Below are 72,089 nucleotides of genomic sequence, written 5' to 3' on the forward strand. Positions count from 1 at the left end.
TATCGAGATGGGTGCCAGGTTGAAAGGAATTCTACAGGGTATTGTGTTGGACATTTGTGGTGCAGCCAAGTGAGGTAAGGGGAAGTGCTCGTCTGAATCCTACGGGTGGTTTGCTCATCCCAAACTACCTAACCAAAATCCAGGATGCTGTTTGGGTAGTTTGAGATGAAGAGACGGAAGGGCTTGTATAGGGGCGTCAAGACGAATAGTGAAAGAACAAACTGATGCCACATGATGCCTCCAAATAAGCTTGGGTGCCAAGATTCTGTCCAATCACGATTAATCAAATTGATACGTTACATACCTTGATATATTGGTGTAAATTTCACTGCGATTACTTTGTACGTGCCAGTAAAGAATGGCATTACATTTTGTCACTCGATAGCACACTTTCTGGCTGTATTCCATGATCTGACGTAATACTTTTTCTTCAAATAAAACGTAAACAAACATATGTGAACTTAAACAAACATACGATGTAAGGGGTACTACACGCTGCAGCTGATGAGCACTGTTGTAATCGTGAGGGATTACGACTCAGCTAGTACTCGCGCTGCAGCAGGAGTACTACACATAACGTTCCGGTTGTGTGCCTTTTTTTTTTTTTTTTTCAAAGACGATAGTCTTTCTTCGGCCACTTGAAAGCCGAAATTTCGGTACGAAAGGAATTTTTATTTTCTCTTGTAACAAAAGGAAGTACAAAACACTCGTGGTTACGCTTTTCCACGTTTACATACTCGGTCCGTCCGTTACATTGCAGGACGACATCTCTCCTTGCTATTAACAAAGCAGATACGAAATGAATGAAAAACTAACATTGCATGAACACGAATGCAAATGACATACACTTCTTGGTACATAAATTGTGCACTGAGAGGACAGCCTGTGTCCCGGGAGGGGGGGAACTACTCCCCCACCCCAAGCACCAGCTCCCTTTACACAAGACGTTTCATTTACTCGGGTCTTCCTTGCTACATACGCAACTTCAAAACATTCAAATGCAAAAACAAATACAAAAGAAACCGACCATTGGTTTGTTGACTGTACCGCATACACTTATTTGGCCCACCTTCCCATTTGGGGCCACAAAACTTATTGGATACTCTGAACATGACCTTTGTTTACATAATGCAATTGGAACTGCCTTTGGCAGTAGCAACACAATCACGCGGTTTACATCCGCACCACATGGCTTACACCCGTAAAAACGCAAGTAAGCGGCTTACATTTGCGAGCCCGCTCACTTTGTAGTAGAGTGAGGCACCAAGTGCACAGGTGCAGGAGGAGAGTCTCCCCCGCCCGAGGCGCCTGCGCCTTTTAAAAGCCTCCCCTTATGTTCCCGTAAACTTGACCCGTACGTTATTGGGGTGCAACTCAAGTGCACTCACCTTTATGATCCTCCCGTTATTTCCCTGAAATGTAGCCCATGTATTGGAGTGCGGCTCAGGCACACCCGCTTTTATAAGCCTCCTTTTATGTTCCCGTGAAGCGTAACCCGTGTATTGGAGTGCAGCTCAAGTGCACTCGCCCGTTTTGAACCTCAATGAAAGGACAAGACCATTTTCTCAAGAATTCTTCTTCCCCTAAGAAGAAGAGCTCTGCTTCCAGGTCTTCGGTTAGTTTTGTGTGCATGTGGATCAGTAAGTTCCACTGGTTACGTCGGGGGCGTGATTGCTTAACAGCAATATGCCTGTTTATCCACAGTACATAAAGACCAATCGTTATGATAAGCACAGCTAGAGGGTTTCTTGGGCACCGTCTGCCCTCCAGGAAGTCCCGAATGCGGAGTTGTCTATATGCCCTACTCACTATAAGCCAAAAAGTTTTGGCGACTGTACATTGGACCATTGCATTATTAAAAAAATTATGGATGCTTGATTTTTGCGAAAGCAAATTAAATACTACATTCACTGCAGAAAAAAAGTTCACTCCGTTGCCTGCTGTGGCCCGCGCCACTATAGCTCCTGGCGGCATTTTAAGAAATCAAACAGCAACAGTAACGAAAGGTTCCACAAGATAGATTCCTTGTTCCGCATGGACAGCACGTGGAGTAGGGAAACGTAGTTCTATAGACGTTAAGGTGGGCTGCCTCCATTCACGCCGCGCGTCTCCGCCGTGCGGCAGCGCTGGCACCGAGGCACTCGGCCCGGAGCAGTGGAACGCGGTAAATTTAAATTGACTTGAGCAAACCTCTAGCGTGTTTATCTCGGGAGGAGCGAGACAGGAGAGAAATAGCATGACAGGTGAGCGGGAAAGAGAAGGGTGGTACTTACTTGGAAAGGGGGCCAGACAAATATCGTTTTTTTTTTGTCGACATTCGCCTCGAAAGGAGAAGATACGCAGCTATTTTTTTGTTTAGGCAAACGGCCTAGTGGCTGATGGTCGGTGTGGGAGCACGGTGTCGAAGTCGTGTAAGCTTGGGGCACCACACGTGATAGAAAAGAGTGTTATCTGTAGTCGTTATTTGACGACAGGCAGAGTGTCATCACAATGTCATCAAAAATAGGGATAAAATACACTCTTAGGCAAAAAGGACTAAAATAGGGACTAAAATACAGCCGTTAGTCTTCGCGGGCGACCGTTCATCTTCAAAGGGAGTATCTGCGGCAGAGTACGTGCCGTGTGCATGAATTCGGACTAACTGTTCGTCCCCGCCGATCTATAAGGAGTAACGGGAAGACGAAACGCATGCAGTTGGTCTCTCTGCTGCGTCGTTAATCCCCTAATGGCGTCGTCGTTGCCCTTTCGCGCATATGTCTGCGAACAGTTTTATATTTCCAAAACACAAGGCATTGCAGTCACTGGGTGCTTTAGATGGTGCCACGGTAGAAAATATTGATGTTAGTTATAAGAAAATCGCCTAGGGTTAGTAGAGCGGCGGGTAATGGCAAGGAGCGGCGAAGCGCGATTGTCATACGCTTCTCGGCGAAGTTATGTTGATACGCTGTGTTGCATTCGATTCGTGCGAGATAATAACGGCCAATGAAAGCTTTCAAGCGCCTTAACAGTAACTCAAAAATTAGTGACAGTAGCAAAAGTGGATTCCTGAGCGTAATGAATATGTATATGTTTAACAGACTAGAAAAAACGCATGTTGCTGATGACAACTGCAAAACGAAAATGCTCGCTGCAGGTAAGCGTCTCGAAGTTATCTTTTACACTCGGTACATAATTGCCTTGGGCACCAAAGCTATGACAATGCCGCAACTGCTGTAAAACCCGCTTGCATTTCGCAGTCGCAATCGTCTAGCGACGCGAATTTGAAGAATTCAGGCTAAGCAACACCAAATTTGCTTTCGCCGATGCAGGAAAATATGGCATGTTTCCTTATTCTGACACTCACACAGACGACACCTTTCACATACGTTACATAGATCACTTAACATATGTATCGAACACTAAGAAAGCACTTAGCTTGCGCTAATTTGTGCGGAAACAAATGAGTCGTCCGATCGCCCAGCTACCTATCTCAACTAGGCGACGACGAGTTGATTGTTATTTACGAAAAAACTATGGTTGTGAGGCTCTACTTCGAATCGAACTGAGCAATAGTCCCTAAACCTAGCAAAGCGCTAAGCGCAAGGCGCAAAACGCGGTCACGTTCGCTTGCACAGATAGAAATTCGGGCACCAGTTGCAATGGATCTGTTGCGTTATGCACAGAACTACACCCTATACACTTGAATATTATCTGCCGCAGGAACCATCCGGCGGCGTGGTCTAGCGGATAGCGCGTCGGGTTGCTTGTGTATAATTGCGGGCGTCAGGGGTTCGATCCCTGCCAGTGCTGGCGTTTTTTTCTTTTTTATGCACTCTACGCAGTTCGTCCTTGGGGAGTATCGGAACGGACCATCCGGGTGGGGGACTAACCGTTCGTCCCCTCGCAGTTAGTCCCAAAAGGGACTAATGATTGTGGCAGAGGCCGTTAGTCCCCGAAAGGACGAACTTTTAGTCCTTTTTGCCTAAGAGTGTAGTTGTAGTATCCGAGGTGTTCTATAGAGATAGGTGCAGTAGCCGCGACATCCAGGATAATACTGAACGAGGAAGTAGTCCAGAGGAGGTAGACATTCTTCCAGCAACGACAGAAGAAGTGAAGAAGGCTTTGGAAGAAATGCAAGGGGGCAGCAGATAACAGATAACCGCAGACATCTTGAAAGACGGCGGGTGAATTTTACTAGAAAAACTGGCAAACCTGTATATGCAATGCCTAATCACCGTGAGTGTACCGGAATCTTGCAAGAACGCGAACATCATCCAAATCCAAACTAATGAATTGATTTGATTGATTTAATTGTAGGTTTAACGCGCCGACGCAACGCAGGCGATGAAGCGCACCGTAGTGGAGGGCTCCGGATGAATTTTGACCACCTGGGGATCTTTAACCTGCGCCAAAATCTCGTACACACGGGCGTTCTTGCTTTTCGCCTCCATCAGAAAAGCGGCCGCCGCCGCCGCCGCCGGAAATCGAACCCGCGACCTCGTGCTCAGCAACGCAACACCTTAGCCACTGAGCCACCGCGGCGGGTCCAAACTAATCAACAAGCAGGGTTTCGTAAAACCTATTGAATAATAGACCATATTTACACGATCAATCAGGTGATAGAAAAATGCGCGGAGTATACTCAACCACTCTATATAGCCTTAATAGATTATGAGAAAGCGTTTGCGAAACCTCAGCAGTCATGTAGGCACGGCGGAATCAGAGTGTAGACGAGCATTACGTAAGAATACTAGAGGATATCTACAATGGGTCCACAGCTACCATAGTCCCCCATAAGGAGAGCAGTAAAATACTTATAGCGAAGGGCGTCCGACAAAGAGACGCAATCTCTCCAATGTTATTCACAGCATGTTTACAAGAGGTATTCAGAACATTGGATTGGGAACAGGTGGGTGTAAGGGTTAATGAAGAATACCTCAGTAACCTCAGATTTGCTGATGACGTTGCCTTGCTAAGTAACCCGGGGAACGAATTGCAAAGCATGATTACCGCACTGGACAAGCAGAGTAGAATCGTGGGCCTGAAAATTAACATGCAGGAAACTAACGTAATGCTCAATAGCCTCGGGAGAGCACAGAGGTTTCAATCGAGACAGTGGAAGTGGTAAGCAAATATACCTACTTCAGCCAAGTAGTGACCCCAGATCCCCACAATGAGGCAGATATATTTAGAAGGATAAGAATGGGGGGAGTGCATTCGGCTGGCATTCTCAGATCATGAATGGCAGCCTACCGTTGACCCTGAATAGGAAAGTGTATAACAGCTGCATATTACCGGTACTCACCTACTGGAAAAAACTCGGAGGCTCACTAAAAGGGTTCAACTTAAACTGAGGACGACTTAGCCAGCGATGGAACGAAAGATGACAGGTGTAACATTAAGGAACAAGAAGAGAGCGGAAGGGGTCAGGGAACAAACGCGTGTTAAGGAGATATTAGTAGAAATTAAGAAGAAATAATGGGCGTAGGCAGGACATGCAATGCCAAGGCAAGATAACCGTTGGTCATTAAGGGTTACAGAGTGGACCCCTGGAGAAGGCAAGCGTGGCAGGGGGCGGCAGAAAGTTAGGTGGGAAGATGAAATCAAGAAGTTTGCGAGGATAAATTGGTTGCAGTTAGCACAGGGGCGGGATAATTGGAGATCTATGGGAGAGGCATGTGCCCAGCAGTGGGTGTAGACAGGCTGATGACGATAATGATGATGATGCAATGCAAACAAAAGCAGAAGTTTAACAAATGTATTTCAGTGTCACTTTATAGACGGCAGTCTTTCTTGGGCTACATAACCCGGAAATTTTCGTTCTGTCTGTGTGTATGTCCCTCGATTCAACTACACGGCCAAAAGATACAAGAATTCTGGACCGAGAAGTTTAAACAGGCAAAAAGTTTCTAAACCAGCAAACCATCTGTTATCAAGCTTCATACTTATCAACAGTGTTGAGGAAAAACAAAACATTAGGCATATTCTAGGCAAAACATCAATACATAACCGGCACTGCACACTGTTATTTTAATTGAACATAGATGTGCTCTTGATATTTGGGATAGAAAAAGTAAAAATACGCCCTGAAAACAGAATGTCGACCCGAAAATAAAAACGAGATCGCACCCGAGCCAAGACCTGTGGGCGGAATTCAAAATACAACAGCAACAAAAGGTTCCAATGGAAGGCGCGGGAGCAGGGGAACGCGGGAAGACTGACTCGATCAAACCTCCACCGTGTTCATCGTGGGAGGAGCGAGACGGGAGGGCACGAGCGTGAGGGGTGGGCGGGGGAGAGAAGAGAAGCAGTTACGTGGCAGGGGCGGCAAAACGGTACCGTCTTTCGACGACATTTGCAGCAAAGTGAGCAGATACGCCGCCGATTTTAATAAAAAGTAAGGGACTTTCTTGGGTTACCCAAACTCGTCTCTTCTGTCTGTCTGTCACTCGATTCAACCACCCGGCTAAAAGCTGAAACAATTCTTCGCTTCGAGAAGGAGTATAGGTGTAGGCAAGACCTTTCCTAACTACTAAAAGCACTGACATCGGTCATGCATGTTGACTTTATGTAACGCCAAGAAACTTCATAAGTGTTTGTGCCAATATCTAAGTGCATCATCCACACAAGCAATATTATTTTATTTCAGAATACACATTAGGCTGTTTTTTACGATAGGATTTAAAAAAAAAAAAGTTGGCGTAGCTTGCCTAGTGGTGCAAGGCTGGAGAAACAGCAGAGCTGGCGGCCCCTCCCCCTTCATCGGAGACCCGGCTGTTGCACCTGACATGGATTTCCGAACTTGCCGCTGAAAGTCCTCCACGACTGGCAAGCCCGGATCGTTTTGTCCGCAGGTTTTCACATCTCTCCAAAGTAGACCGCGTTAGCACGCGCTAGAAACCGTGGCAACCGGCTTCGCGAACTCGGCGTCAGTAGCGCGAACTCGGCGTCTTTGCTCCCCACTCCAGGCGCGAACGCACGTGAACTGGCGAGAAGAGGAGCCCGCGAGAGATCACGCTACGAACGCAGGGCAGAGTGTTCTCGAAGGCCGAGCTGGCCGACGCCTAGCGCTCTTCACGAGGAGCACGCTCACGTGCGCTCGGTCACGCGCATTCGGTATTCGGTACACCTGTGTTCGACCTCCTCTCTTTGTCCCCGTCGTGTTAACGCTGTTCGAAGGATGCAACCGTATCAACCAGCTCGACTTTCTTTACTGGTACGGTATTTTTTCTTGGTATTTCTTGCGAGCTCCTCACATGGCGCAAGCTCACGAGCAAGCCTTGCCGACGTCGGGTGCTCCTCACAAGGCGCACGCTCACGTGCACTCGGTCTTTTTTCTACGGTATTTTTTTTTTCTGGTAGCGCTATACAGCGGAACTAAAAGCTTAGACAGCTGGGATGTTAAAAAAATTCTGCAGAAATTCAGAGAACTATCTATAATGCGTAGCATTCTTATGCGCCTGTGTTGAGTGTGAGTTTTTTTCCAGTCAATTTTTTGTTTTTTGTTTTCTAAATCCTGTCCGACAAATTATCTCCAATTACGCTATTATAACGATTACAGATGAAACTTTCGCCAAATCTGCATTATTGTTGAAATGCCATGCGTTATACGCCTTTCCATTTTCAGTTTTTTTTTTTACATTTTGCTCAGTTTTTAGTTTTTCGAAATTTCGCCCGACCAATTATCTCAATTTACGTTACTATAAGGATTACATTTAGAACTTTCGCGAAATCTGCATTATTGTAGAAATACAGGGTGTTACACGGTTCGCCATTTTCCGTAATTACTTTATATTTTTGTTATGTTCTAGTTTTTCAAAATTTTTTTCGACCAATCATCTCCACTTGCGCAATTATAACGATTACAGGGGAAACTTTCGTGAAATCTACATTATTGTGGAAATGCCATGCGGTATACGCTTTGACAATTTCCGAACTTTTTTATATTTTGTTATTTTTTAGTTTTTCAAAATTTCGTTCAACCAATTATCTCCATTCAAATTATTCTGACGATTACATTTGGAACTTTCGTGAAATTTCCATTTTTGTGGAAATGCAGGGCGTCACACGCTTCTGGCTTTGGGGATACTTGGCGCAGAATGCTACGCATTAAAATACGCGCTAATTAATGCAGCTCTGCTGTACAGAGGGGCGAGTTGCACGCTTTTCTTCCAGATGGCTCGCGAGCTGTGCGAGAGCGGGAAAATTAAATTGAATTGGATTGAGAAAATTGGCATTCGTTATCCGTGAGAGGAGCCAGAAGCGAGCGGAAGAGCCTGAGGGGTGGTAGAGGCAGAGAGAAGAGCGTGTTCCGTTGCATGGTCGACGACATTTGCAGCGGAGAAAGCAGATATGCTGCTGATTGATTTTGTAATTAGTTTAGGAACTACTTCGGAGTCAACGGATGCCCGTACAGCTTGGCGTTATCTTCACGGTTGTTCAGCTTAACGAGCGCGACGCCGAGCATTGATATCAGTCGAAGTACTTGGCCCGTCCATTCTGTGAAAGTATTCCGCGACGATGAAGGTGATAGAAGTGATACGCTGCACGAAAACTTACGTAAGCCGAACCTAGTTATACATACGCTAACATCATCTCCATATTGTCGTTCTCGGTGCATCCTGCGCCGCTACCGCGCTTTCCTTGGACACATACAGTAGCCGCTATGCCTAAAACACGGCTAACGAGCCCAGGAGACGCGTTTCCAAGGCATGCTCTTTCTAGCTCGCGTGGCATTATTTTGCTCTGTGCCCTAATGCCCCTAAAATTCGAATGACCTTACTGTGAACTTGGTCAGAACACCGGAGTGCCTAGCATGCCAGGCGCACCTGGGCGTTGCGTATAGCAGTGCTCTTGATTGCTCCTATGGCACCCTTTCCTTCGGTGACCTTGATTGACAGGCTTCACTTTCCCACAGAAAGACCGCCGCGATATTACGAGGCAAGACAAAATGTCGTTTTCCTACTGGGTAATGTCACAAACGAGGACAGAAATTTTTCAAAATGATCGTCATCTGCCTATTACGCTCTTTTAGTCTCACTGATTGTTCACTAAGTTTAGTTGTGGTGAAGCGGACACACAAGTGACTTTATGAACGCGGTGTTAAGCGATATACCTTCACATTAGACGAAATGTGCCTTGTTTTGTGCCGTTGTAACCAAGCACCTGGTTTGCTTCATTAGTAACCTTAATTACTAGAGCGTACCAAATATATCGCGCTTAAGATACCCGTACAACGAACACAAGTGTACTAAGGATCTGCATATAACATACCGCAGTAGTATGCCGAATATGCTCGTCGCCAACGGAAAAAAAATCCCGCCATCTCCACGAAGTGAATGATGATGAGAGGGGCGAAGCTAAAATGCTTATCGGTAAAACCGTGAAACATTCGCCAACACATCATATAAAGACTCGACACGTCAAGCTTACCACCGCTCCGTTGACAAGCCCGTCGACGACGTCGATGTTTGTGGTGATTATGTAGGGCTTGTTTGGAACGATGAGAATCTCCATGGGTAAGTTGGCGAATTCGGTGTAGGACATTTTAGCCACCTTGGCCGTCGCCTTCTGCAGAGCGTCTTCTTCAGCTCGCAGGCGACGAACGACAACCTCTTCTTCTTCCTCTCCTCCTTGTTGGGTAGCAACAAACGTGTTGAACGTTTTGACCTCTTCGGCCAATCTTTGGTAGGCCAATCCCTAGGGAGATCCTGCCACAATCATCATCATTCCGCCGTGTATGGCAGCAACGAGGGACGGGTCAGGGCCCGAGCAAGAGTCTTGAGCTCGCAGGCGACGAACGACAACCTCTTCTTCTTCCTCTCCTCCTTGTTGGGTAGCAACGAACGCGTTGAACGTTATGACCTCTTCGGCCAATCTTTGGTTGGCCAATCCTTAGGGAGATCCTGCCACAATCATCATCAATGTGCCGTGTACAATGTGCCGTGTACGGCCGGGACAGGGCCCGAGCAAGAGGAGCTTCGCCCCTAAAAAAATCATCAGGGGACTTGGGTCTGTTTACAGGCTTAGAGGGCGAAAGCCTAGCAATACTGGTTCATAGCATCACTCCTAATTCTTTTTTATGCCCATTTTAGAGCATAGGCCTGTCTAAATGAGACGACAGTGATTGCGCACGACGACGGCGGCCAGAGTGGGCGACGTGAGCCTGCCGCTTTGCGTCAGCCTCACGTCGCGCTGCCTTTTTCCGGCGCTTGTGTCGCCCTTGTAAATAGGGGCCCTCCTTCGAGCTCTCCACGAAGTGCAGAGAGGCCAGGACCGGGGGAAGGCGAGCACATTGAAGATAAGTCGCCGCCGAGCAAGGTCGCAGGGCTCCCGCCTCACCGTCTTTTTCAAGCGATTGGCCGGCTCCATACATTGACGTGAGTTGAACTTAGCCCCTTACTTTGTCCGGTTGAAGATGCGGCCTTTTGTTCTATCGGGCGTGACAAATGCAGCCGTGCATTCTGTTAATCCCGCCGAGGAAGCAAGAAGTGCGTCAGAGTTTGTTGGCGCAGCCAGCTCATTTAAGAACTGAGACACTAGCGGTTTACGATCTTGACTACTGAGATAGGTACCGTTGCATCCGCGTTGACGTCGTTGTTGGTAAGAAAGTGCCACAGATATGAGCGCCACATAATACTAGCGAGGAATTCGGGTGTGTAAAATAACGATTTCGTGACCATGATCTACGGCCCTACCCACAGCAGGCGCGTTTTCTAAAAGGAAGAGCACCACCCGCCCGACCGATTAGCAGCGTTACGTTATTTATTACCCGAAGGCTTCACCAGCATAGCATTCACCAGCTCTTTCTCCCGTTTGCCGTCGAAAATCTTCAACGCTTCGCGTCGTCATTGTTCATCAAATACCGCCACATCGGACGGCTGCCGGTGGCTTTTAGCCAAGGAGTAAGAACTCGGGCAGAGAATATATATATTTCATCTCGCACACCACTCCGGACTCGTATGGCTGCCTGCAGTAGACCACTTGAATAGAAAATGCAAAATTGATAAGGCCGCGGGTTTCTCCGACTTTAGGTGTTGACGGGATACTTTTTTCCCGTGGCTCCACTGACCTCGTAGGCCATCCCAATGCTGTCTTTTACATAACTTGGATATACCGCACAAGCGCACTTCATTTGGGGCCCAAAAGTAGTCATGTGCTTCAGCATAGCCTGCCCTCATGAGCAGCACAAGAACGCTGTTCTCAAAGACTGGAAACCTCCAACCAATACCTAACGTAACACTGAATAGAGCGGTCACATCGCAGAAAAATCTGCACCTGGGTTCACTGCCTGATGTCATTGCTTAGTGAGTGCCTCACGCTTTCTTCCGCGCCAAACAGTGCGAACTCGTGAATGTACTTTGCTTTGAGGTTAAGCTTGTGTTGTGTCTGCATCCCCGTCTCCGCACCTCGTATCTGGAAACGGCTTATTTTCTTCACGTTTTCCTGGGGTGGACTAAAACTGGGAGCTCTCTGTAAGAGTTGTGCTAACAGCCAACAAAAGCTTGTTAGCACTGCTCTATCGAGTGTACCGCAACGTCCAAATAATTTACAAAAGTGGTTCTCGCAGCTTAAGCAGGATTCTCCCTTTTTTACACGTAGCGAATAATATATGCGTAAACCTAAAGCAGCGGAAGAGCGGCCCCTTGTCTAGCTTCATGATAACGAGATCTGCGCTACTGCGTCGTCGAAGTGCCACAAATAACGAGGGTGCGGGGCATTCCTTGGAGTACTCCTCTCGGCATAGATGGAGAGAGATGCCCTCTATAGAAATCCAGCAGGAAGTCGTATCTCAACCTACCCCAGCAACGTGACACCATCTTTATATATTACCCTTTTACCATGTGACGCCTGCTAGTCTGGGAGCAGACTTTTTATCCATTTTTCTTTTGGATCGCTGCCAGAGGCGGCGCAGGTTTCTTCGTACAATGGCATGGCAGCCGTTCGTCGGCCGCAGTACGTCGGCTGCCGTCGCACTGGATACTCTGAGCTGCTTGAGAAACTAGGAGTGAGCGGCGGATCGTTGTATGTGCACAAAAATACATATGCCGCTTCATGGGCCCTTAGCCCCGTTCGGGGCGGAAATTACTAATAACGCGTTTTAATCAAATCACCCACAAAGAAAGATCCCTTCTGCCTAGCTCGGCGTCTCCAATCGTGTCCCACAAGTCACTGGCGTAGCAAAATTTTGTGAAAATTTTATTAGAGTTATCTTATTTGAAGTGGCGTACTTTTTATCCAGTCCCGCAACACTTCACTGGCGCTTTGTGGGCGCTTTGCTGATGCAGTTAAGGATACTACACCTACGAAGGCTGTCTTCGACAAAAGCATTTTTTTTTGTATATCAAAGTCACAAACGTGGAAACAAAACCATTTTTCAGTGACGATATATACACTTCAGGTGTCAATCAAATTAAGTTGTAACATGTGATATCTCTTGCGAGGCCACCTTGCGAGGCTCGGGCACCAATGAAATATTATAAATATTAATATTACGTCTACTTCTACTAGTACTACTACTACTACACCTGTCGAGGCACAATTTTCCTGTTCACTGTGCAGACATGAGGTTAGTATTTTCAACCGCTCACTTCATCTGTTCAGTCCACAACATTTTCCTAATATAGAATCTGTTATCAAGGCGTTTTGGTCTTCGGCTACTTTGCTGTACGTGGTTTGCTGTACGTCTTTCATCTCCCCGTCTGATGGAACTCTTATCCGGTGCTGCAGTTGACCTATTTTGAGGCCTGTCACGTATGTAGGCGGTGTTAGGAATTAGGTGTTAGGTGTTAGGTGTTAGGTTCTTAGTTTTTATCTACACGTGTATTTAAATATGTGCTCCTTATCGACCTGTATGAATATTTTTTCTATTGCATGCCAATCGGTATTTTGCTTCCGGCTTGTTTTATTTTGTTTTCGTTTTATTTTGTTTTATTGCCTTCTTATTTCCTTTTGTTGGCCAGTACAAAGTCGCAATGCCAATTCCTGGGAACGTTAAGAAATGCATGATTATTATGATTATGATTATTATTATTATTAAATAAACATGATTGATCGATAGTTATTCTTGTCTTCAGCACCTCGACACTACGTTCTTTGATTTGTGCAAAGCCTTTGACGTCGTCCTTCACTTGCTAATTACAAAACTGCATCCTCCTGGTCATAGACAAATCTTTTCTTTGCGTTTTGAAAAGTTACTGGCGTGGGCGGACCCTCTACGTAAATATTAAATGCCGGCAGTTCCATCGTTACTGCGTCTCAAGTAGCGTGTTGCAGGGAACACTTCTCAGACACCTCCCCGTTTCTTTTATTTCTTCGTGATGCTGCGGCCGGCACAAGTCAGTCTTTTTTTACTTCATGCTGATGACATCACCATTTTCAAGAAATTGTTGCGTCTTAGCGATTATGGGCATCTGCAAAGCGACATCGACGCATTTAGACACTGGCGCGAATACAACAAATTTATAATAAACGCGGCGAAAACCCACGTATTATCGTACACGTTTAAAACTGACCACCGCCCTTTGCCGGTACACAGTTTCCGATCATACTTTACCTCAAATTCCGACGTCGTTATACTTTAAAGCACTGTAAAGATCCCCAGGTGGTCTAAACTAATCCGGAACCCGCCACTACAGCGCGCCTCAAAGCCCAGGTGTAGCGTCAACGCGCTAAACCCCCGAAATTTGAAAACCGCTCGGTCTACCAAACATGCGAGCTTTTCGACCCTAGGGTGTTTAAAGAATCCCGTAGTGGTGGGTTCTTCTTGAGTCTGCACTCAACTGTCTGTCGTCCTGTTCTGGAATATGCCTCAGTTGTCTGGAATGGCACGTACAAACATAAAAGTGCGGCTTATGATGAGGTAATACCCAAGCCACACGAACACGAAAATTGACATTAAGTGCTTGATACCTTAAGTTTTAATGCCATTAATTCTTTGCTGGACGCGAAAGTCTAATTCCATTCGTTGTAATGTCATTTTTGGTTTAGGGAGTTTCGCACAAGTCATTCGCCTTCACGAACGCCTTATGAGGAACTCACCCGATCCTATTCGTATGGGACTTACACCTTCGTGACCCATGGATTTAAAAATCATCGTGTACCAATCTGAAAATGTTCGCGAGTACACAGACATGTTCCTAATGACCTAGTTTGGGTCTTTCAGAAATATATCACTTCGTTGTTGAAACAAAAAACAAACAGCTAGGAATCACATTTTGGTTTATTTAGTTTTCACTAGATTGCGTTAACTGTCTAGCAAGTGAGAGTTTTCTGTATTTATTTCAGAAAAGAAGTAATATATTTCTAAAATAAGCAAACAATGCCGCTGTGAACTTTTGCAGGCATTTAGTATTACATTTCCTATTCGTACACGATGGTTTTTAAGCCCGTAGGTAATAGGTAGTAAGTCCCATAGATATGTTAACAGGTGAATCCCCTTCAAATCTGCTTACTCTCGAACTCGATGGGCACCAAATGAAACCAACGAAACTCTCGTGCGCCAAACCCACGTGGAAACGTAGCTGAATATCGAAATAAGACGATATTCTGCGCACTCTTGGTGGCGAAGTTCTGAAGAAGACGACGTTTACTAAAACAGCGGCAAAAGGCAAAATATCGTGCTACTCGTCGTTTTGAATTTTTCGGATTTGGCTACCGCTGGCAGGCGACCGCAGCTGCTGAATCCACTTTTAGAAACAGCTCACACCATTTTTTTAAAAAACAGTATTTCTCATAACGTTTTCTTTCACAAAAAACATTTTTAACTCTTGTAATACGTTTTTCTCGGGGTTAAAAACTTCTAAAATATGAGTGCATTTCTCTTTTTGGTCATTATCACCATTATGCCAAACACATTTTAAGCCTTTGCGTTTTCGCGTGTAGCACGGCCCGCCCAAATAATGTCATTCGGTATCTTAAGGCCTTAAACACTTAATGTTATTTTTCGTGTACGTGTGGCATGGGTATAAGAAATAAGTACTTCTCGATTCTTTGACAACGCTTCTCCCCGCAAACCTAACCGTCCTGACGCAGGACCACTAGGCTCGGGAACGCCGCCAAGACAAACGCAGATAGGAGAAGGCTTGCTTTATATTGCTTTTATTTAAAGGAGCCATGAAGAGAAAACACAAGTTTGGTTCATTCAAAAGATTGTCTCGTTAGAATCATACACCACTTTTAACGTAAACTTCGCTCAAATAAGCTACATAATTAGGAAAAACGGGAATGGTCATGCGACCCACCAGCTCATTTCCCGCAACAGAACCTATGTGAAATGAAATGATGTCACATGAGCTAAGCTCTGCGATTGGCGGAGGCTGGCAGAAGCAGACGCAAATTAGGTAGAGCTTACAAACTAGACGAACGAGCGATTTGCGCTTAAATTTAGGGCACATTCCTTACAAAGCAATAAGAATGATGGGACAAACAGTGGAAGTTACGAAAGCACATGTAAACATAGAAGTACTGATGCGTTCTGCTGTTCGTACTGCGCACAGCATGCTTGGTTTAGCTGCACAGCACTACGGGGCTTGGGGTTGTCTCAGACGACACTGGCCGATTGACGCAAGCAACGGTATCTTACGTGACCCCATTTGTCGAGCGAGCACTGTTTCAGGGAACGAATATTTTCTCCCAGAACAAAAACAAGCCAGGTTTAAATGCGGGCAAAAACAAACCAAACGCTTGCCACAGTATGGTGGCGCCATCTAGGTTACGGAACGTAAAGAAACGCGGGAACAAACCATCACCGCTGTACAGGGTGGAGACAACCTTTGAACGGTCCCGTGCCGCCGCAATTGGGCCAACGGGCTCAACGCGTTATTCTTTTCGTTTCCCACGAGACCTAGCAACGCGAAACAGACAATATGATTCAAACTTCTTCAGTAAACCGCGTTGCGGCGATAATTTTAGCGCGGTTTTGACACAATGACTTGCTTCGGCGGCGAGCGAGCAACCAAAAATGGCGGCGCCAGCGTATACGTGTCTCTGCCCTGTACGGCGGATGCGTGAATGAAGGGACTCTAGGCTGCAGAGCGGTCGGTTCCTGTGATGTCATTTGGGACCACGAAAACGCACGATTGAGCGGGAAAATCAAAATTTTAACCTAAATTGTTTAATTTCTCAGTGAATAAAGCACCGTTTGTATCCGGACAAGCGCTGGGGGCACTATAAAACACGAAATCTTTCGAATAAAACCAACTTGCATTTTCTCTTCATGGCTCCTTTAATGAATTCAAAGGAAAGTTACCTCTACGGAACTTTTCAGCTCCAGTCCTTTTCCAAACCGCGAGAAAACGCCTTATTTTTCTTTGGCCTCCTGTAACAAGCTCTGCCACCTCCTCAGTGTGCAGAGAACTTTTTGTATCTCCTTTTCTACAGACGTCAGTAATTTCCACGGCTCGCTCCAACTGCTCAGTTCAGGCCCTTGCATAGTAGAACCTCACCCTGAATCTTTTCTAGGAAACAGTATGCTATATTTCTTTCATTGTTCCATTGATGTAATTTATTTTTCTATAATAGAAGTTGGCCTAATGGTTTACTGTTTGCATGGTATGATGTCCACGTTTAAGCTCGTTGTTCTTACTTTGCATGATCGTCCAAGTGAGTATATATATTCGGGGTAACTTATCTTCATGATGATCTGGGTTTTCTTTTTGCATCCTGGCAGCTTCTTTCATTTTAATAGCATGTTTTGTTTGTTGTGCTTTTATTCGTGCGCCAACCCCAAAGACTAAGGGCAATCTCTACAGGTCAATGAACTGATTGATTGATTGATTGATTGATTGATTGATTGATTGATTGATTGATTGATTGATTGATTGATTGATTGGTGTGCATTCTGCGTTTCCCGGTTACAGTTCTTATATTGCTACGCATATTTTCTATCATTTCTCTGCAACCAAAATCCTCAGGCAGTATTTATTTAAATGGATTTTTTGTCACTTCTTTTTTTTTCTTTGTAACGCGCGTCAGCCCCATTCGCAGAAATGATGTCAATTCTGTCGAACGTTTGTTGGCACTGTGCAATCACTCAAGCAACAAATAACACAGAAGTAATGGAAGAGAGCGGAGTGGGTCAGGGAACAAACGCGTGTTAAGGACATATTAGTAGAAATTAAGAAGAAATGTGTGCGAACAGGGCATGTAATGCGAAGGAAGATAACCGTTGGTCATTAAGGGTAACAGAGTGGATCCCTAGAGAAGGCAAGCGGGGCAGGGGGCAGCGGAAAGTTATATGCGCTGATGAGATCAAGAAGTTCGCGGGGATTAATTGGTCGCAGTTATCACAGGACCGGGATTTTTGGAGATTAATGGAAGAGGCCTTTGCCCTGCAATGGGCGTAGATAGACTGGTGATGATGATGATGATGAATGGTGTCGTGGTGGCGCACGTACTCATGATCGTCGCGAGATTATTGCCTGAAGTTGCGTACGCTCCTAGAACTTGGTGATAACGCTTAAGTTATGAAATTGAAACAGATATTATAGCTTCCTTTGGCCAATTCAGCAAGCGCACAGCAACAAAAATCCACGCTGGGACTACGCCTTTGCTGGTACCGAGCCAAAGGTAACTGGGGTCGCAGTTTCTGATAATACCGTTATTCCTATACGGCATTGTTAGGTAGCAGCAAACTCATTGCATTTCCCTGTTTTCGTTTTCTTCCCAGGCGTACGCACACGCCCTTCCCGGGCTTCTTACTTTCTGCTGCCAGGTTCGAATAGAAATCCCTTTTTATTCTGCTGCCGCTCCGGGTATCCTAATGCCATAGACGTCAGTGCAATACGATACCAACGTTGCTTCAATCCCCGCCTCCATGATAAAAAAGCCCGCGAGCTCACCAAGCTTGAGTAATGTGGCCTCCCAAAGTGGCGATTTTAAACGGCTCATTTTAAAGCGACCCTGCAACACCTTTTCACCTTTTTTTTTCGAAATTTTAAATGCTTGCAGAACGTAGCAAACCAACGCATGCAGTACTTAGATGAGGGGGTCGCAAAGTACCTCAGCCAAAAATTACTGCTCTGAGCACATCAGATAACGTTGAAACTTGTTTAAAAATATTTTTCTCTCTTTTCCCGTCTTGACGTTCTTCGACCGCTCGAATTATGTCATTACGGCGATGTGCCAGCTATTGGCTGACTTTCCTTGAGTTGCAGCATGAACGCATTCGATAGCCTTTTTAGAAAGAAAGCCACAAAAGCAAAGCAGAAAGGGAAGGCTTATCTGCTGCGACGAGAAAATCACGCAGGGCTGCTCCACGCTGGTGGTAACTACGTATATCTTTCGTAGTGCGAAGGAAAAAGGTAAGCGTTTATCGGAAGTGTTGCATAGTTTCTTCAAGAAACGTCGTCAACTGTACACTGGGCGGCTGCTCAGCCGCGCATGACCAACACGATCGAGCACGAAGCTAGGAATGAAGTCAGCTGCAGCAGCCATTATGCATTACGCATTTTCCACCCTGTCCGAGCAATCCGTTCCAGTGCGGCGACCGACAACTGTGAGCGGTGAAATTGTGATGGAATTTTAAAGTGACGCTATTGGATAGTTGGTCGGGAAATTTCGTGTCGTAAACAAAAAACCCACGCAGGACCCAGCAGTTCTCACCTAAGACGCCGAACGCATGCGTCAGGCTGATGAGGTATACAGTATATAAGTATCCGTTTAAAAAAAAACACGAAACAAGCATCGAAAGCGCATTATAGATGATAAGGCGCCTGTGAACAATGGAACTATTCCCTCTCCCTACCATGTGCTCCTGGTAAAGATTATGATTGCAGATTATGTTTGAAGGCTAAGCAGTTGTAGTGATAGCAGTTCTTGCACAAGACACCGAGCGCATGCTAGGCAGGACCCAGCATTAGGTGCCAGAGAAGCCGAGCGTAGTGTCAGAAGATAAGTTATTAGTGTACCGTCACTGAGGCACGGCAGTCAGCAACGGCGGCCGTTTTGGCGTTCATCTGTGTTTCGAGATTGCCGCATCTACGGCCTCGCCGTTAAATCCGACCGGGTCGTTCGTTAACAACACTACCGAAGATGCAGCAAAACGACATCTTTGGACACACTTCTGCTGCTGAAATGCTGTTAAACGCGTTATCTTTGATTCGCATTCGGAACAACGTCCGTTGCGCGTAGACGCAGAGCTGAAAAAATGTCACGTAATGCGAACTGACCAATGATCATGCGGCACGGAACAATAGGAGAAAAGAGTGCCGATACTCTGTACCCTTATTTAGACCCGAGCGCAAGCGACAAGCCCGTCGAGACGACGAGAAACATTACATACCATCCTCCGTCGTCATTTGTAGTGGTTTACAACAGCTTTGTTTTTGGTATATTTAAATGATATTTTTCATACCCCTCCTGCTGCTCATCTAGTAGCTTACGCTGATGATATCACAATGCTTGCCACAGAAAACACAACAGCCAAGTTATCACAGCGTGGAAACCAATTTTTAGATTATTTACATCACTGGTGCAATTGAAACGTCTTAAAGTTAACACGAACTGGTATTCAATTATTAGGTTATAACAGCATTGGCATCGTGTCCAGTGTAAAATCTCTCGGCGTTGTATTCTCCGAGACGCTTAACTGGGACATACGTATTGATAACGTTAGATCAAAAATGCACAGGTTAAACGGTGTGCTATGTAAACACAGGTTAATCCTCCCCACACAACACACAAGCTAAACTCCTAATTTATAATTAGTACAATTTACCGGTGATTACTTACTGACACATGGCTTGGGGAGCGACGACATAGCATAATAAAAATCGCCTTATTATTGTACAAAAATGAGCAATAACATTGATAACTAATATACCGTGGAATGCTCACACCGATTATTAGACTGACTACCTTGTATGCGTTCAGACACCTGTGAATTAATAAAACTGCTGTAGAAGAATGTTTCGGTTGGTGCGCCATGAACCTATCTACGATGTACGTCACTCCATTTCATGGACCATACCTCTAGGTTCCACTAAATACCGCACACAACCTTTGTCATGGAATTTGCCAAAGTATTTAAATATTCTCGAAGGCAATTATTTTTCTCTTAAATTGTTTTCCAGGAGAACGTTCATGAAGCTGAGCAGTCTTTTTGAGCCTTTGACCGAATAGGATCATCTGTACAAATATTTTTACCGTACAATGTAAACGACTGGTGTGAATTCGCGATTCATATTTATGCATGTGTGCGTATGTATATGTTGCCGGTTACATTGTGGCATGAGAATTGTGTGAAATTGCTTAAATCTGTTAACTTAGAAATGTGTAACAGAGTTTAGGTATGCAATATTATCACTCGTTTGAATTCTGTAGTCATGTTGAACTTAAAATTGTGTTACAGAATTTAGTGTAGAATGTTTTTCACCTGTTTGAATTTCGAAGTTGTGCTTCAATACACCGCTGCTGTGTGGGGCATAAGGGGTCCTCAAGCTGCATTTTGCAGCTTTGTCCCTTGTGTCCTCTCTCATACTGTACTTTGTTTGAGAGAAATAAAATCTATGAATCTGTGAATCTATTAATCTTTGCTGGACATCCACTTTCGCAGGACGGGATGGCGAACAATTTTTTTAGTTTCTATGACAGCAGCCATTGTCCTCTGATGAACGAAGAAATAAAATCTGTATTTCAGAACCGTCACTCACGTGGCAAACACATGTGTGGAATTCAGGTAATTGCTAGATGGTGCGATGTCAGCGTTGCAACTGTCGCATCGGACTGCAGCGTGAGGCTATTTTCAGACTAGCGACGTAACAGCCATTTCGTGCGCTATGGACGTGAGAAAACGGCGTTTCAAGCAGTTCGGTTGACTGAGACGTGAAATGACGTCATTCTTCAAAGATATTATGACAGTTGCCGCAACAGTCTGAACCCGGCCTGAAGGGAATTAAAAGAATTTTATGGCTTTTATGCTGTTAACTGCAGAATATCCGCAGGAGGTCAGAGACTAGTCCCAGCTGCCAATTACATAACTAGGGTTTGCAGCAAAAGCACTCAACATATAAAATGTATTTAAGCTGGCTTTTCGTAGAAGTTATCCCCCAAAATAAGACAAACCTTTTGTGGCCAGCTTGATTTTCAAAGCGGGCATTATTTCCTGCCGTGAGTGCGTGGGCGTTCCCGAGTAGCGACGGCAACACGCCAAGTTACGAGTTGTGTCGGACAGGAAGGTAGAGCCGGGAATGGTAGGAGGGAGTGGGCGAATACGGACTGGCGCCGGTCTGCAGGGAATAGAAAGAGAAGGCAAAGAGAAAGGGGAGCCAATCGCCGTCTTTTTATTTTTTAATGTGAGCCATTTTATCGGGCTACTGGAAAGCGTACAGGACTGCTGATAAGGAACCTAAAAATGAAATCCCACCAATGCATGTATGCAGTGTCGAAGCCGATTTCAAAGGAGGCTGGAGTACAGCAAAGTGGTTTCAGAAATTATGCGACTATTCCTAGTTGAAAGTTCCTGCTTTTTAAAATTGTGCACATAAAACGTAACCAGAGTGCTCCTTCCTCGGCGATTCGGATCGCGCACTTGACGTCGTGCTCTGGACGCGACAGGCAGTTTACCCGCGACGCTGTAGCCGACGCTGTGCGTGTGCGTGTGTGTGCGTGCGTGTGTGTGAGCGGTGCGTGTGCCTGTGTGTGAGCGTGTGCGTGTGTACGTGTGGGTGTGTGCGAGCGTGTGTGTGTGTGTGCGCGCATGTGTGTGTGGGTGTGTATGCGTGGGTGTGCATGTACGTGTGCATGTGCATGTGTGTGTGCGTCTGGTGCGCGTGTGCGTGTGTGTTCGTCTGCGTGTGCGTGTGCATGTGCGTGTGTGCATGTGCGTGCGTGTGCATTTGTAACTCGATTTGATGTACAGTAGCCGCCCTTTTTTTGAACTCGAAAAATTCGGACTTTCCGGATATATTCCGGACTTTCCCGGGGAACCGCCATTTCTTCCATAGAAGTAATGTATATGAACAACGGATATTTCGGACAGAATAAAGTCAAAAGTTCCATTTTCCGGACAAACTTTTCCGCAAGAGATTCACGGTGCGGGTCCCGGACGACGCTATTTTGAATCCGCAGCCACCTGGCTAGCTTCGGATTGGATGGGGATTGGCTTGACTTCCGCTTGGGTAGCCAACCTTGATCTTGGAGGCCATAATTTTGCATGTAGTCTGCGGCGGGAGCAATCTCGAAAGCCGGAAACGAGTCATACGGGGCCAGTTTACTAAGAAAACGTAACGCTCGCAGAGATGCAAGCGGACGTCCTCACACAAAGGAAGAATTTAAGGCAAGGAACCTTTCGCGACTTTTTCAGTCATAGTTAAATGAAATAAAATTCGCTTTTTCGACTAGCGGATTTTCCAGATTGTTCTTTTATTCGGGCTATTTTTCGTTCTCCTGCAGGTCAGAAAAATCGGTCGGCTACTGCATAGCGCTCGTCTTGTGTGGCCTGTTCCTCGTGTCTCGTATTGTTGCCCTGCTGAATTATGTTTTATTGCTCAAGTGACAAGCTCGCCGGCCAGAATGCATTGGCAAAGTATACTGTCAGGATTTTACGGTCGGGACGAGTGCGTACAAAAACTATGAGTGCAGGGCCTCGAACCCGTATACGCCTATGTCCCACATGTAATACGGATTTTTTTCATAACTCAAAACATTCTTTATTGAAATAAAAAAAATGAAGGCCACATGGCGTGGGTTTATGAGGCCTTCGTTATCGCGGACAAGCCTTGTTTAGCGCGGGGACAGACATAGCCACCTGCTTGTAGTCGAAAACCGGTCGTTCTGCCTGAGAGAAGTCCAGTGCTAGTCCGCTAGAGGAAATGTGAGTAAAATAGATTTCAAATTGTTATTGATCTTGCCGAGATTTTTGCCACTTGTTCTTGACTAAACGGGCATGTACGGAAAACATTATAGTCACTTAGGAAAATGATTTGTATTTGCCGTCCGTCAAACCGGTGTTCTACATGTTGGATGCTAGGCGCACTGGGTGTCGTCGCTGTATCAGATTTGTAGGCGTACTTAGTAGCGTCCGCAATGCTAAACTAACATAGTGACATACATATGGACGAGAAAGAAAGTCCGGCAACCTCGACTGTAAGCCCAAAGTCTATTGGACCGCACTGACCACACAGTGATCCTTCAAAGCAAGCACACAAGATGTGCTCATTGCAATGGAAAGACCTCCACATGGTGTGAATTCTTTAATTTTTTAATTTATTTAGACAATACGGCAGGCCAGAATTAGGCCCAAGCAGGAGTGGAAAGACGAAAACATAGCATATCAGGCAAATGTAATTATACAAACTCTATCTTAGAAACACCAACAAAAGAATGGCAAACGACAAAACATTTCTACATGGGAAAAAGCTGATCAATTGATGCATGCAGATTAGGCGAAGTGAACACAGAGGCAGGAAGACTGTTCCAATCGGATATTGTTCGCGGGAAAAATGAATATGTATGAGTGTTTGTGCGGGCGAACAATGGGGTAAATTTAAAGGGGTGACATTGCCTGGTGGGCCGGGAAGAAAGACAGGTCAGCTATATTGATGGATCAATGCGAATAGAGTGGTTATTCTTCTTTCTGTGATCACAAGAACAATTATTCCTGTTAATTACCGGTATTTCAACGTATTAATGTTGACGATTGCACAAAAAACAGAAGGGAAAAATCAGTTTTTCTGATTTCCAGAAGTTCAGGCACTGACGTACGCAGGGGGTGGGTATTGGGGGCCCGAAATTTTCGATTCCGGGGTTGGGGGAGGGGGGGAGAAGAGGAGACGGACACAGACGAGGCTAGTGTACCTATCGTAATGACTACCGATAATTATTTTTGTGGCAAGCTATCACCCATACGCACCAATCGTATGCGGCTTAGATGAATGCTCTCACAACGGCGATCAGCCATTTTGCAATCGCACTGGGGGAAAAATGAACGAAGCGGGAGGAAAGTTATGCCGAGTACGGTATCATCCCAAATTTTTAATTTCAATAAATTACTCGCTTGGAATTTTTAGTTCTTGTGGTTTTGTTTTGTTATTTACTTTTTTTTTTCTTTCATCTCCCCTTTTTCTTTATGCCCCCAGCCCCCAAAAATCTTGCGTATGCCACTGAGACTGAGTTCAGGCATACATGGTTTAAACAGGGCGAAAATCGACGGTGCTTCAGCCAGGGGTAAATTACCCGTGACGAGACACGTTACTTTAAACATCGTTGTCTTTCCCACATTGCTCACGCCCTGACATCGCGTGCATTGTGTGCAGAAAGGAGCCATGTCGACCGTGACAGAGGCGGTCGCGGAGAAGCTGCCCGCCCTGAAGCCGCACAAGATGGAGATAGTGTGGCGCAATGTGATCCTCATGGGAAGCCTCCATTTGACATCCGTCTACGGATTGTACTTGGTCTTTGTCGTCCTGCAGTGGAAGACTGTGCTTGCCGGTGAGACCCGCCTCTTTTCTGGGTGATGGCACCACATGGGCCTGCATGAATGCCACAGCTGCTTGTGTTCGAGTAGTGCGGTGTCGTCTTCCGCAATCGAGCAACTCGCCCAAAATGTGGTCATCGAAAAAAAATGCACTTTCTTGCTCGCATCGCGTGAAACAGTGGCACGCCAAATTCCTCCACTTTCGCGCTCCCAACTCTGTTGCAAACAGACAAATGCGGAAGCAGGATGTGTTCAGTACGTCTAACTTTCAAAGAGATCGCCCTCTCCAGTCTTCATGAGCGGAAGGTCGCGTTTTGTCAGCCGCTAAGAGGCTGTTGCCTGAGCGGGACGCCGGCGTTGGAAACTCCCGAGTGCTCCGCGCTGCAGGCAGCTGCGTGTGGACGAAAAAAAAAATGCGTTTCAGCTGCTTTTCAGCAAAGAAAGTAAATAAAAAAGCCGCGCGCGCCTCACTGGGAACCGCGGCCGCTGCCGTCACCATACCAACGTGCACTGAATCCATCGGCCAAGGACGCACGAAGCAAGGCGATTCGTAGCGCCACCTGTTAAAAGGGTCCTGTCTGGGCGTGACGCCGTGAATAAAAAAAAAGAAAAAAAAATGCTAACGGGAGGGGGAAAATACATAATACAAAGCGATGGGGGAGCTTACGAAAGGCTTTAGTGTTGACACCTCGCCGCGGTGGCTCAGTGGCTAAGGCGTTGCGCTGCTGAGTACGATGTCGCGGGTTGGATTCCCGGCCGCGGCGGCCGCTTTTCTGATGGAGGCGAAAAGCAAAAACGCCCGTGTTACGAGATTTCGGCGCACGTTAAAGATCCCCAGGTGGTCAAAATTAATCCGGAGCCCTCCACTACGGCGAGCCTCATCACCTTCGTTGCGTCGGCGCGTTAAACCCTACAATCAATCAATAAATCAATAAATCAATAAATCAATAAATCCATAAATCAATCAATCAACCAACCAATCTAGTGTTGACACCTGTTACACTACTTCCAATGACCCATCGAGAAACTGTATCTTAAGCCTGGTGAGCGTTATAGATGGTAACCTATAGGCACACCTCTTCTCGTCCCAGTATCATGGCAAATACTTCAGATATCTTGTTGACATCCGTATCACCCTTCTCTGTGACCGGAGAGGCGCTAAGTACTGTCGTTTTAGTACAGGACGTTCCGCTCCTTCAATAGCTAATAAACGGCCACAACTGCCGCTGCCAATTCATTTCACATGCAATGACCACCCCAGAAATGTTTTTTTTTTAATCTGGCGACCGTTGCAAAGGTATTTTCATGATTGAATTGTTAATAAGCTAAAACGCGTTACTACTAAAAACTTCTGATACCAACATACCTTCTCAAACAAAATCTAATCGAGCCGACAAAACCTTTCCCGTTCCTTGGTGAAATTTACTCAAGTCTTATTTCCAGGTACCAGGGCGCAAATTCGCAACAGTATTCGCGCCGCTGGCTTGGCTATGATGCTGCATATCGCGGGAACCTAGCCACTGCCTGTCGCAAGCTGCTCTTAAGATGTATCACGCGCTGTGAACAGTTCTGGGAATGTGGGCCCATATTCGAACAACTCTGACGCTGTCGATCTCGTTGATCGATTTCCGTCTGATGAGTGTAAGCTGTACAGCCAATAAAAAATGGGACCATTTCTCATTTTTCCCTTCAAAATAAGCTGCTGCTATCGGATATCAACCCCACAAGTAGGGGCGAGTAAGAAAGGCGGGAAGAAATCCGGGGCGATGCTTGCGTGCCTCGTGCACCCAGTAACGCAGTGCTTATGATCACATGATTTTAAGCCGACGCTTGGTTATCGTTGCGTCACTGCCTGGCCAGCGTTTTCTTTATCGCAGCTCGCCTTTAATTCGCCGGCCGTTCGCGACGTGTCAAGGGTGCGGCAATGGCCTTGAGCCTTATCCAGTTGCGGTTCGGTGTCTCTGTATCACTTAAGATCACGGTCAAGGAGGCGGGAGGGAGGTGATAATCTGTTAGCGAAGATTTTCTTCCTTTTTTTTTTCTTTTCAAGCAAAAGGAGCGGCATACATCTGAACTAACGGCACGTAACACGGCCGGGCCAGAGCGGAGGCGCGCCCTGTGTTACAAACGCGCGCGCGCCGCTGCTCTAGCCCGGCCATGCACGTACCCAGAAGTCCAAAACCAAGTTCAACTTTTAAATAACGCATTCAGTTAATTGGTGGGCTGACCTGTAGCCTGTAATGTCCCACCGATCTAGATAACTGTACCCATACGAAAGAAAAACAACGAAAATGTGTTTGATGCTTTAAAACAATTCCTCAAGTGAGTTTTACGCCACTTCTGACGAGTTCGCTTTGCTTTAACAGTTGCATCCAATTAACTGCGCCGAATGCGTTTATCCTGAAGTAGTAATGTTAGATTATCACGTTCTAAGTGCCCAAGCATTTCTATGTGCACCCAACGAGGAAGCCCTCTGCCCGTCTGCACCGCTTCATGTGCCACACTACCGCCGCATGCGAAGATGCTATTAATAAAACGCCCTAGGGCCTTCATACTTCGGCATCAGACTGACTATATTTCCCCTAAAAGACGTATTGCCAGCGATGCATTTGCGTATGGTAGTGAAGGCAACACCAAAGAGTTCTTTGTATAGTGCTTCATAAGGGTACTCTTTGAAATGTTTGGTAAAAAGCCCTTCGGCAATCATATCTTAATATAAGACTTCATTAAAAAAATGTCTTCCCAAGATTGCATTTATGTGTAGTAGTTAAGCCGACTATAAAGGAGCAAGGTGTGTAGCGTGCTATAAGGATACATGGGATTTTACTGAGGTATGTAATGAGGCGTTAGTACCTTCATATTCTTATAAAAGACCTCCCTTACAGTCCCTAAAAATACGTATTCCCAGAAAAGCAATCGGAAATAAGTGAAGCCGACTTTAAAGGGGTTCGGTGAATATCGCTTCGTTGGGACACATGGGGTTTTATGGAGTTATTTATTAATGTACCCTGGGGCCTTTCCGTACTGAAATCCGATTGATTATGTGGTGACTGAGAGAATTTCTTCCCGGCAATGCGAGAGTGTGCAGCAGTGAAGCCACATTTAAAGGGCTCAGTGCATAGCAGAGCGGCTTTGGCATTCATTCGACAGTTCCCACTCTGGGGTTTCAAAGAACTGCCAGTTTAGCCGAACTCTAATTCACGGGGCATTGCGTATCTCAACTCATTTATGGCTCTCTTGAGCTTCCTCACGAACCACAGCGCCGACATCACGCGAGTTACCAAAGTTGTTCGACGCAATATCTCAGTGCTCAAGCATTTTAATGCGAAAGCATTAGTTTGCTATGCTGGTCGAAATTCCGGCGTCCGTGACCGTTTGCTCATGGGATAAAGAATTGGCCAATGAATGCTCACAATGATGCTACATTCATCAGGGAAGCGTTTATGAACAAACTGAGATGAAAAGGAAACTGAGTAAATTTTGTGCTGGGTGGGATTTGAACCAGGGTCTGCCGGAACACAAAACGAGCACGGACCCCGTGGACCACCTAAGCTTGATGATTCTGACTGAAGGTGAACCCAGCGAAAGGGTTGTGGCCTCTGACTTATAAACGTGTGACAGAGACACGTACTCAGTACTACAGCAGAAATTTGATCACGGTGATTACGCAGGTAGAATTAGGTGAGTAGCAAAGCCCGTTCCCGCCAATAGTGTCTATGTAAGGCTAACAAAACTGATTGGCCAAGTTTCTCAGTAAGGATACCGAAAGAGGAAGAAAACGTCGCGAAGGGAAATAGATGATGATGACGATTATAGTGCCAGGACACATTCGCACCCCTGAACGCGTGCCACTGTGGGCACCGCGTCATTACCGGGCATAGGATGAACGCGCTTCCTTCCAGGTGACACTTGTTCTACACATTTCATCGGTGCAGTGTATGCGGCCATCGACTCGGAACCGTCTAAATCACCAGAAGCTGCGAAACATGGCGGCGCACACAAAACCGCCATATCCATTCCACAATTCAAGACGAATATTTTCGCATTACCTACATCATAAGGAGTACCCAGGTGTCCTAGAATTTTTAGGCTCGGGTGTATTTTGTGGTCGCTCTCAACTGCTTCCTGGAGTTGAACTGGCATAGAAGACACGGGGTCGAATCTGTGATAGGCGGATCGGCGAACCAAGTAATGTATCGTTACAGCTGACATCAGCGGAAGTGTAATGGTTGAGACAAAGCGCCTTAGAAGTCTCTTTATATTGAAAAGCAGCGCGTATAATTTGGCCTAAGGAGCGCAGAACATCGGCCACACTACCCAAACTCTAGCCGTATGAAGCTAACATTTCGTCACCGTCACTTTTAAGCGTCCTTCTGCCGTGCGCCTTTTGAACTGCAGTGATCGAATCCCACTGGGATGACGAAACGCGAGCACCGCAGACGAAAGAACTAATAGGGCGCGCGCCTCTTGCAGCTTACATGTTCTACACGATGTCGATCATTGGCGTCACAGCGGGATCTCACCGGTTATGGGCTCACCGATCCTACAAGGCCAAGACTCCCTACCGCATCATGGTCATGCTTTTCCAGACGCTGGCATTCCAGGTGAGAAACGCGCAGTTGTTGAGATTTTATAGCAGATCAAAAGTGGCGCCTGCTTTGAGAAGTTTAACGCGAGAGGGACGCTCCGAAATTTGGAGCCTGGAAAAACAGCGCAGGCCGAGCTCCCAATTCAACCAGGCGCACTGCCGTGAAAGATGGGCATTTTTAATGCGTGCCATTCTAGTAAGTCAGGGTGCAGGGCCAAATTTTTATAGATGTCCTTGGAAAAGCACAAAAGGGACGGGGACGAGACGTAGACGGGGCAGAGCGCAGAACCAAAAACAGACGTTCGTTGCACGCAATTACTTATACACGGAATTCTGTGGCTGCTTGGCGACTTCCTTGCGATGAATGGCTAACATAAATATATGGTGGGGGGCGCGATCGGCAGCAGCAGCGCCGTCACAAAAATCATCAGTCTGGGGATTGTTTTCTAGCCTCTTTTGTAGCCAATTAACCGCGCGGATGAAGCTGATCTCGCGTGCCCTCCTGCAGTTTTTTTTGTGCTCCATTGGTTTGGTTTTTTGCCGAATATATGTTGGTTTCAATGTAATAATTGTGTTTGCATTGCCTATGAATACATCCGCAATGCCCTGAACAACACCACGTGGAGCAAGAGTGAGGCTTCATCCTGAAGCTCTTGTTTCATTTCCCTTTCCCGGAAAGAATAGAACAAATAAACGTTCAGCCGACCAAACGTTCGCAGTACTTAATGGGTAGCGGGTATCAATCGAACCTGCGAACAGGATCACGAAAGTTCAGGCCGCATCCAAGAATACTCCTCGGCAGGAACTCATGAAAAACCGGAGTGGAACGTTTCAAGTTATCTTCCGAGGCGAACAAGGTAAATAGAAGCAGCAGAATGATCTTGACGACAGCGCAAAGGTAATAGCGTGAAGGAAGCATTAACAGACAATTGAAACGTTATAATATTTTTTATGTACAGTTTGTTGGACTGAGGTTATCCTTGATCATGGTGTTTGGGTGTTAATGGCGCATCTGAGGTTATCCTTAATTTTTTTACGGGTTAGCGGGAGGCCAACCATAGGCCTCAGGCAATGCCTTTGTACGATGTATTTGTGCCCACACGCTTTCTAACGGACAGCAGGCAAATGAAACCTGATTTTATTTTGTGTGTCACTCTGCTAATTTTAATTCCTTAGAAACTAAGTCCTGTGTGTAATTATTTTTCGTTTATATGAAGTCACTTTTCATATATCAATACGAGGAACTAATTCACTTTCTCCTGCTGTTTCCGTTGTTTCTCTCTACATTTTTTCATGTGTTGAAACATTTAAGCATCATGCACACCTTCACATTTGCTGCGCAATTCGTCTCGCTTGCACGCCAAGCTTCAATACATGAGTACATTATCTGTTCGTTCATTCTACATCGCTCATGTGACGACAGCAATGGCGTCTGCAATTCGCTAACACCCTGCTACGACACGCCATTTCTGATATAAATGAATCTTTCCTAGTTTCTTGGCCTATCCCCTGCGAGTAGCTAATGCTGATCCGTTTGTTGTTTTTTTTTTTTTGCGACCGACGGACGGTAACCAATTTCTAGGGAACTCGGGTGGGGGCCTGGCACGTGACACGATAAAACAGTGCGGAAATGTTTGTTGCGAGCAGTTGTATTCAGAACCCCGTAAAGTTCTTGCGTAAACATACAACAACCAGCAATGAGGCGAACTAGATACTGTCCCCTTAACACTTTCAACGGGGTGAATTTATTAGCAACAATAGGTGGGTTCAGCCCCAAGTGAAGGTCACGGGAAGTACGAAGTAGTTTTGTTTGTTTGTTGTTGTTTACAGAATGACATCTACGAGTGGGCGAGAGACCACCGTGTGCACCACAAGTATTCCGAGACCAGCGCCGACCCGCACGATGCGACGCGGGGCTTCTTCTTCTCACACGTGGGCTGGCTCTTGGTGCGCAAGCACCCCGATGTGCGCATCAAAGGCCAGGGCATCGACCTGAGTGACCTGATGGCCGACCCAGTCGTCCGCTTCCAAAGGAGGTTCGTGCTTGGGGCCCGCTAGAGCAATGCTGACCGAACGTAGGATTGCCGACTGTTGGAGGGCTAAGCGCTTGGACTTGTGGGATTCTACATTTCACACAGTAGTTATTTTCCACCACTCAGCCATCCGCGCTCAGCAAACATGCCTTGCGAGCGCCGGCTGCGGACGGGTCCGTTGTTTGCGGATACGGACAAAGGCAGGAGGTGAGAAGCGCAAAACACCAATGGCAGCATTTATTGCAATGTGCAAATCAAATATACTGCGTACAGACTAATCGTAGGCCATAACGGTAACATTGGGAGCGAGGCACTAAACAACGCTAGAGATCGAGATGGTTCGACTCACCGATAGAATACCGGAGCAGCGGGGCGCCGCGCGTGCGAGTGCGGGTACAGTCTCCGAGCTCGCCCGGAAGCGTCCCTTTGTGGCGCGTTCCCCAAGTCCGGACCAGGGCGCCGAAACGTCCGCGCGCTACCGCATCCCCCAAGACAAGAGACTGTCCTCTCGTCATGCTACGTCCCAGCAGACCTCGCCAAACAGTGGCGCTAGTGCGGAGGAAGAACTGGTTCTCGGGTAAGGCAGAGGGGAAAACTCCACCCCGGCGACAACAAACCCTACGGTTGCTGGCGCGCTCCCGTCGCGCGAGCGAGGGGCGCTGTGCAACGCTGGCCGCGATGGAAAGCTATAGCCAGAAAGGGGTTCGCGTGAAAGTCGTGATCCCCACAGACTATATTCAGTCCTGCTAAGAACATTATCGCGGATCCTGTTACCAGATCACTTTGTGTCCGCAGACCCTCCTGCTTCAAACTTTGAAAACGCAATGGCCAAAAAAAAAAAAAAATTGGCCGCGTATCTGCTCCTTTCGTTGCAAATGACGTCAAAAGACGATAGTCTTTATCGGCTTTTGCGAAGTAAATGCCTCCCTTCGCTTTACCGCTCACCTCTCATGTTGTTCCTCTTGCGTCGCGCTCCTCCCAAGGTAAAGACGCCAAATGTTTGCTTAAATCATTTTAAACTTTGCGCGTTCCACTGCTCCAAACCGGGTGTCTCGATGCGAACGCTGCCGTACGGCGAAGACGCGCGTTAATCGAGGCACCCTACTTCAACGTTTATAGAACCGCGTTTCCCTACTCCACGTGCGTTGCAAGCAGAACGTGGAAAATATCTAGTGGAACCTTGCGTAACTGTTGCCGGTTGATTTCTTAAAATGGCGCCAGAAGCTATAGTGGCGCGGGCGACAGCAGGCGACGGCGGAGTGAATTCTTTTTCTGCAGTTGATGAAGTATTTAATTTCGCAAAAGTCAAGCATGTTTGAATTTTTATAAAGGAGCACTGCAAATATTACTTCTGTATTGATTTGTTGTCTCATAATTGCATAATGTCTTGTTCTTCTTCAACAATGTTGACAAGTATGAACATTACAGCGGACCAAGACGGGTAGATTTAGCTGTGACTATATAAGACTGTGACTATATAAGAGAATGCGCAGGCATTCTTTTGCTTTGGCCGGGTGGCTGAATCGAGTCACAGACAGACAGACGGACAGACAGACAGACAGACATACAGGCATACAGACAGACCAAAATTTCTGGGGTTTAAGTAGCCCAAGAAAGACTATCGTCTTTAAAAACCTGATAACAGCACACCGTCCACTTGAGACATGCTACGCTGTAGCGCAGAGGTTGCAAAAATTTTCGAAAGAACACACAAATTCAGGACAGCACATATCGTTACATCCGCATCCTAATAACGAAAAATACCAGAGTGTTAAACCATCACTGAACCCGAGTTTGGTATGAACCTGAATCCTTTTTTTTTTTTTTTTTTTGCTGAAACCTAAACCAAATCTTAGAATTGACGACAAGAAAAAGAAAGTGGGCGGACACCTAAGCATGGGCTGCGAATGCGAAAGCATGAATGTCAGTTGAACGGTTGAGACGCCTTGCTTGCACTTCACCTTGTTGAAGGGCTTTGTGATCACGCCGCTTGAAAACATTCGCTTTGCGACCTGCACTGCTCGTTCATGCCGGCGTGTGATGGAAGAGTTGACGAATTTCGCTGCTTATCTGTTCTCTCACTCAACTGCGTTCTCACGCTCCGTTCACCAGCGGTGCATTGGCGTGGACGGCCGCCAGTCACTACAGCCGAGTTTAAGCTCGCTCTGCGGAACTCCCCGTGCTGTTGCTGGGGCGAAAGGAGCGAGGAGACCAGGTGTCCAGCTACCGAAATGCCAGCGAAGCGACTCCCGCGTGAGCCGCGCTCGTGGAGCGAGCTCCCGCTGGCTGCGCTCGTGGCGCGCTTCGTTCTCTTTATGTGACACACTCCCACGGCAACCAAGCTAAGCAGGGGCTTGCCTCAAAATAACACCCCCAGTCCACGCTGTGAACGTGGTCGGACTGCGAAGCTGTAAACGACACCCACAACAATTACCCATGCGGCGTTACTTGAATTCACACACATGGCTCTACAACCAGAGACTCTGCCAGCCATTCCCTGGGATTCGCGGGGGCGGCGTCCCGAACGCAGCAGCATCGACAGAAAGAAAACAGAGAGGGGCGTCTTTCGAAGGGTGAGGAGGCGGGCGGCACGCGCGGCTACGGCGTCATCTCTCTCACTGCCTCACCCTCACTCTTGCTTCATGTGTCGCCTCAAAAAGCGTCCTCACCCTCCTCAGACGCTGAATCCAAACCACCGTCTGCCTCCCCGGCTCCACGTGTGGGCGTAGCTTAGTCGGCAAGACGACGGGTTCTCGCTCCGCTTCTCTTCGGGCCCAGGTTCGGTCCCTGGCGGTGCCAGTACTTTGTTTGTGCAGCCTGGGGGTAGCCAGTCGCCAGTAGTAGCCTGGGAGTTTTCTACTGACGCGGACACGAAAATTTCCCGGGCTGGTTAAAGTCGCAGCAATAACATCCGCAGTAATCACATCCGAACCCCAGATTTCCGAGGTGCGATCGGAACCGCCGACCTCGGAGGTCGGGGGCTCGGGTCCCACCCGGCGGGCATGTTTTTCTCCACTTTCTTTGTTTAAAAAAAAAAGGTATCTGTTTCATTGATTATAAAATGACCTACCACATTCTCGCCTTTGCTTTCCTTAGCTTTCTTGACTGCCTTCTCTTATTTCTGGCTTAATTCAACGAGCCTCTAGTTTCCCATTCTGATTCGCTTTATTTATTTATTTATTTATTTATTTATTTATTTATTTATTTATTTATTTATTTATTTATTTATTTATTTATTTATTTATTTATTTATTTATTTATTTATTTATTTATTTATTTATTTATTTATTTATTTATTTATTTATTTATTTATTTATTTATTTATTTATTTATTTATTTATTTATTTAAGTGTGCCGAATCGTAACTGTTGCAATGACATGTTGCAATGACATGTTGCTGCTGGTCAAGTGTTCAGAGTGAAAGCCCGAACAAAAAGATGACACGCTTTCGGCGTCCTGAAGGCGACATGATCATCGACTTTGCCTTTCCTTCGTTTCGACTGTATTTCGACTGTATAACTGCATTCGGGGTGCAAGATTGCTGCACTACGCAACGGCGAAGATCAAAACCGTAAGCGTGCCTCCTTGTTGCATTTCATAATTTGATAAAAAAGGTAGCACACCTGCAAAGTGTAAATACGTAACAAGAGCTATCGGGTGGAGTAGTTCAGCGGCTAAGTCGCTGGCAGGGATGCATGTTCGATGTCCTCATCCGGCAGCCGTTTTTTTTTTTTTTTTTTTTTTTTTGATGTTGCCAAACATGAAAATGCCTATTTGTCAATATTCCGACGTTCGTTAAACATTCTCAGGTGTTCAAAATTTTTCTGCCGCACTGCAATATACGGTGCGCCTCATACTCTAGGCGCACCGTGTATTGCATAAAACGCGGCAATATTTTTAAGTGCAGAGCACTCTCGGCGCTCGCCTTGTTGTAGCTCGCTCGCTGGACCCAAGTAGAGCAACAGGGCGTTCCGTTGTAGCGCTGCCGTCGCGGCACACCCCAGAGGCTTCGAAAGCCAAGCGGTTTATATAGTCATAAGCGTTCAAAACTTGTGAACCGCTGGTGCTTGTCCTACATCTCCCCGATGTTTAGCGCCAAGAAAACTATAGGTACATTTGAGGCAAAATATACGTAATTAACCGGCAGCGCGCGCGTTCATATAGTTAGGAACGCTCGTCGGGATGGTTTTTACAATAGTAAGTGAAAAAAAGCGGCCCCGCAAGAAACAAATGGTGCTTTCGAAATGCCGCAGACAGGCTCCAGCCACGTAGGAAAAAAATGGCGCGTTCGAAGTGACGCAGAAAGGCTCCAGCCGCGCAAGAAAAAAAATTACGCGTTCGAAATGACGCAAAACAGCTCCAGCCTACGAAATTAAACCAAGCACAAAAAGAACAGAACTCCCGCTGGCGCAGTTTGAGGCAGGGGGCGCGCGAGCACTGCGAAGGCGGGAAATTTGAATTGCATGCGGTGGTAGCAGTTACTGGATAACGGTGGTACAGCCCATTATTGCGAATCACTGCTCTGCACTTCCGACAGCTTTCACATTGAGTGGAACGGCTTTCATTTTTTGACAAGTGTGTTTCCACGGAAAATAAAAAAAAGAAGTCCCTTACTTGGCTTCACATTATAATGCAAAGAGTTAATACAAGAAGAGTCTGGCCTCTTCTCGCTGCCTTCAGCCATCGAATAAGCACAAAACCAAGAGATGGATTTTTCTTTAGTCGTCTTTTGTCATCACTGGGAATAATGCCTGGTATAGTCTTTAGAACCTCAAGTCGCGTAGTGCGGTGAAGCTTTTACCCACCATTTCTTCTCTTGCGTTGACGTCAGAAGTTTTCTACAAACCACTCTGTCTCCGCAATACAGATGACAAGGTCATATTCCATGCTTTGTGGCTCAAAAGCCGCAAAACAAATGCCACACGTTTTTGATGCATTTGATCAAATAAGAACAACTTAGACTTCGATTTGTGAAATTTGGGAAAATAAAAGGTGATGTTTCTTTATATTGCTTTTCAAATTAGAGCAAAATAACCGAGTTAGTGAGTGAGTGAGCGAATTGTTGTTAGTAAATAGCGGACTTAGCCTGGCAGAGAGTGCTGACAGTTGATCCGCCCTAGCAGCACAAACTTATACGCGTCCAATCACCATGAGTACAATTTTTGCGGCATAAACTGAAATTGGCACGAAGAACACAAAACAAGGACAAATATTGCTAAACAAATAAACTCTCTAGCTTGTTTCGATGCTGAAAAACACGACCCGACATTTTGGCAATTTTCAAAAGTGTGTCATGCGTGCAGTTTGAAATAAATCCTACGGGTAACCAAAAATAAATACGCTAACCCAATTAAGTGTATGCAAAAATCGGCAGAATAAAAATCTGCGGTGGCAGCTGCAATAAAGTGTATTTTACTCTTTGAGATTTTTATTTATTCATTCATTCATTCATTCATTCATTCATTCATTCATTCATTCATTCATTCATTTATTCATTCACTCATTCATTCATTCATTCATTCATTCATTCATTCATTCATTCATTCATTCATTCATTCATTTATTTATTTATTTATTTATTTATTTATTTAGTTATTTATTTATTTATTTATTTATTTATTTATTTATTTATTTATTTATTTAAGATACCTTACAGGCCCACGGGGTGGGGCATAGAGTAAGGGGGAGCACATAATATCAACAGAGTTAGCGCACAAATTATATAACACCGGTATGCCAAACTAACAACAGATAGCAAGTCAACTGTATCCAGCACATACACACGCGCACACACACACACACACACGCGCAAAATCGAATATGTGCGCGGGCCTCGAAACATCAAGTCACGTTAACAGAAATTTCGTTGATTACCGCACATATGCTTACATTTAATCAAAAATAAACAGTATCATACAGGACACGATGATCCTATCAATGCACTTTGAAATATCGGACACTTGCCGAAGGCGAGGAACAAATAACTAGTAAAAAATACGAACAGACTAAGTGTCTGTGAAAGGTTCAGAAGCACTTGGGAGGGCAGATGAGTTAAAAGCATGTGTGGCACCGTAAATGCGTGAAAAGCTGTAGTGGTTGAACAGTCGACGTGACGGGATAGATGGGCGTTGAAGATTAAATGGTGGTGTTGTAGAAGCGTAAATATACTTATGGAAAAGGCATATGGCTGCGATAGAGCGACGGGTGCGCAATGGCTGGAGACAGCACTGGCGTTTAATTTGTGTGATGCTAGAATGCCGGTTATAATTTCGAGTGACCTAGAAGCTGATGCCTCTGGTGTAACAGAGAAACAAAAACCCACAGTCAGCACCCTCGTTAGGCGAAACCCGATCACAGCTCCGACCGAACGTTTCGAGGCGCTGGGGCTTCACAATGCCCTCAGCGACCTAATAGAGGCTCAACGGCTGGCTCAACGAGAACGGCTTAGCTGCAGCCCGACGGGTCGGCATATTCTCGGCTCTCTGGGCATCAACCACCTGCGAATAGGCACTCACAAGGTACCCTTGGCTCCCGAAGTGCGCGATCAAATTCGCATCCCACCGATTCCTAAAAATATGCACCCGGTTCACAATCAGGAACGCAGGCAGACAAGGGCGAAAGCCCCGCGCGAACGATTCGGAAATTCGGAGGACGTGGTGTACGTGGACGCGGCTGACTATCTGGGTCGCAATGCTATGGCAATTGCAATAGTCAATCACCAGGGCAAGTCCATCAGCTCCGGGTCAGTCCGCACGAGCGAACCGGAGGTGGGCGAAGAGGCGGCCATTGCCCTGGTAATGACGGCATCCGCAAAAATCAAATACCTGGTGAGTGACTCGCAATCTGCTATTATAAATTCCGCAAGGGGGCACATCTCCCCCGAGGCATCTGAAATTCTAAGGACTGGCTCAACAACATTCAGCGTTCGGGCAAGATATGTCTAATATGGGCACCTGCACACTCTGGCCTGGCTGGGAATGAATGCGGGCACGACGCCGCTCGAGGATTTTCTGACCGAGCTGGTGACGACAACAACGCTCATTCACTTCGCTGTTCGGGTAGGGATCGCCTTGTGTCCTACAGGGACATCACTAATCACTACAGGCTAGAGCGGACCCGCTTCCCCCCGGCTCATCCTACGGCAATCCGTGGCTTTGCGACTTCTGCAGACCAACTCGTATCCCAACCCGGTTGCGTACAGTCACTGTTACCCCGGGCAATATTCTGACAAGTGCCACCGGTGTGAGGACAGGGCAGACTTAGCCCACATGCTGTGGGCCTGTCCATAGGCGACAACGTTAGGTCGCGACATCGCTACTGTAGAGCAATGGGAGACCGTATTGCTCAGCTCCGACCCAGCGGATCAAGTCTGGACCATTCAGCTGGCCGAAGACGCTGCTAGGACCCAAGGGCTCTTGGCCGACGCCTAGGATTACTGGCTGTTATGCAATAAAGTTTTCCCTCACTCACTCGCGAAGCGAGCAGCTCGATTTTGGATGGATTCCATTATGTCAATTAAATATTTTTGATATGGTGACCAAATTTACGAAGCGAATTCCAGTTGTGGGACAACAAAGGTTTGATATGCTAGTTGGCGAACATTTCATTGGGCATGCCGTAAATTGCTTCGTAAGTAGCCAAAGGGAAAAGGAAAAAGGAAGATTTTTTTTCCTGCCACTCAAATTCAGATATCATATTTCCTGTGCACAGGTAGATTTTTATCTAAATTACAAATTTCGACCGGACGCACGTTCCAACTATGGTGAAAACACCCCAAACTTGTCCTTAGGACGACATAAGGGTGTGCGACACAAAGTGGCTGATGAAATGTCATTGCTTCGTCTGTTTTCCTTAATATCCGGACCAATTCTTTAAAGATGTCTTTGAAATTGGCCCACACTTATTCGTAAAAAGCAGTATTCTGATTTTTTTATTTTACTTTAGGGGTCTTTATAAACTACTGAACTTTTTTTCTTACTCCACTGAAAATTTAACTCATCGATCCGGTTCGCGAACCGGAACGAAATGAATTCATACGAACCAAAACCATGACCGAACCCGTATTTTTTCGGTTCGACACAATGACACATACACACACACACACACACACACACACACAGATATATATATATATATATACATATATATATATATATATATATATATATATATATATATATATATATATATATATATATATATATATATATATATATATATATATATATATATATATATATATAGATATATATATAGTATAAGTATAGAGTCGGATACACAGCAAGAACAATACCAAACAAGGTTTACTTACGTAGCGGCAACGGGACTTGCCTTCATTAGAGTACAGTTAGATGATTTTGCTGTCACAAACATTTGGAACACATTTCTTATATAGCTTTGCAGAAATCTGTGAGAAGGAGCGGAAGATGTTCCGGAAACGGACAGTATGCATGCAGGCAAGTCCCGTTGCCGCTACGTAAGTAAACCTTGTTTGTTATTGTTCTTGCTATGTATCCGACTCTTTACTTATACTATTTCTGCGCGCTTTGTGAGTTTTATCTTTCTCTAGATTTATATATATATATATATATATATATATATATATATATATATATATATATATATATATATATATATTACGACAGAACAACAACGCCAATAGAACGGGCGCGAAAAACACGAGACGAAAGGAGAAGTGCACAGGACGAGAGCCCTTTCGCACTTGTTTTTATGATGGTACCATACGAACTAGCCCACATGTTACATGACACACGTTGCAACAAAAACAAGGTTCACTTACGTAGCAGCCATCAGGCTGAAAATACTCAGAGTAAGCTGCAAACGGACCAAACGCTGCTTCGCCTGACAGACAGACACGGCGAGGGAGACAGAAGTGCTGTGGGAAAGGGGTTACCTACGTACACCCTATAACATCTGTACATCGACACTACACGTCTACACACCTGGGCAGCGAAGGAGAGATAGTTGCGCGGGAGTGCGCGGTAGGGACACGTGTGTACAAGCGTAAATGGGGCGGAGACGAAAAAAATAACAAGAATAGTAGTAAAAAAATGTAAGCGAAACAGCCAAAAGGTTGTGCCCACGTATAAAGAAAATCCGTTTTAAAAGCTTTCGTACTAGTACTCAATCACTGTGCAGGGCGGATAAAAAACACAAGGAATAAAAAAAAAGGTTATACGCCTGTATAAGCATTTGCTCGTCCCCGGTGACATTTTGAAGCGCTGTTCACAATAGACAGTGAAAAAACAACGAAGGGGGAACAAGAAAACACACACACACACATGTTTTCACACACAGGGCACGTGCAGGGAGGAAAATTCCAGAGGTACAACGCGAACGCCACCTTCTGCTTAAAACGATAATTGCATCCACTGTATGGCCGGGTCAGGTTGTTCAAGTCACTGCGCTACAAGAACGGAGACGATCATGCCGGAAGGAAAGAAAACTTCAGTCACGCGATAAGCAAAGTCAGGTTCTCATTAAATTCACTGATACCAAGCGATGCTGGCTTAAACTTGTATCATAAATAGGAAACCCCAATCTCGCGGTCGTAATTGATCGAAAACCAGATTCGTATACATTGTGCCCCTTATTTGTTCAACTGAATTACTGGTAGGGTTCACATGTTTTGAGAGGAGTAAAGAAGGGCGACTTTTTAAATGAGAGCAGTGACTAAAAAACCAAATACGAAAGGTCGGTTCACTTTGGCCGATATATTGAGAACCGCAGACGATTCCCTCCGTAAGGGGTATACAACATTAGCAGAGTCAGAGTTCTCCTTTTATCTTCACATATAGTAGTCTTAAGCTGTGCTGTCAGCAATCTGTATAGTGGTCATTCGGGGCATACCCTGCAGACTTGCAACCAGTTATTTGCGTTCGATTGATCCTTTATTTAGTAGCAAAATTGCCGAGATTTTTATTCCATCGGAAAACGGTGTGTGAAAGGTCGGGGAATGCGTTTTTAAGCAATGGCTTTGAGTAAGAATATTGTATAGTGTTTTCTTAGCTTAGCTGACACTTTTGGAGCAGATGCTGAATGGGTTAGGATGAAGTCTGTCTGTGGATAAGGGTTATGCGTATTGTTCTGAAAAATGTGGTCTCGGTTCATATGGTTGTCTCATGTAATAGCGTCGTCGGTTACAGTGTGGTTATCGACAGTTTGAGTGGAAATTTGCCCAACTTGAATCGCCTAAAACGGCGAGCGTGACTGTAGGGCATTCCGGTTTGGCAGTGCCATACGTGGGGGCCGTTAAAATGCAAAACTGCCACGTATCTTTCGGTTTTCTACGAAGTTCAGTTTCAAGCCTGTTCTGGGGTACTCTGGCCGTAACACCTAGGAAACATACAGTGTGTTCCGAATAGGGGGTGTGGAGGAATACTACACACTAAACTTTCTACACCCTTTTTGGCCAAAAATGGTGTAGTATAAGTGGAAAAAGGCTGTGAAAAGTGAAAAGGGTGTTTTCTGGTTGATTGATTAAGGCCATGCATGCATCTATAACTGCACTGCGAAGTACAAGACATCCCCTCATACCCTCCCTCCCCATCTCGTAAGAAATGTTTAAAAGCAAAAAAAAAATTGTTCGTCGGCGATGATCGCTCGTTTACGTGCGCCTCATGGGCCATGTTTAGCTTTGGCACGTGAAACGTCAATCTGAAATTATAAAATTAAAAAGACTACATATACACATTTAACATTTTTACACCCTTATTGCCTACAAAAAGTGTACTATAAGTGGAATACGGGTGTCATTACGCCCTCTTTCTTAAGTTCCAACACCCTAATTTGTACCTTTAGACTCTTTTTGTGTGGCGAAAAGGGTGTTCACTGACTGCAACACCCTTTGTTTTCTGTAGGGTGTTGAAAGAGTGTGAAATAGATGTTCAGTTGCAAAAAACAAGAAAAAACTGCGGAGCTGGGGGTCTACCTAGCTTCTTCCGGTGTTGCTTAGTTTGCTAAGTTTTCCTATGCTTTGCTAAGTTTTGTTAGGTTTCGCGATGCTCTTGCTGGTCTAGGCTAAGTGCTGAGGGGTGATGCCAAGTTTAGCCGGGTTTTGCAAGGCTGTTTCAGTGCGTCCCTCAAACTGACAGTGGATCCAAAGGTAAAACAAGCTCGGTAGATCCCAACCTTGCACCGCTAGTGCAAGCTGCGTCATTTTTTTTTTTTGCGTTTTAGTATCCCAAAAAACTATTACCGTTAAAATGGTATAGTAAGAGGTGCGCATACACATGCGCCCCTTGTGCTCCCACTCGAACAGTCCTCTATAGCCGGCTTTACTGTTATAGTACCCTATTTGCCGTGGTTCACCCTTGACAGACGTCGCAGTTCTTTTTCTTTTTTTTTTTTTTTTGCTAGCACCACCGCACCTAGCTCAAGCTTAAACAGCTCCGCTGGTAATAAATTATGCCTATTCATATTGCTCTAAACTTCGTGAGGTACAAAACATCCCCCCGGTTGTAGAAAATGTTCAGTCTATCCGTGTCAACAGGTATAAAATACCTCTAAAGGTGGAGTTTTTTTGCACCCTTTTTCTTAGCTGGAGAGCCAAGGACGCGGGTTCGATTACCGGCTGCGGCAGTGGCTTTTCTTGTGGAGGCTAAAATCGAAAACACCCGTGTGGTCGAGATTTCGGGGCATGTTAAAGATCACCAGGAGGTCAAAATTAATCCGGAGCCCTCCACTACGGCGCGCCTCATCGCCTGTGTAGTGTCGGCGTGTTAAAACTCCAGAACCAATCAATCTTAGTTAGCGGACTTTCGAACCCTTTTTCTTAGTTTCCAGCACTCTAATGCGTAGCTTTACACCTTTTGGGAAAAAAGGGTGTTGAAATAATGAACACCCTTCTTCGTGGATGTTGAAATGGTGTGGAATAGGTGTTTGATATTTATTAAAAGTCTATGACTAGTTGAACAGAGCAACCACCTCATGATTAAAAACTGTTTGCAAATCCGCATGTTGACTTCCATATGCTCACATTAAAACGCATAATCCCAAGAGCAGCGCTAAACCATCTGATTTTTGCGACAAGCCCACCGACTCTATCAGAGGACTGTCCTCTGCTGGCTACAAAAGCAAACAGAGCAGATGTATTTCTAGGTATGTAGTGGCTCTCCCCATGCATCCAGTTGCTCAATTCATTTGTGGTTCAAGTGTGACTTGTGCGTGTTGAATGTGTCTGTAGTCATGCTGCGCGCTCAGCCGATCCACATTGCAACGCGCTATAGCTGTGCTGCCCATACCGTTATTTTAGGGTGTTAAGCAAACTTACACCCTTTTTATAGGGTATTCACAAGCAAATCCTTACATTCTTTTTAGCCAAGACCCTTTTAAAGGGGTGCGCCATGGGACAAGACACCCTTTTCGGCCAAAAACGGTTCAAGGAAGGTTAGCGTGTAGGATGTGCTAAACTAAATTCCTCAGTAAAGATCACAAGCTCCGCTTCATTGCAGTGTCATGATAAATATGTCGTCTGTACTTAAAACCTTTTTACAAAATATTATCGAGTGATCCAGCTGACGATTATACGCTCATCATCAAAAATATCGTAAGCGAGATCGTTCAAAATAAAAGAATTCATGAAATTACCGCTGGCTCCCCTATTCCTTCAAGCCCAGTAGCCGGCAGGTTCTACCTCCTCTGAAATATTCACAAGGAAAACAACCCTGGTATTCCCATTGTTTATTAAACTGCCGATGTTACTATACGCATCTTACGCCGTGTCGACGCCTCAATCGTGATATTTCAGCCATCGTCTGCTGCTTCACTAAGGATAAAAATGACTTTCTCTCCGGCATCATGAAAATTGAAATTACTGACAACTGCTTGCTCGTTACTCTCGCTGCTGTGCCGCTAGACACAAAAATTACGCATGAAGGTGGCACCAGCACCGTGCCATCTGCCTAGGAGGAGCCGCCGTGTGATAAACCTGTTTATTATATTGCTCTTCGAACTTTCCTAAAGTAGATCCTTGAGCGTGAAGGAACACCTAAGTGTAGAAATAAGTTGTCCTGTGTCGTACAATACAGTGACGTGAATGCAAGTATACAACTCGCGGCAACAGCAGTCGCTTATTTATGTAGAAAATTCCAAATGTGCGAAAACAGGTACCGCAACTACTTTCTGTGGCGTAGAAAATAGTGAATAGTGAAAACAGGGTTGATGGAGCTTGTTTAAGCAGTTTTCTGAAACGCACATGAAAGCAGGTGCATGTAAATAACAAATATTGCCAGTAGTTGTAGTAAATGACATTATAAGCTTCCTATGTGTGTGGCAGTCAGTATGGATGAACACGCTTCAAAGTAAATTTCATAGAAAAACGGCAGATACGCGCCAGTGTTTGCATTCACCCAGTGGCCACGTTAGATACTGCAAAACCAGAATACCTAACGTATGCTCACCGTTTTAGAAGAATGAAATTTCCTTGCTAAATCAAGCTTCCGTGGAACACAGCAACCGGTTCCAAGTCTGGCAAAAAGGCACGTTGCAGACCTCTGTGTCTATTATCCCATAGCCCTCCACTACGGCGCACCTCATAGTCGAGGGGAATCTTCGACGTGTTAACCTCATTGCCCCAACTTCCACTATTCTTTGTTTTGTAACAAGCCACGCTGCAAGGCATGTCACCCACTACACATACGCAGCTTGCTTACAACGCACTTTCAGACTACTATGTGAACTTCACTTTAACTGTGGCACCGCTAGTACATCATCTGGAATGAACCGCCTGCGGCCTACGATATATCGGCCAAACTAAAACACCTTTTAATGCGTAGCATTCTTTGCCGAGTACCCACAGCCAGGACCGTGTAACGCCCTGCATTTCCACAAAAATGCAGATATCGCAGAAGTCCCCCCTGTAATCTATAATGGCGTAAATTGAGATAACAGGTCGCACGAAATTTTGGGAAGCTAAAAAATAACAAAAATATAAAAAATACGGAACGTGGCGAAACGTGTAACGTCCTGCATTTCCACAATTATGCAGATTTCGCGAAAGTTCCACCTGTAGTCGTTATAATAACGTAAATGAAGATAATTGGTCGGGCGAAATTTTGAAAAGTTGAAAAATAAGAAAAATATAAAATAATTACGGAAAATGGCAAAACGTATACCGCATGGAATTTCCACAATAATGCTGATTTCGCGAAAGTTCCACCTGTGATCGTTGTAGTGGCGTAAATGGACATAATTGGTCGAACGAAACCCTTCCTCGAATTGGTCTAAACCCTTCCTCGCGAAAAAGTATAGCGCAGATAATCCAGAAGTACCAAGTTCGAAGTCTTTACTCGCAAAAGGCTTAACACGCCAAGTAGTAGAAACCAAAATGGCTATATAATTTTTTAGAGCCCGTAAAATTGCGGTTCAGCGTAAATGTGTCTCCCAACTTGTAAAATTTGTGTTTGCAATGATTAACACCGCTGCGATCTGATACGGACGAATAGTATGGCAGAAGAAAGCAGAGGTTGCGTGGCTTATTCAGAAATGCATAATTCACTTAAAATTGAGATTTTCACGCGGGACATTTTTCTTAACTAAATTAAAAGGTCAAGAAAGCCCGTCAGCTCTTCTCCTCAAGTCCCTACTCTTTTCGCGCCGAAATGATATTTATTATGGCACTTCACATATCACACGGACTGCGGCGCATCGTTTCATATTCAAACAATTGTTAGTTCAAAATTATCTTTTGAATGCACAAAAGTGATATTTTCAATCGCTCTTTTCGAGTAAAGGTCAGAACAGTGCTATCACATGTGCCCATCCAGGAAAAAGGGTTTACCTAAGCGGGGTTCACTTAGTTCTCAATTAAATTGAACTCTGTTGCACTTGTAATGCCAAAATATTTCACTTACTCACACTATGGGGACGACATTTAAATTAGCTATTTTTCACACTTAAGATCCCGTGAAAGACCTATATAGCTACAAGTAGGAATAACCCGTTTACTGCAAGGGCTGATTGAAACGAGTGCATCTTTTGTGCAGAAGTCTGTACCTTTCGGTCGATGTGAATACATTGTGTCCGATTACAATTTTGGATTAAATGGGTGGAAATTTCACTGCACACTGCACACAAATTTCTTGATTTCACAAAAATTGGCATTCAAAAACCGCATAATTATCTTAGGCAGGAGAATGCTTGCAATCAATGGATCTTCAGAAACACCTCTCCAGCAAAGCATGAATATCGTAGTTGTCTTTTACTTCTGTATAACCACTTATTTCGTTTTAAGGCTTTTTATCTATGGGTCAGGTCGCGAGTCTCTTCGCAAAGCTCTCGATTCCATTCAACACTTGGGCTTTCAACATGCATCTTTCTGGGCGTCTCCAATACTAAGTCTGTACGCTGAAACCAATCAGTTTTCAGTACATGAACGGTTGACATGCCGAGGACTATGCACACTTTGGGAGTTATTTCCTCCACTACTCATCCTTTTTAACGCCTGTTTTTAGAACCTAGTTGTGAAACGCTTTTTACCAATAAGCTTCGGACAGTCACTGCCATGTTGACTTTCACGCAGAAGCGAACATGCATCATCTATAAAACGGTTTACGCTCCATGGGAAAAAAACACTGTGGGCCACTTTGTTACTTAGCATAGCTAGAGTATAAAAGTATAACACTCCAAAGAAACTTCTGCAGCACGAATTTTAGATCGCCAAGTACGCAGGCTTGAGTGCACTCCACAGCACTCCAATGAACTTCCCTTGTACTCAGTCCTATACTGCTAGTAGATACACTCTTGTTTCCATATGCAAAGGGTTCTAAATTTTTAGCGCAATCAAACCCATTTTTAATCTTAATGATTTAAATTGATGCCATCACAAACGTATAAAGCGTTATAATCTTGTTTGTGTAGCGTTATAGTCAGATGGGGCTACCACGCCAAAATAAAGAACTCGCGACAGCGTCACGACCTCGTAGCACTCGGCAACTGTATACCATAAGAACAACCAAATTCCGGGAACTGCACATTTCATGCCAACATGGCTGTCTGCAAAACTCGACCTGTGAAGTTGGTCGAGTTTTGTAGACTTAAGAGAAAAAGTTGAAAAGACCTATGAAGTTAAACAAAAGTGCGCACATTGTAGTTATGTCTTTGATATATTTTCAAAAATTTTGTAATGTGCCGGCTTTGAAAGGGGTCCTGTAGCCCCTCCGCCAATGCTACGCAGAACATGGGGTCCCACACAGCACAGTTTGAATAATCTACCACCGCAAAAAATTTGTTAATGCGATCAATATTAACGAAGTGATGGCATATCGAAAGTGTTCGTCCCTCTATCCTTTTCTCATGAGCCTTTAGTAACGCTGCGTGCGCCACCGCCGTGTTATCACCGACACGGGGCCTTACTCTCGATTGCACGAATTCCCCGGCAATTCGCCATGTTTTTTAGCGTAAGCACGACGTAAGCAATCAGTGACGTGATGCACCTATAGCTATGACGACATGAAGTGTAATTTGACGATTCACTCATAAAGGTCGCAGCCAAGGTATCTAATATTGCGCATAAAAGATATAAAAACTCTTGGCACGAACTATAAAAATTGAGACGGTGGCTTGCAAGTGAAACACATTTCTGCAGGTCAAAATTGGCGTCAACACCACAAGGCGATCGAGTAACTTTGATCCAAAAGGGCCCTATTCTCGACTGCACAAATTGCCGGCAACTTCGCCATGTTTTTTTTGCGCAAGCACGACGTAAGCAATCAGTGACGTGCTGCACCTATAGCTATGACGACATGCAGTGTAATTTGACGATTCACTCATAAAGATCGCAATCAAGGTATCAAATATTGCGCAAGAAAGACATAAAAACACTTGGCATGTACTATAAAAATTAAGACGGTAGCTGAGGCTGACAAGAAAAACACATTTCTGCAGGTCAAAATTGGCGTCAACACCACAAGGCGATCGAGTAACGCTGATCCAAAAGTGAGCGAAAGGCGGATGTCGAGCTAAAGAACATTACACAATTTTTTTACCGTATCTATTTATTTCTTTCAATCGCGAGAGAGAGAGAGAGAGAGTAAATGTTTATTGAAAAAGGAGAAGAGGTCGGCCTGAGAAATTGATCTTGGGCCTGCTACTTCCCTCTGGGGGGAGGGTACTGGGGACAGAAAGAGAGAGGAATGAATATGGAAGGTATAGGGAATGACAATGAAAGCGACAAATGAACTATGTACAAGCAGTCAACCAATAAACGTCTCATGTACAAGAGGGCGCTGAATCAGATGACTACAGTTCACTTTCAAGCACTTGACTATCATCCATTAAAAAAAAATGCTCAGACATTGCTTCGCAGTCTGTTCAATTTTGTCGCAACCTAGAGGCGAGAATCCAAAGAGGAGTCACCAAGAAATGTAAGCAGGGGCCCTGTTCTCGACTGCACAAATTGCCGGCATTTCGCCCATGTTTTTTTGCGTAAGCACGACGTAAGCAATCAGTGACGTGCTGCACCTATAGCTATGACGACATGCAGTGTAATTTGACGAGTCTCTCATAACGATCGCTACCAAGGTATCAAATATTGTGCAAGAAAGATATAAAAACACTTGGCATGTACTATAAAAATTAAGACAGCAGCTGAGGCTGACAAGAAAAACACATTTCCGGAGGTCAAATTTGGCGTGAACACCACAAGGCGATCGAGTGACGTTGATCCAAAAGCGAGAGCTAAAGAACATCACACAATTTTTTTGCCGCATCTATTTATTTCTTTCAATCGCTTTAGTAACATAGCTGTGCTCTCTGCTTCAATGCAAGCTTTGTTGCGTTATCACCTTCCCTGCCGCCACCGCCGCCACGTCATCGTCTGCTGCTATGTTACAAGTTTATGGCGTGATCACAGAAAAAGACGTCCGCGACCATCGCTTCTATGACACATAAGAGCAGCGAAGCGCTACGCCTGATAACCGCGGAGCGCACCGATGACGCCGATTCACTCATTCGTCAAGCTCGACTTCAATCAGCGCTGTAATGAACCAAATAGTCACTTTTCTTTGTTATTTTTCTCTTGAGTTCGATCATGTGACCCAACAGTTTACTAGGACAAGTATGGACAAATGCCATGCATTGGGTTCTCTTAGTCATGGAGAGGATTGTACTGCCCTCTTAAGTTTCGGTTACGCCAAACAAATAATTTTTATTTTATTGCCAAACATAAAAGCAAAATACTGCACGTTATTTGTATGCTCCATGATCGCTGACTTGGAAGCAGTTGAAACTATAATTTGTTTCGTTAGGAAACATGCTTTAAACAGCGCGCATGCGAAACTGCGCCTGCTGCAGATTGCCGCACATTTCGCGGCACCGTAAGCCGGGGCAATTTTTTGCCCTATTTCGCGGCAAAAGCAGCCGCCATTTTCAAGCTGTTACGTAACATTACGTCACTTTTACGCAGGCTGAAATTGCCAATGCGTGACGCGTCGTTCTCGCCAACTGTTTAAATTACGTCACGCCTTCTCAGCCAATCACAGAGAGGGCGTGTATTACAAGCAGTATTGTTGTAGAATAGCAAAGACAGGCCAACTTGTCATGTCCGGTGCATTTAGTTTAGTTTTTCATTGCCGTCCAAGAATTATACACTTGCAGAACAGAGAAATAAGGCAAACCATAGTACTGTTGACAGTAAACGTCATGAAACGTCACAAGGACGAAACCACACACAACCGATTTGCAAACCGGAAGCACGTGACCAAAATTGAAAGCCAATCAAAAAAGACTTTTGGAAAATTGCCCAATTCCCCGGGAAGTTGCGCAGTCGAGAATATGGCCCTGGGGCTACCGATCCTGCACATGTCACCAAATTGCTTTCGGTGAAACGCGTTGATGAATAGTATAATGGCGACATTCTGTTTCATCACGGCCGGGCCAGAACTGCGCGCGCGCGCCGCCGCTCTAGCCCGGCCGTGGCTTCATTTACTCCACCCCGCTACGCGTGGCCGACTATTCTGATGGTAACAGAAACCAACGCTTGCTATGTTGAGAGATTACATTGAATTTCGTTGTTCATGCGCTATCCTCCAATGCCGTCAGGTATGACTGGAGCAAGCGATGCATCCATCAGCGGAGCAATCTGAAATGTGTTCCAAGCACGCGGAGGGAAATTTAAAGGGTGCGATAATTTCACTTACTCGAAGAGAAATCACGCAATTTGTGTGACCCAGGTTTTAATTATTTCTTCGCGTTACTTTTGCCGCAACTGTATACGTACGTATGCACATATCTACCGTTTTATTTTTCTAGAACCATGAATACGCGATATTCTGCACTTAATTTCATTTTCATTTTATTTTCCTTAAAGACCCCCAAATGGGGATATTACATAAGGGGTGGTGTGAGCACAGGAAATAGTAATTTGTAGCCACAAAAAATTTAACAGGACAGGTGAGCCGTTACTTCGGCACTGAAAGAAGATGGGCTGGTGATGGCGGCGATATGGTGGGGAAGGCCGTTCCAGTCCTTAGCCGCGCGGGGAAAAAAGGAGGCAGCGAAGGTGGTGGTTCGGGTGCGGGGACCTGAAACTTGAAGTGTATGACCGGTGCGATGAAATATGTACGTCGGTGGGGTGATGAAAGGTGCGCAGTTGAGTGAAGAATAAAAGAATCTATGAAACAGAGAAAGGGTGGCGATGCGACGTGGAAAAGAAAGAGGCTGCAGTCCCGATTGTGATTTTAAAGATTAAATCTCGTAGGAGTATGCCGAATGGATGAACCTGGTAGCACGGTTTTGAACAGATTCAAGTGCATTGATGAGATATATTTGGTGTGGGTTCCAGATGGCGCATGCGTATTGAAGTTTGGAAAGAACAAGGGATTTGTATGCGAGTTTCTTGACATGTGGTGGAGCATGGCGCAGATGACGTTTGAGAAAACCAAGCGTTCTATTGGCTGAGGTGATAATGTTGGTTACGTGACCCTTCCACGAAAGATCATGCGACAGAATAACACCGAGGTATTTGAATGAAGTACTAGGTTTATTGAAACGTTAGAAATGTTGTACGGGAAAGTTAAAGGATATACGCCGGCGGGTAAACGATATAACTTTACATTTGGAAGGATTGAGTGTCATCAGCCACACATCGCACCATCCTTGAATATGAAGGTCTTGTTGTAGGGCTAGCTGATCGGATGTGTTGGTGACGGTCCGGTATATGACGCAGTCATCAGCGTACAGACGAATATGACTTGAAATATGCAATGGAAGGTCATTGATGTATATGAGAAACAGAAGGGGGGCGAGAACACACCCATGTGGGACGGCGGACGTTACTGTCCATGCGAAGTTGAAGACTGGTTGTTTACTGTTTCAAATTGCGAGCGGTTGCTTAGAAATTCTCTTATCCAGTTAAGAATCTTTCTGTCTAAGTTGCGTTGAGAAAGTTTTAGTAACAGACGTTGGTGGGGAACCTTGTCAAAGGCCTTAGCAAAGCCGAGAAATATGACATCTGTTTGCAGGTTAGCATCAAGGTTAGAATGGAGGTCATGAAGAAAGATGGCCAGTTGGGTTTCGCAAGAAAACCCTCGACGGAAACCATGCTGGGAAGGGTGAAAGAAGTTGTTGGAATCTAAAAAATTCATGATTTCGGAATAAATGACGTGTTCCGTGAGTTTGCAGAGAATGCTAGTGAGAGAGGTGGGGCGATAATTGAGTGGTGAGTTCCTATTACCTGATTTAAAGATGGGAAAGACCTTCCCCACCTTCCAGTCGTCTGGTATATCACCTGTAGAAAGAGACTGTGAGAAAATTAAACACAACATGGCAGAAATATGCATAGTGTTTTTTAGCAGTTTCATGTTAATGTCATCTGTACCAGAAGATGATGTTGCTTTGCTGTTTTGGATTAGTGAGCCATCTATAAAAAAATTAGGAGGGGCATACAAGAAGCAGTGATTTCAGATAAGGGAAAACAAGGTACATCGCTCTCCTCAGTAAACACCGAAGAAAAAGCGGAGTTAAAAAGATCCGCAGAATCAGCATCGGAAACAACTTCTCCGGTATCACTTGCGAGTGCGATCATGCGCAGTTCGTCAGGGTTTATCACCTTCCAGAAACGCCTCGGATTAGGGTTTAGTATGCTGGCCAGATCACTAGTGAAGAACTTGTATTTCGCGTCTTTTATGGCGACAAGATAGTCGCTCTCCGCGGCATAGTATTTCTGCCATGCGCTAGTGGTGTTCTTTTCTTTGGCTAAGCGAAAAAGTCGCTTCTTTTTATTTGCCTCTCTTTTTAATGAGTTGGTAAACCAGGGTTTCTGGCTGTTGACACGAATTGTTTTTTAGGTATGTACTTATTCGCTAGAGTAGTTATTTTTTATTTAAAAATCATCCAGTTGCAGTTTGTAGATCGTTGGTCAAGATTAAATTCAAAGTCCGGAAGAGAAGCAGCAAGTCATAAATAGCCTGATAGTTACCCTTATCGTATAACGTGATGGTTTTCTTGAGAGTAGTGCGGGAGGGTAGCGTGAAGGCAAAACTGCATGTATGACTTTATGGTCGCTTATCTGGCGCAGGTAATTGATGACAAGCTCTGATGCTGGTTAGTCAGGTTCAAATCTAAGATATTAGCGGAATTGCGTTCAATGCGTGTTGGTTCAGAGACTAGTTGGGTGAGATAATTTTACAGATATCCAGACATAATTCTACAAATTCCTTTGCGTCTGTGGGAGAAACAACTGAAAGATTTTCGCTGGTGCAATCGATACTAGGGAAATTAAAATCACCAAATATCAGAACATGAGCATTGCGGTGTGCGGAAGTAAGCAGATTTAGCATGTTATTAAGTTCCTGGGAGAAGTTTGGGTTGCTATGCGGCGGTCTGTAGCGATATCAAATATACAGAGCACCTCTTTTGTTGATAGTTATTTTACTAAGAATCGCTGACACCCATGGTTGACAGTTAATAACTGAAATGTCCACTGAAGACATTTCACGCTGTCAGCCGTGCATGGCAATGTAGGGTAACCGTTTTTTGTGTATATATTTATGAGAAAGGTTATCTGGCGATCTTGAGAAACGTTACTGAAAAGTTTATATGCCCTATTTTTTACATGTTTGACCCCTGTGACTTGTAATTATTTTCTTTTTCTCCCTCTATTTTGCAGGTACTACCTGCCTCTGATGATTACCATCTGCTTCGTCCTGCCTGCCCTTCTGCCCTGGTACCTGTGGGGCGAGCCGCTGTGGAACTCGTTCGTGGTCTGTTCACTCACGCGTTACTGCTTGGCGTTGAACATGACCTGGCTGGTGAACAGCGCTGCACATATGTGGGGGAAACGGCCCTACGACCGCCACATTAGCCCCAGGCAAAATTTCGCCACTATCCTCGGTGCCCATGGCGAAGGGTTCCACAACTACCACCACACGTTCCCCTACGACTACCGCACCAGTGAACTGGGCTGCCGCATGAACACGACCACGTATTTCATCGACTTCTTCGCCTGGCTCGGCCAGGTGTACGACCGCAAGGAGGTGCCCTCGGACGTGGTGCAGCAGCGCATGGAGCGCACGGGCGACGGCTCTCGCGGCCTGACAGCCGGCACGCGCGGCTACTGATGAGGGACGCCAATGCCACCTGAGCGCCACCCTCGCCTCTTTTGTTTGCCTTTTTTTTTTTGCGTGGGCTGATGGGTGGGAAGCACCGCCTAATGGCTCCATTTTTTGTTTGGGACTTGCTATTTCTACATCACGACTGCAACGGGAGAGAACACCTGTCCGCAGTCTCAGACTGCCTCATGTTGAGGATCCTCAGGGGTAGTCATCCACTAAATCGCTGTGCTGAAAGAGGCAACTCCTTGGGAGTCATGTTTCATTTCACTTATTTGTTCCTTAAGGGCCCGAAGGCATTACATAAGGGGGGGGGGGGGGGGGGCAAATACATGAGGGAGGAACAGTATTCAGTACATGAGGACAACAGGAGTGCAACTGTATATCAAGAAAAATAATAGAGGCTAACATGCATCAGTCAACAAAACTAATAGAAAAGAAATAAAAGAAAGGTAATACCGATTACAAAGGTTCGAAGGACAAAAATAAGAAAAACAGAAAAAAATGAAGGGAAAGCAAGACCGAATACACAGGTTCAAACTAGTACATGAAGCGCATGAATCAGGGTTGATGTCAGTAGCTGTGAAACTGATCGTCCAGTTTTTTTGTGTGTGTGTTTTTTTCGAAAGTATGTGCGGTGAGTGCATGATGCTATATTGTCGGATAGCGAATTCCAAAGGGTTACTGCGTCGGGGGAAAATGCACTCGAAAATGCTGATGTTCGACAGGGTGTGTGTGCTATTTGGTGGGTGTGATTTAAGCACGCTTACGTTCCATGCGGTAGTTTTTATAATTCGTTCCTTCATTTCGAATGATAGTACGCGCCATGAAGGAGGAAGAGAGAGAGCGATAACATTCATTCAGAAAAAGTTCCCCCGTATGCCCCGGGGCGGTGGCGGTTGCCCACAGGGCTGCCGTGACCTGGAGGCCTCGGGAGGTGACTAGCACCTGGTCCAAAACCTCGGAGCTCCGGCGGGCGATATGACGGCGTGATTCAAGTGACGGGAAGGAAATGGACAGTCTTAGAGCTGTGATGCCATAGATTCTGGAGAGCATTGGGAGGTAATAAAGCGGGCTGCACGATTTCGTACAACTATGAAGCATATTCGAGTTTTGTCGCACAAATGTTAGATGAACAATGATTTCTTTTTCTGTGTCATGAGGAACTCTTTTATCCGATGTTTGCATGCTCCTACGGCAGATTTCTTTTTTTTTTTTTTGCGGCTGGAGATTTCCTTATGATAAATGCGTTTCAGAGAGCCAGGCAAGACAATACGTCTTTACGTTAACGCACGTTTAAACCGAATGAAGTGAACTACGGAAGTTCGCCAAGACTAACGGAGGAGCCGCGGTATGTAGTCGAAAATCTTGAATGTTTGTGTGAACTGATGCTGTCTTGGTGCTATGCGGCTAGGATTTCTATCTCCTAGCCGCACGGAACTCGAACCATGAGCCTTTTTAGGCCATGGCATCTAGCAAATAAGAAGCTTCTCCCCTGTGACTAGCAGCCTACTGCAGGAAGCTAATGGAGGTCTGGCAACCGGGCCCACTCTACGAGCCTGATAGTCATGTCGTGACCATCATGTCGTGATGGTTATGTCATGTCGTGATGGTCATGACGTGGTATTTCGATGACATAATTGGAGTTGTCGGAAGCTTTCATGACCCAAATGCATATATTTACGGGTGTGCCGCCTTGGTTCTTAATTAGCAACCGTTATGGCATCGCGATGGCGTTAATGGATACGCCATCGAATTCGATCCTCGGCGCACTGGAGGATGTGTTATTGTCAAGGGCAGAATAAAAAACGCACATGTTTGGGAGATTTATCACACTTAATTGCTTTCCTTGATTTATTACTATTATGTCCAAAAGCCTTCTAATTTTGTTAAATGTCCGTGTGTCTGATTGATTGATTATAGGGTTTAACGCACCGACGCTACACGGGCGATGAGGCACGCCGTAGTGGAGGGCTCCATATTAATTTTGACCTCCTGGGGATCTTTAACGTGCGCCGAAATCTCGAACACACGAGCGTTTTTACTTTTCGCCTCCATCAGAAAAGCGACCACCGCGGCCGGGAATCGAACCCGCGTCCTTGCGCTCAGCAGCACAACGCCTTAGCCCCTGAGGCCCGTGTGTCTAGACTTCAGAACGCGTTCGATATCCCCGGATGGTATACAAAACCATAACCCCCCGCTGCGGTGCGCACCACAGCCTAAATGCAGCCTCGGCTCATGAAACCCCCATAACTTGAATTTAAAAAGTTTTGCTACCACGGCCACATTCATTCGGAATCTGGCCGCTGTATATATAGTACATTAACGAGTGCTTTGAAGTTCCACTGAATGTCAATTTATGGAGGTATTTTCTTTATCAGAAAAGAAACGGATCCCGTCTTTCATTTCTCATTTGTCGGGATGAAGGCTGCAAGGAAGGCGGCCTACTTTAAAATTCACGCCACAGTTCCAAAGCAATGATGAATAAAACATTTGGCCACTTTACCTTGTTCGGAGCAGTAATTTGTCTGCTTCGAGCGAGTTCATTTTTTTTATTCATTAAGATACCCCCAGAATTGCAAATTGTTTGTCGGCGCTTGCGTAACTTTGGAAATCTCAAAAAATATTGTAACTAAGGGAGAACGAAGCAAGGTTCTCGTTGAATTTAACATTTATTGTAGTGAACTTGTGCTTTGCAATAAACAAGAACACACAAGCGGCGAAGAAGCTGTCAACAAAGCGACATGCACAGTCAAGCGTCGGTGAATTGAATGCCGTAGCGTTTGTTCTGCGTGCATATAAAGTAGCAATTTGTACATGTTGATTCGTTTTGTTTTGTTTCCTATACGTGTCAACGCGGTCTGTTTCATTATCCGATGTTTCAAATCGAGCGCCCATTTGCTCCTTCTGTGCTTATGCTGTGCAAGCCCAATCCTCCTGTTTTAGAGATAGAGAAAGAGAGAGAGAGAGGGGGGGGAGGGGGGGAGGGAGGGAGGGGAAATTGTGTTGTCCCAAGGACTAATAGAGAAAGGGTGTCGCCTTGTTGTCACTAGCTTGACTGTTCTTTGATAGACAATGTTCGCCATCTAATTAGATACAAAGGATAGGCGGTCCGAGATAAATGTTTTCTTTTTGCGAGAGATTGCCCTACGGCATAAAAAAGTTTTCACAGGTACAACACTGCACCCGTTTCGCGCAAAAATCCAAGAAGAGACCGGTTCTGGGCCCCAATATCCAGCGCTTAAGATCTGGGAGTCTCCCAGGATGGAGCCCAGTGCCTCGGAGGTGTTGCGTTCGGCCGTCTCTAAGACCGGGGCAAGTCCACAGCAGGTGTTCAACGTCAGCTCCTGACTCAGGAATTACACAGAAGGGGCAGGTGTCCGCAAACAGCGCGTGATAACGGGCAGGCCAAACGTGGGTAAATGCTGCGGATAACGCCCCCCAACCTGAAACCTCCGCAGCACGACCTCCTACCAACGAGCGAGTCCACTGGGGAGGTCAGTTCCATGCGATGGAAGCAAAGCACGCGTGGCGCGACGGAGGGTTTCCTTTTCCACCAGCAGTTTTTCTTTGGTGGTCACTGGAAGAAGTGGTGGTGGCCGTGGGAGGTCTCTGTGGCAGGCACTATCCGCTGCTGTATGGACAGGAAGCCTGCCCCGGTGAATCCACGAAACGCGGATAAGGCATGGATAAGTGTCCACAATCGCGTGAATGCGTGCGACCAGGCTTGTACAACGTGCAACGCGACGCAAATCCCAAATCGCTGCCATTGACTCAGCATAAATTTCCAGCATGTCCCCACTACTCAATGTCGATGCAAGTGCCTGCAGACCATCCCGAATGGCAGTAAGTTCTGCTGGGAGGCTTGGGAGTGCACGGAGTGTCTCGTACGGGCAGGTTTGGTTTAGCGCAGGGTGAGAGGGACACATCAATGCCGTGGTGACGACGCAGTCGTATGTCTCGGCGCTCACAAAAGCCTGAACAACCAGAGGTTGCGTCGCAGGCGCCCAGTCAGGGACATGAGGGACAGCGTCTGGAGGCTGGTGAAGGCCAGAGGTACGGACATGTAGTATTGTCAGAGGCTTGTTGTCCGTCAGCTGATGGTACAGCCAGGGCAGCCTCGCGGTGGAAAAGACTGGCATCGTATCAGGCGGCTGGCCTATGCACGCGGCGAGAACTGCTGTCTCTGGAACCAGTCATCGTTTTAGCAGGCGTGCAGAGCGACGCTGATGAATGAGTTCATCTAGCGTGTTTAGCGGAGCTTCTGCTTGGAGCTGTTGAATGGGCGTCAGGAGGGGGAGGCCAGTAATGGTGCGCATGGCGGTCCTGCTAATAGTCTCCAGCCAATCTCAGTCCGCTTGCGTCATGTGCTGGAACTTTGTCTGGTACACGCGCCTTGGCTGTAGTACGGAGCGCACTAGGCGACGGGCAATTGTCGAGCAGACCAGGCCAGACTTCTGAGAGATGCGGTGAACAAGGTAGAGCATTTGTCCGACTTTCTGACGAGCAGATCGGAGTCACTGAGCCACTGACTCTGAGGCCGATATCTCCAATCCCAGAACCCGAAGGTGTCCAACAATGGGAATGGCGGACCCATTGAGCTGCAGTGCGATCGGAGATAATGCAAGGGAGCGAGGGGTGCAAACGTTCGCGAGGGGAAGCTCAGCAGTCTTCTCTTTAGACAGGGTGAGGCCCGCTTACTCACACCATTTCTGGCAGTCTGTTAAGGCTTGCTGGAGGCCCTTGGCTTGTCGTGACAGGTCTGGATCAAGTGTCCATACAAGTCATTCACGTACATGAGGAAATAAGTCTTGGATAGTGGAAAGGTGCCAAGCTAGCGGCAACAAGACAATGTTAAAAAGTAGCGGAGACAGAACAGATCCTTGCGGTACGCCGCGTACTGGTGTAAATGAGCCGAAACTTCCGTCATTGATGCATATAGAAAAAGGCCGGTGTTGAAGCAAGTGTCGGATAAACTCAGACTGTGTGGGAGGCAAAGACAACTTAGTACCTGTAATATTTCAGCGTGACAAAATATTGCCATACGCCTTGCATATTTCCGTAGCTAGCACAGTCCTCACATGGCGAGAACGGCCTCCCACCAAAAAAAACCATAGATGACAGGTATTCCAAACCATCCTCAGTACCAAGATATGGCCTGAATCCGATTTGCGCCGGGTGATAACACCGGAAAGTGTCAAGCCACCATTGAAGACGTGTGGCAAGCATTCGCTCTAACAGCCCGCACAGGGTAGATGTCAAAGCGATTGGCCGCAAGTTGCGAAGTTCGTGCGGTGGTTTCCTGGTCTTCGGAACCGGAACAATAGCAGCCCGAAGCCAGGATTTAGGGACTTGATCAGATAGCCACACCTGATTTACGTAGTCCTGAATCATCGTGAGAGCTGGGCCGTTAATATCTTTGTATACCTCATAAGTAATGCCGTCGGGACCCGGAGCAGTCCGGAGTTTTGCTTGATCGATCGCGGCCAAGAATTCAGTTATTGTGAACGGTAAGTGAATTGCAGAAATGGCACCATGAGTTGGCGGTAAGCCCACACTGCTCGGCAGGGAAACGGAAACGGCTTTGCCACTGGCACAGCATCAAAGGCAGGAAACAAGGCTCGGGCAACGTCGGGGGTGAATTCTGCCGGATTCTTGTTCGATGCAATGCAAACGCTGGCTGCTTCTTCCGGAGGGCACCTGCCGGATTCTGTGGCGCGAAAAGTGCGCCAGACAGACGCCGTAGAAGATTACGGACAAAGAGAAGCGCACCAGTCGAGACAGTGCTAAGGCCCAGCGCTCCCTGGACACTCTTTTCTCGTGCCGTCTAGCAGCAGCGGTGAGGCGCTGACAATGGAGCTTGGCAGGTATCGACGAAGGGTCCCGGGTGGCAATTACTTCGCTTACGTTTGAAACACAGCTGCAAGAGCGGGAGATCGAGTCTTGGGCGGGTCTCATCCCCCCACGTATGCTGGGAGGCGTCCACAAGGACACGGCGACGCAGATCGGTGGGGTCTGGGATGGTCGCTGAGAGGGTAGTGTTGAGGGTAGATCGGAACGTATCCCAGTTCACCACTGTGCACCGGCGACGAAGGCGTCCCGTTGGCTGCGGAATGAGACCGATGCGAATTTGATGGTGATCGCTTTCCCAGAGTCCACTTCGCGTTGCCAAGAGACCATTTGCGTACCCAGCCACCACGACAAGTCAAGTGAATGGGGGCCATCCGGACGTGGGTACACCAGCGTGTCGGGCTAGTAATGTTATTTAGAAGTGTAAAGCCGGCATCGGTGAAGGGCTCCAAGACCACTCGACCACGCTCACTTGGCGACGGGTATCCCAAGTAAGCCCTCATTCCCACAGCCGTTTTTCACCCCGTCACGTCACCGTCTTCCGTCATGGGCGCCGTTTTTCGGCCGATTTCTCGCCGAAAACGGTGCGACGGTGACTGGAGGTCGAGCTCTACGTTTCCGTCACGTCAACGTGACGGGACCATGCCCCGCGCTAAACCAGCTAATCAGAAAACAAATGTTTACAGCTAAATTTAGCGAAAAGTGAGCACAACCCATTTTCTTTACTTTTCATATTAAAAACGCTCAATTCTAGGCTAAACTGATCACTAGGCAGACGACCCTGTAATCTGACAGAAAGCTCCCGTGTAGATCCAGCCTGAACACTTCTCCGTTCCGTCAACGTCACTTTTTGTTGACGTGACGGTGCTGTGACGGAGAAGGTGACGGCTGTCTGAATGAGGGCTAACAGTGCGGAGTATTGAAGTCCCCCGTCACAAGAATGGGGCCCCAGGGATAGTTCGCTGTAGTTCGGTAAGCCAACCCAGCCGCAGGCGGGGAGCCCGACCACTGTAAGGGCGCAAGCAACACGACACCAGGATAACCGCACAACGCTTAAGCTGCACTTTTACCGCCACCACTTCCTGCCAGTCTGTACACGAGTTGAGGGATACGGTTTTGGGGAAGCCGAGATAGAACATAAATGGCCACATTGCCGGGTGGAGTAGAAATGGAGCTGCACCGCCGATCGGGAATGGACTGCACAGCGTATGCCATGAATTGAGGCAGGCGGGGGAGGGAGCTCGTCTCCTGAAGCAAGAAAGCCCAGGCATGTGTAGCTTTTCCAGACGTAGCCTTTCACGCATCTCAGCAATTTTTGTAGAGAGGCCCCGACAGTTCCACTCTACAATATATTGTTGTGGTTCAACCATGACAACGGACTGGTTAACGAAGTTGTGCGGCGAGTACGGAAACCACTGTCTGTTGCTGGTGCATCACAAACTGGAGAAGCTCCTTGTGGGTCAGAGTAGAGGAGGCCGGCTGTGAGGGGATGTCAGTCGTATACGTTGCGTGCTGATGAGACTTGGAGAAAGGACGAGGTCAACGGGGTGGGTATTGAGAGGATTGAGGCAAGTTCTGCTGGCGGCGTGTTAATTGAGACCTTCGCGTGTTGAGTTTCTTAATTTCACCATGTAGCACAGCTGTTGCCCTACGGCCACAAGCTCATCAACCGCAGGAGACAAGGGCGTCTCAGAAACAGCTTTCCGGCGACGGCACAAACCTCGAACAGCGTCTCGATATGTTGGCTGCGAGGTAGGCTCCGTGGCTTCCTCATCCTCCATTGCATCCTCATCCTGTTCCGCCAAACAGTCGAAACAGTTGAACGTTGAAGTTGGATTTGGCTGGGAACAAGCCCGGCATGCACGGCACTTTGCGCGCGTTGCCTTGCTCTTGGTGGGGCAGCCTTTATCCGTGATCTCATGGTCGTCAGAGCGACAGAGACCACACTTAAACTGTGGCTGTCGAGGTGAAGCAGTTTCGTCCTAATTGGAATCCGGTGTTGGGCAAGGACATGAAGAGCTCATGCGGTCACGGCGAAAACACCGGCAGTAGTGCACTACCCCTGCTTGGAAAGGACGGAGCCGGAGGACACAACCATTGAAAAAAGCCGGTTTGGGGGCTCCAGCAGTCCCCGTAGCGTCACGAGGCAGGGGCGGCCAGATCACACATACCGCACGAAAAGCGCTTCATGCGTGTCACACCTTATGCAGTCACGAAGGTAGTCCGGATCCTCCCTGAGATCCACGCCCGAGACGACATAACCGCGGATGTCAATTCCTGATACCAGGTATACGCTTGCACTTTAAGAATTGTGTGGCAGAAGAGCTATGTGCTGCAAACAGCACAACTTAGGCACTGCACTTAGAGACGTCACCCACACTGACACAGTGTTCGTAGCTGGGTGATATGTGTATCCAGTAAATCCAGTGGTCCTGAAGCAGTCATCAAGCGATTTCTGCAATTTCTTCGTGGGGAGACTCAGGACGTTAAAAGGCTGCCGAGGCATGATGGCAACTTTGTATCTGGCTTGTGGCAAGAAGCTCCGCAGGGTAGGGGTCGCAGGAGGTTTCGCGAGAGCTGGAGTCGAAGCAGATTGCTGGGTGTCGCCAGCTGCACAAGCCCGCTTTGCAGCAGGCGGTACAGTCCCTCCCTCCGTAACCCCAGTATGTGGCTTGTCTGCAGAGTGCTTCACGAACAGGTCGGCGGTTGCCTCCATCAGTGACGAAAAGTCATCAGTGGTTCCAGCACCAACGTCAGCAGCAGCAGACGCTCCTGGCAGCTGTGTTCTTACGGTCGGTGGTATCTGGTCCAGCCCGTCTGCCATGGCAGAGCCTTGTCTTGAGATGCTGGTGGGCTAAGCCTAACGGCGGAGGGTAGGGGTTCGAGCTTGCGGACGACCCCGCGGAGTCATCCTTGAGCTTGCCGCTGTGTCTTATCGGTGCCAGGAATGCTGCAGCTACGTTAGAAACATGCAGGAGTGATGCAGCAAAGGAATGGAGCCCGTTGAGACGAAAACAAAGAGTAGCCGGGGAGTGCCAACAAGCCGCTCCTTCGTCGTCGTCGTCGTCGTTAGTTATGTTGTTGTTGTGAAATTCGTTTAGTAAACTTAATTACAATCTGTGCCTCCGGCGATGGCCAAGGTCAAGGCACGGAATGAAAACATCAACGTAATAATTTTAGTAAACGTTGATATATTCGGCAGCTTTGTTTTTTTTTTTTGGGGGGGGGGGGGAGGAGGTTTGATCAGAGATGCATCAGAAGCATCTTCTGTGTCGGTATTGTGTGACACATGACGACGTGATTTGGTAGTAAAGGGACAGCGTGTATCCTTTTCTTTGTTTTCTGTTTGCTTGGAACAGCACCGGCCGAAATCTTTTATTTAGTGTTAGCTGTTATCTGGCCTCCCTCTGACACCGTTTTTCTTTTTTCTGTCGTAAGAACCAGGTATCAAAACGCAGGTACTCTCAGTAACGTATAATTTTGCTTTAAATATGTTTTGTTTCATTTGCGGTGAATAATGACGACATGTACGAACCATGCCAGCAGTTTTAGTTGCTTGGAACGGTCTCCCCCAAGCATACTTCGTATGCAAGCGTTGTTTCATATTGGCCAGGTTACTGAATTGAGTGACAGACCGAACAAAATATTCCAGTTTATGTATCCCAAGACACTATTCGTCTTTAAAAACCACTCCTCTCCGAATTATTCTCAATATTTTGCTCCGAGTTACGACGCACGCAGCCTATTATACAAGTGCGCTCAGTGCTAAAGGCCCATCAGTAGCACATCTAATGTTCAGTGCTGTGTGTTAATAGCGTTTGTGCGCACCGGAGCCTTACTGGTTGGTTTGATTGATTGATTGTAGGGGTTAACGCGCCGACGCAACGCAGGCGATGAGGCGCGCCGTAGTGGAGGGCTCCGGATTAATTTTGACCACCTGGGGATCTTTAACGTGCGCCGAAATCTCGTACACCGGGCGTTTTTGCTTTTCGCCTCCATCAGAAAAGGGGCCACCGCGGCCGGGAATCGAACCCGCGACCTCGTGCTCAGCAGCGCAACGCCTTAGCCACTGAGCCACCGCGGCGGGTCTTACTGGTTGGGCTCTTAACGCTTAGAAAACATCTACTCAATTGGAATTCTGAGAGGGTCATTTAACGTCGAAACGGTGGCAAGAAAGTGTTAACGAAAATATTCTGTCTTTCTTAGGCTATTCAAACGCAAAATTTTTTGTCTGTCCGTCCGTCCCTCGATTCAGCCGTCCGGCTAAAAGTTAAAATGAAAAATTCAGTGAGACATTTATGGGGGAAAACATTTTCAATCTACTAAACCTAGAAATATGCTCTATATCTGTCATCTTCAGTCAGCAAACAAATAATATTAGGCTTGTTTGAGAAAGAACATCAATACATAACTGGTGTTTGCAGTGTTATTTTAATACGTAGATACGTGCTCGAATTAGGCGAGAGCGAATTAAAAAAAACTAGTTGAAAACAATGTTTAACCCACGAAATTCAGACAAGGCTGGCGTCCGAGCCTTGCGCTCGTACCTCGAGCGCCGTCACAGTAGTCCCAACAGATGGCGCCGCAGTCCGACGCGGCAAAATTGAACTCCGCGAACCTCCAATGAGTGGACCGAGACAGGAGGGAAACAACGCGAGAGGTGGGCCGATGCGAAGGTGAGGTAGTTACGTGGCAGGGACGGTAGGAGGTTATCGTCTTTGATTTGAAGCGACGCGGCCAGATGCGCGGCCATTTTTTTTAGGGGGAAAGGGGGGGGGGGTGCATGAATCATCGCCGCAAGGATGCTATATGATCAGTTTTTTAGGAGACCGATAAGTAACGCGGCCATTTAGAAAGCACGCAGGAACAATTTAAAAATTACACTAACTCATTATTTCTCCTCTCGCCACCCACTCGCAAAAAAAAAACCGATAAACAATCGGCAGTATAACCCAGGAACATGAATACATGGCGAACACATTTATTAAAAGGTTATATACCTTGGCGGCCGAAGCTTAAACACATACGCGACGATAAAGTCACAATTAAATACTACACTTTCAAGTGTCCAGGTCCCAGCTGCAGGTGACGCCAGCTTCACGCGCCTTTTATAGCTGCATTGCCCACAGAAGACCCAGCGGGCAAGGCCGGACCTCGTTGGGGAAGACGACCTCGGGCGGCATTGCGGCGCCCTTTAGGGACGCTGGTTCAGGAGTTCCCGCTAGGCGTACCGTTCCTGCGCTCGATGCCGGTCCGAGTGGAATGTCGCGTGGAGGCTTTCCTGAATGGGCACCCCGCCTGCAACCATGGTCAAATTCAAGGGGCTAGCCAAAGCCGGTGGCGAAAGTCGCGTTGGAGATGCCGGCAGCGTGTCCCTCACAATGGTGGCCGAGTCTACTGACCAAAGAAGGGTGCCGTCCGGAACATCCTTGTCGTCCGTTTCGTCCGGCGCGTGCCTCATGGTTTCCAGTTCCTCCCACATTGTGCCCCAGGAGGTGTTAGTGACGGGAAAGCCGTCAGTAGACGGGCTTGACAGGTCCCAGCTGGTTGAGGTCACCTCGGAGTCAATGGCCGCCGCTTGTCGACCTCGTAGTCCTCCCGCAGCTGCGGCGCCCTGAGCCAGCCTCGCCGGTACGGGCGAAGAGTATTCTGGTTCAAGCAGACCGAAGTGACGCCGTCAAGCAACGCGTCCACCTGTAGGCAGGGGCGTTGCTGTGCGGGCTCTTTGGGGACATTCGCTGGTCGAGGGAAGAGCTGCGTCAACAGGAGCAGCTTGCGGGCCAGATCGTTCTGAAGTTCCTCCGGAACAGCACAGCGCCGCTGCTACTTGCGCCAACTTTCCTGGTTCGGGGCGATTGAAGCGGCGGATGGCCGCGCATCCATGCGTTGGTCGTGGCGTTGCTTGTTGTTTTTATTTCAAGTCGCTGCCGTTTGGGTGTCATCTCCTCTGAGATGAGTAGCAGAGTTGTTGTACGGGCTCTGGAGAACCACCTCTTTTTCGCAATAGAGCGCGTGGTAGCATGCGCAGCGCTGGACGCTCTTCTTTGTCGTCATTTCCTAAACGATTATTCTTTTTGCCATAGAAAAGAGCGCCAGTAGCGGCGATTACAGGAAACACATTTCGCTCTCTACAGATCTCCCTTGTCACCGACGCTACTGCGTTGAATGTAGCATGTGAGCGTCTTTGCTGATAGTGCAACACGATTGCGACTGGATGCACATCAAATTTTAGTTTTTTGTTTGATATGCTTCAAGTCAAATTGATGCGCGAATATTGAACGCAGCGTTAACTATTGCACATGACAGAATAGTATTTGAACCAGTGAAATTTAATCAGCCAAATAGAATGCGAAGCACCGACGTTCGCCGCTGTACCGCTCCGCTGCCACTTCTGACAAGAACAATCATGGACTGGAATCTTCTTGCAAAAACTGCACATCACGACTCATCATCGTCATCATCATCATCATCATGATCTTCTTATTCTTCACAATCATCATTATCTTCTTCATCTTCATCATCATTATCACCTCCACGGCCTATCCGCAGTAATGTTCGAAGCAGAATGACGATGACCGCAGTGTATACCGTTCCGCTGCCACTTTTCAGAAGAACGAACATGGACTGGAATCTTCTCGCACAGACTGCACGTCACGACTCATCATCATCTTCTTCTTCGTCATAATAATAATCATCATCATCACCTCCAAGACCTCTCCGCAATAATGTTCGAAGCAGAATAACGACGAGCGCTGCTGGACCCCCCCCCCCCCTTTTGTAAGAAGGCAGTGGATGATTTGGCAGTAGGTCGGAATGACTTGACCCTGTGGACCGCGATCACGACCCTTTTCCTCATCAAGCAAAGCGACGTGTTACGAATACCAGCGCTATTGAAAGCCTTCTAAACGTTTTGCAGTGACTTGCTATGAGCTGTGAACGCGTTTTGCGTTACGAGATCTACGCCTTATTTTGCTTGCAATCCTAGGAATCACGTGCCTTTATAGGTATGCAGTATTTATGTGCTCTACGTCTCGAACGATGCGATGATTTAAATACGGTGAGTGCCGTGTAATGCTGAAAACAGCAGGAAATTACTAGGACACGTACGTACTCCTAGCTACTGTTGTAATGATGGATAAAGCACTATAGCGCCCGATTACCAAGCAAAGAGTCCTGGACATATACCGGGAGCGTAGTTACCTGCTCGCCTAATTGCCATTTCATAAATTTCAGCCTTACAATCCCCCTTAATCCATCTTTATCTGTCTTGATCCCTGCCTCAATACGCTCTAATCTATCCTATTTCAGCTTAAAGGGACACTGAAGGCAAATAGCAAGTTGGGCTCAGACGAAAGTTCAACTGCCCCGAAGCCCTCTCAGCGTTTATTCGGCGGCGAAAGATGCTTTAATCGCCGAGAAATTACCAATTGAAAAACGAATTTCATTCTTCACGCCATTTCATGACGTTTCGCGTGACGTAAACGGTTGCCGGAAGTGGGTGAGGCAGCGGTGTGGTCTTGCAGGAAAACTAAACCTACCGAGCGAACCATTGCTGCCGCAGGAGCCGCTGGTCGCGCACTCGGCGCATACGACAAAACAACTTGCCCGCCTACACTTCCGTTAGCTGCCACTCTCTGTGCGTCAATCTTGGTGCCGCGAGGGACGTAAGATGGTGGTTAAACAATGCGAACGCGCCGCCCGGCCTTTTACTTTACCTACAAAACGGCTAGCGGACAGCGCAACCACAGCGAGAACGACGACAGGAGCGTTGTTTTGATTTGCATTCTCGTTATGAATAGCCGGTTTTAGTCTCTTGGATGCACTCCTTAACAACGGGGCGCGTCTGTTACCTTAATTTGTAACAGCCTGCAACGCTAAAATTTTCGGTCGCAATATGGTAACGCTTATTACGCCATCTGTTGAATGTTTTGCGAAGCGAGTTGCCTATTAGCCCATCTGCCAGAAGTGTGCCTAGACCTTTTACGAGCGCCCAAACGCCCGAACCACCACTAACAAACGCCATCAAACACGCGCCTGACATGATACAAATATCAGTTTACCTAAGCACGCACCGTACCGGAAGCATAGCAGCACACAACTCCCTGAATTTTATTTTATTCAACTTCAAGACATTTTTTCAAGGTATTCGACACATTTTATTCATCTTCAAAACAACGAAGAAATGGTTTCGCACAAACACATCGCCACGGGATGCGCTTTGAGGCCGAAGCGCGATATTAATAGGCGATCGATTGCCTCTGTTCATCGTAACGGTAGCACTCGCTTGTTGCGATTTACAGGAGTGAACCGGTCACTTCACTCCGGCGCAAGCTGAGAAGGTTTCTACTGCGATTCAGTATATGTCTCGTCCCCAGTTTTCATTCGGCGGATTTACTCGGCGCCGCTTCGAGGCTCCTCCTCGCAACGGTTATCACAACGGTTATTCCTCTTGCCACCACCGACGCCTCTATCACAAGTTGCGCAGGCGGCTGACAGCGGCCATAGCGCCGTTATCAGATGATTGCGGAGAATCAACAACAGCGCGAATAGGTGTAAAAACGCCCGAAAGTCGCCGCCACAGTCGCTGCCGAGAGTCTAGCCGCGGCTGCAGCCGCCTCAAATTCCACCTAGCTCACTAGCTGCGGGTACCTCCCGGTTGAAAGCAACTTGCCCCACTGTAACGCCGGCGTGAGCTCGTAATTGTTCTTCACCTTGAAAGTTATTCCGAGCGGCATTGTCGCGGAAGAATAATAATAGCTCTTACTCTGGCCGCATATAAAGCCTTTCTCTGTCTCCTTTCACCGCTGTATTTCACGCCTAATTTGCGCCCACCCCCGTTTGCCGGTTTAGGCGTGCACGGGTTGGGGTGGAAGGAGGAGGCATGCACACACAGCACGGCTTAATGCCGCTACCAAAGAAATACCCGTTATGGTTGCGGGAGATTTAAACGTGGGAATCTCATGGCTCAATGCGCTCTGTCAGCTGTCCTCCGCAAACGAGTGGTTTGGGTCTGGGTTGGTGTGTTGCACAGACAATAAGATGTGTACGAGTGGGCAGCGAAAAGGACACCCACGTGTGCGTTCGCTAAAATTAAGGTCGAGGCCTTCGAGATGTCAACTCGCTATGGGACGGACACATGTCGTTCGCTTGGAGGAGGAAGAGCGAAAACTGAAGAAGCGTCAGCCCGAACAGAAGCCTGAATGGATTCGAAAACAACGGGAAGCCACTGCCGCCACCGTTGTCGCCTCAAGTTCCAATTGGTCAAGTAGCTGCGGAAGTATGGCTAGGAAGTATGCTCAGTCGTAAATTACAAACAAACGTGTTTTGTTTCGTGCAGTACGCGTGGAGGAGGTGCAGCTTCGCAAGTCATCCTTCTTGACAGAGTGGAAAGGCACTAATTTGTTTTTTTTTTTTTAATCGCGCACACTCTGCATACCCGGTGCGGAGTTGAATCGTCACAATTGATAATTCCATCACAGTAAACACAGTCCGCCAGCAGGAGCACGCCGTCGAATTTCATCGCCAAGCGAACGCGACCACAACAGACACACACTCGGCCGCCGTCGGCCTGGGTGCAAAACTTCGTTCGGGCAGACAGCGCTGCGTGAGGGATCAAAAAAAAAAAAAAAAAAACTTGTTCTGTCAGACGCAAATTACTGTCCACAAAAGAGCAGAACCGTGGAAAGCCGACGCGCTACTTGCCGCCATGATGTAAAATAGGAGATATCAGCCATGGGACTACGCCGAACCTGCAATAACCAACGTAACCGTCAACGGCGCCGCGGCTTGGGCGTTTGCGAATGTCGACACGGCTTGAAACATACCTTTACATTTATAATTGTTGATGACTTATGAAAGTTAGCGTGCAAAAAAAGATTTTACGTGCTTCTTTGAGAGCTTGTGTGCGCGGTTCTCGTTCTGCTGTTCGTCACGGGACAGTTGGCACATCCGCTCAGTCGCCGTTTACGTCATGTCTACTGGGGGACTGATAGCTTCATTTTATGTATATTTACGTTATTATTTGGATTGTACTGCTCCAGAGACTGGCATATTCGTTTTCTACGAATTCCAACATTTCTATTTACCCCAACTTCGGTTTTGTCTTCAGTGTTTCTTTAATCCCTCTTTATTCATCTTATTACAACTTACTAATACTTACTGTCGATAACTAAACAGTCATTAATCAGCTCAAGTGGATTTTAATCACACCTTAATACATTCTATTTCATCCTAATCGATATTATTATACCATAATCACACTTCATTAATTATTATTATTATTATTATTAACTTCGTTTTTCCATTTTGAAACTTCCTGACATTTTGTTACAAAACCTTTGTTTTATGTGTATAATCTATCTCCGTCATGTGCATTGAATATTTGCTTGTGTATTTTCAATTTTTCACGTGCCTTCAACGTTTTGCTGGCCGGGTGTCATGGCTTCTAACACTAGGCTTCCTTTTTTTTTTGCTGTTTTGCTGTTTTGCTTTCTGGGATCTCTGTAACTATTTTTATCTTATTGTTTCTTTCATATATACGGTTTTCTGTGTTGTGTTGTCTTGATTTTAGTTTGTTTTTATGAATGCTTGTATATGGTGTACCAGTACCAAGACCCTAGGGTTGTTCCTGGGCACCAAAAATAAAGGTTGTTTGATTGATTGATTGATTGATTATTATTATTATTATTATTATTATTATTATTATTATTATTATTATTATTATTATTATTATTATTATTATTATTATTATTATTATTATTATTATTATTATTATTATTATTATTATTATTATTATTGCTATATTCACTTCATGCGTCCATTTGAAACTGAAAATGTACGCTTCCCGAATCTTGTAAAAACTTTCTTCTTTTCACTCACCCTTCCGTATAGTTACGCTTATTGTAAGATGTCTTCTTGCAATTGACCAGACATTACAGTTTCTATTGATTGTGTAATGTTGCCTAAAATTACACTATGGTATTTTTATTCTTCTTTGAAGTTGTAGTTTCTTCATATTTTTTTGCTCGCTCACTGTTCTTTTGCCAGCTGTTGATGCATTTCATTGCTGTCTTATACCTTTTCTGTGCGCCAGCATGACTTGATTGTGTAAAGTCGGTTGGATTGCACTATTTTATTACTAATCTTCTTTGCCGTTTTTTGTAAGTCTTTCTGTCTTTTTTTTTTGCTCACTGAGTGTTTATTAGCAAATCGTTGATGTACTACAGTGCTGCATTTTCCCCTCTGAGTGCTCCAGCACGAAGGCCTCCGCTGTTCCTGGGCACTATAATAAACATTGATTGATTGATTGCTTGATTGATTATTATTAATCACTGATTCATGATTAATTAGCTTTGGGAGCCACTAATCGCCTTTATAAATGGCTGGACAGCTTTGGTTTACTTCTGGCTTTCCTTGGCTAATTTCGGTCTTTTTCATAATTAGTGTCGACGCAGGGATTAATCGAGGTCAACCTTCATATGAGACATGGAAGGATGTCGCCTTTATAAAGCGATAGCATATTAAAGAATAGAAAACGAAGCAGTCAATGATGTTACATCGTCAATAATGTTACTGTTCCGATCTGCACAACGGAGTTCCCGCAGTACTGTTTGAAATCATTGCACGTGCGTCATGGCAGTTGAGTCGAAAGTGCGTGGGGCATCTTTAATCGCTCGTCGCTTCTGGGCTCAGTTCTCGCGACGATCATCGTCTTTCGTTGCCTTGACACGTCTACCTACACAGCACTCATTCGCGATATGCGCAGGCGTTCCAGGTCCGCGTGACACTTCTTTCAGACCTGGATGTTCTGGATGCTCTGGGAACGTTTTGGAGCAATCTTGCTGGCCCGTCCGTGTTCACGAGCTGTTCGGACGCATCGGCGACAGCCTGACGTAAAATGAGGGAAAGAGGAGAGGGAGAGGTGAAATCAGTGCCTTTCAACTCTGTGAAAAGGGATGACCTGCGAAGCTGGACGCAGTCCACTGCATCAAACAAAACACGTTTGTCTGTAATATTTTTGAGCATACCTCCTAGCGGATTAGCTGAATGAAACTTGAAAGGGCCCGAGCTTTATTCTAGCGGACAAACATGGACCTGCCTGTTTCCCTCCCGCATCGTAGGCATCTACTGTTTATGTAACACACCAACTCAATCCGCTCGACCACTAGCGCAACGTCCCTCCTCCCGCCGGCACAACGTACATGTCATTAGTGACGGCATAAAACCTATAGCTGCGCGTGCACCCACCCCCTCCCTTCACTCCCGACCCATGCACGCATAATCAGGCAGCCGGTTATGGGCGCGTGGTTACAGTGAAAGACACCGTCCAAAAAATCGCTCTAAGCTGATCAAGTAATATTATCTCACGTTGGCGATCCAAGAGGGCAAACATCCGGGAGAGATTGTTAGCTACTCGACGAGCTTGAACTTGAGGCGGCAACGCCGGCAGCAGCGGCATTCCGTTTTTTTCGCGCCCATTCGCGCTTTTGTTCGGGCCGACGCTTCTTAAATTCCCGCTATTCTTCCTCCAAGCGAACTACACGCGTACGTCCTATAGGGAGTTAAAACCTGTAAGGCCTCGAGCTTTATTGCAGCGGACAAACTTGTTTCTGTCCGCTTCCTTCCCCCGTCGTAGGCATCTTACTGCCTGTGTAACG

The 72,089-nt window shown here is 46.3% G+C and overlaps 1 protein-coding gene across 1 annotated transcript; it reads left to right on the plus strand.

The window, feature by feature from the left end:
- Positions 1-10,223: 10,223 nt before the first annotated feature.
- LOC144148073 (stearoyl-CoA desaturase 5-like) lies at positions 10,224-53,741 on the plus strand. Its single transcript, XM_077679671.1, has 5 exons — positions 10,224-10,358; positions 24,234-24,408; positions 28,868-28,998; positions 30,813-31,018; positions 53,142-53,741. The coding sequence occupies exons 2-5, from the start codon at positions 24,243-24,245 to the stop codon at positions 53,590-53,592; spliced, it is 954 nt and encodes a 317-aa protein (XP_077535797.1). The 5' UTR covers positions 10,224-10,358; positions 24,234-24,242; the 3' UTR covers positions 53,593-53,741.
- The last annotated feature ends 18,348 nt before the right edge of the window (positions 53,742-72,089 follow it).

This window comes from Haemaphysalis longicornis, unplaced genomic scaffold (genome assembly GCF_048455015.1).
Source record: "Haemaphysalis longicornis isolate Haplotype H1 unplaced genomic scaffold, Haemaphysalis longicornis Haplotype H1 scaffold_1, whole genome shotgun sequence".
Lineage (NCBI taxonomy): Eukaryota > Metazoa > Arthropoda > Arachnida > Ixodida > Ixodidae > Haemaphysalis > Haemaphysalis longicornis.

Excerpts from the sequence above, each read along its gene's own strand:
- LOC144148073 (XM_077679671.1), top strand. The coding sequence starts at position 24,243 with ATGTCGACCGTGACAGAGGCGGTCGCGGAGAAGCTGCCCGCCCTGAAG. Across the intron at positions 24,409-28,867 it reads GTGGAAGACTGTGCTTGCCG|CTTACATGTTCTACACGATG; the intron begins GTGAGACCCGCC and ends CGCCTCTTGCAG. Across the intron at positions 31,019-53,141 it reads GTCGTCCGCTTCCAAAGGAG|GTACTACCTGCCTCTGATGA; the intron begins GTTCGTGCTTGG and ends TCTATTTTGCAG.